Below are 72,089 nucleotides of genomic sequence, written 5' to 3'. Positions count from 1 at the left end.
ACATCTATTCCCAAGTGGCCATTTGCACCTGCAGCTCACCAACCTTGTTGACCACCCTTCATGCGTTTACACACATGCACTGCAAACCAATCATGGACTTTGTTGCACTCTCTCTTAGTCTGATCCCACCAAATACTGCACTATTTCTTGCTCTAGTGCTATCTTTCTCTCTTGATCCTTTGTGCCCCTTGTTTCTCCTCTCCAATGCTACATCCTGGTGCCCATCCCCCTGCCAAATTAGTTTTAAACACCCCCCACAGCACTAGTGAACCTCCCCATGAGGACATTGGTCCCAGCTCCGTTGAGATGCAATCCGTCCGGCCTGTACAGGTCCCACCTTCCTCAGAACTGGTCCCAATGCCCCAGGAATCTAAAGCCCTCCCCCCTACACCATCTGTCCAGCCACTCATTCATCTGTTCTAGCCTGCTATTTCTATACTTACTAGTGCGTGGCACCGGGAGTAATCCAGAGATTACTACCTTTGAGGTCCTGCTTCTTAATCTCTTTGCAGGACCTCATCCCTCTTTCTACCTACGTCGCTCGTACCGATATGAACCACAAACTCTGGCTGTTCACCCTCCCCACCCAGAATGTTCTGCAGCCGCTCAGTGACATCCTTGACCCTGGCACCAGGCAGGCAACGTACCGTCTTGGAATCACGCCTATCTGCTCCCCTAACTATAGAACCCCCTATCACTGTTGCTCTCCTGACCTTTCTCCCCCCCCGCCCGGTACAGCTGAGCCAACCATGGTGCTGTGGACTTGGCTCTGGCTGCACTCCGCAGAGGAATCCTCTCCCTCACCAGCTTTCAGAACTGAATACTGGTTAGAGAGCGAGGTGCACTCAGGGGACTCCTGCATTACCCATCTAGGCCTCCTTGTCTGTCTGGCGGTCAACCAGTCCCTCTCTGCCTGCACTCTCTTAAGCTGTGGGGTGGCTGCCTCCAGAGACATGCTATCCATGTAGCTCTCAGTCTCACGGATACACTGCAGTGACGTCAGCTGCTGCTCAAGCTCCGAAATCCCGAGCTCGAGCTCCTCCAGCTGACGACACTTCCTGCACTTGTGGTTGTCCAGGACATGGGAAACATCCTGAAGTTCCCAAATGGCACAGGCCATACATCCGATGGGTGTGAGCTCCCCTGCCATGCCTCTAGTTATTAGTTTGTTTACTAAACTTAACAAAAATAAATTAAGCCTTAAACAATATATTCCATATACTGTTTGATTAATACAAAAAGGTGATCATATAAAAACAGTAAAAGTTACATAACAAAAATACATGTGGACTCATAGATGGTTCCCTTATCAGTACTAGGGGCCCACCTATCGTTCTTCCTTGATTCTGGAATGTGGTTGCCTAGCGACATAATCGGACATACAGACCCATTTCACTGTTTTTGCCTCAGATAGCATGGTTGTGTGTTTTTAACCACTATTACTGAATTTGTGTGGAAACTATATTCCTTTACACCTTTGTGTGAAGAAGTGCTTCCTGACTTCACCCCTGAATGGCCTAGCTCTAATATGAAGGTTATGCCCCCTTGATCTAGACTCCCCCACCAGAGGAAATTGTTTCTCTCTATCTACCCTATCAAATCCTTTAAGGTCAGCCTACATCCCTCCTTGCTTGAGTCCGTTACAGAGCAGCATTTATGTAGTCGCTGGTTACACACTTGCTATTACTATGCAACCTACACTGTATGCCCTGCAGCTTTATTGCCATGAAAGCATATATGGAAAAGGTGAAAAGCTGCCTCCCTGATGGTGCACCATGTTACAAGTTCTGTTTGTGCCATGCATTCTGTACACTAGTAATAATAGTGTGACCAAATCTGGTATACTTTTCTTAGAAATCCTCCTGATACTTGAAAATTTCCAACTACTTTGCTCCCACGTGCCACAAACCTGGGAGTATGCTTTAACACTCTCTCAGGCAGCTTGCACCCCAGCATTAATAGACAATATGCCTTTCTGTTCCAAAGATGGGCATCTTCCTTTGCTGTTCCACCTGCAGCAGGGTCTCCATGACATCATCAAGAGGGGAAGTTCTCCCCACATCTCTTCTAGACATTCCTTGAGGTTGCTGGCGCACTTGTCGTGACTCTATTAAAATTAGTAGGATAATCGAGTGGGACCAGGTCCCTGCTTTCATTGCCAGAGCCCACCAAAGGTAGTAGTGGACCCACCACCAATTTTGTTGGGACTGCAAAATTGGGGCTCTTGTATTTTCAGTGCATTTTTTTTGCTTCCTATTTCAGACTTGATCTACATTAAAACTTGTAAATGATATATCAGGACAATATCATCCTCTAAAATATGACCATTTTAAAGAAAATTAGTTGAATGTTTATTTGCCTTTTATACAACTACCCATATTTACTTCACTTTACAAATGCAGAGTATTTTGCTGCAAGTTACATCATTACAGCAAACCAATAGTTGGTAAATACATTATAGGATGCTACAGCTGCATTAATACAACCATTATACTGTGTTTAAAATGTGTGCAAAATTGACTTTTAAAAATAGCACAGGCAAGAGTATTTTGCACAAGATAAATCATGGAAAAGCTTTGAGATGACAAAAGTGTGTGGAAAATTGGGCTCTATGCAAATGTGTTTAATACTGATTTAAAGAGGGATTGGTGTTTTCAGGAGCAAAAGAGCTGGTAACTGCTCAACATCGTGTTCATCATTATGTTCATCATCATGAAAACACTCACAAGTGACGCTGATGGTGTTTTCCAACTTTGTTTACCAAACTGAAATACAATGATTTCACATTCATTGTGAAGACATCATTTGCATTGCAAATAGGTTATAACATTGTCAAAGTCATTAATTTCAAACAGTGGCTCTCCTGCTATCCTTCCAGGGCCACCACTCTAACGCTAGTAAGGCTGACCAGACTGCAGCTGTGTATACCTGGCCACTCTGCAGCTGGCTTACCTCCCAGGTCGCACTTGAGACGGTGACGGACGTATGGAGTTTTCTACTTCACTGATGCGGAGAGGCAGAACCAACTGCACTGGAACTTTCGATTGGACCTCCAATCAGGTGGCAACACAACAAATGCCATCTACTTTTGTTGTAGGGTAGAGCCATTCAGTTAAGCAATTAATCTTGATTTAATCTATACTCAGAAGACGCCCAGACCTGAACTATTTTGCATGAGGTAAGATGAAGAAGTAAGTATTTCATTAGATCTGTAGTAACGAGATGGGCCTATTACAGAACTGTAGGATCAAGTAAACAACTTTTTTGGAGTGCGGTTAGGCCTCTTCACCAGTAGATCACAAGCTCCATCCACTTATTAGAAACAGATGAATTATAACCACGGTGTTGCAGCTTCTTTTTGATGATATCCCATTCTGTGCAACTGCTGATGTTAGCTTCATTTTTATGACCACTGACTGTGGGGTTCCACCCTGCTATGTGTGGCTGAGTGATGCTGCTGCTGCTTTGTTGCACAGGTTGTGGTAATTTGCGCAGTATGTGGATAGCATAGCTTCTCAGACAGGAAGGTGGCTAGCTTGTTGTCGTCTGAATTTGGATCGTAAGACCATTGCACACCTTTTGCTTTCCCACTGAGGAGATTATCAGGATCAATGCCATTCAAATGTGGGCTTCATTTGCGATATGTCGTTTAGAAAGAACCGAGTGAACCAGGATGTGGTGAGCACAATGTTCTAGCCTAGAGTTAGTAATTATCTGCAACATCTGCTCCAGAATTTTTTTAAGTGTCCCTCCACAAACAATGCACTAGCAGGAAATTTAGGTTAGGTGGGTGGGACCACATTGCTCTCAGAACAGTTCCAAAATGGTGGGCTTAACAATTAGAGGCTGTGTTCCTTTTTTAATTGATGTTTTTGAAAAGTATGCCTCGTTTATTTCAAAAAAATTTCATTCTGATTTTTGCTAACCGTGAAATTACTGAAATTAGCATTAGAGCACTGCCTTCACTGTGCAGGATTGCTCCTTTCACTTCTTATACTAATTACAGGTTTCTTACTGAGCTTTCCTTATTGTCAGAGCCTGGTTTAAATCAGATTTTTTTTTATATTGAGATTTCAGGTCTGCTGATAAGAGGACTGCACTCAGATGGATGTTAGGAATAAGGAGTGGGAGCAGCTTCTTAACAGGAGGTGGCAAATCATGTAATTTAATATCTGAACTCTAGGATTCTGAGTCAGATGTGTGTCAGCCTTGGTAGGGTCTTCTCCCCGCACCCCCACCCCCCAGCCCCCCTTAGCTCAGTTTCTGTCTGCATGGTACTTAAACGAGGGTACCTTTTGTAGTAATACTATTTTTTGTCCAATTAAATTTTTTTCTTCCTTAACAGGGAGAGGGGTCTTAAGTGTCAGAACCGTTGCCTATCCAAAAAGAGCAAACAGATGACTTGTTCCCAGGCCCCTGCCAGTACATTTCCTGAATCGGTCACAAGCAGGTACACGAGTGTCCGAGGACAGGGATGCCCAAACTTTGGGGCTGGGGGCCAGATGCATATGGCAAAACCAGTGAGTGGGCTGCAGATGACTGCACAATAATATGAGCTCTTCATTCTCAAAGTCCAAGACTTCCATACACACAAAGAAGCAAGACCCTCAAAAGTGAGACTACAAATACACGAAAAGCGAGGCAACAAAAAGTGAGACTTCCATGTACACAAAGCAAAATCCCCCACATAATCAAAAAGAAAAAGCGTCCCCATCCCCACCCCTCATTCTGACCCTCCTACGAAGCTTGAAAACTAAGAAGCTTCAACTCTTTAAAGTTCCCAGACCTGGAGGATTGGAAAAGGCTTCTCCCTGATTAATGGATTTTGAGCAATCGGTCCTCCATGCCCAGGAATTTTAAACAGTAGTCCAAAACTGCTGAAATGGGGTGGTGCATAAGCTCCAATAAGACCAGGACTGCCAGGAGCTTCACGGGTCAAATCAAAAGAGCTGACAACCTGCATTTGGCTTGTGGGACCAGTTCTTGAATGTTCGTTTTCTAGTGAAGCATCGAGGTTTTGTTCCACCCTCATTTAAATTTTTATCCTAAATCTGAAAAACTTTAGTTCCTCATGTTTATTTGTGGTTTTGTTAATGTTTAATTACCTTTTTTAGTTTTTTTTCTAAAGATTGAACAGATCTTGAAAAGGACACCTTTATTTTCTCTATAATGTCATGTCATGACCCAACTCAGCTATTATGTCTACCTAATGATATTACTGAGGCCAGAAAATAATTACAAAGGCTAGCTCACTGCCTCTTTGCCTATGTTGAAATTGTCTGCAATTCCATTATAGAAAATATCTGTACATTAAGCTCAAGGTTGAGTGTGTTTGTAAGAATAAAAGATGAATATACACCAGGGTGTGTGTATGTGGGTGTGGCTGTGTATGTGTGTGGATGTGGCTGTGTATGTGTGTGGGTGTGGCTGTGTGGGTGTGTGTGGCTGTAGGTGTGGCTGTATGTATGTGTGGGTATGGCTGTATGTATGTGTGGGTGTGTGTGGGTATGTATGTGTGGGTATGTATGTGTGGGTGTGTGTGGGTATGTATGTGTGGGTGTGTGTGGGTATGTATGTGTGTGTGTGTGGGTATGTGTGTGTGTGGGTATGTGTGTGTGTGGGTATGTGTGTGTGTGTGGGTATGTGTGTGTGGGTATGTGTGTGTGGGTATGTGTGTGTGTGTGGGTATGTGTGTGTGGGTATGTGTGTGTGGGTATGTGTGTGTGTGTGGGTATGTGTGTGTGTGTGGGTATGTGTGTGTGTGTGGGTATGTGTGCGTGGGTATGTGTGTGCGTGGGTATGTATGTGTGTGTGGGTATGTATGTGTGTGTGTGGGTATGTGTGTGTGTGGGTGGGCGTGCGTGGGTGGGTGGGCGCGGGTGGGTGGGCGTGTGTGGGTATGTATGTGTGTGTGGGTATGTATGTGTGTGTGGGTATGTATGTATGTGTGGGTGGGCGTGTGTGGGTGGGCGTGTGTGGGTATGTGTGTGTGTGTGGGTATGTATGTGTGTGTGGGTATGTATGTGTGTGTGGGTATGTATGTATGTGTGGGTGGGCGTGTGTGGGTGGGCGTGTGTGGGTATGTGTGTGTGTGTGTGGGTATGTATGTGTGGGTGGGTATGTATGTATGTGTGGGTGTGTGTGGGTATGTATGTGTGGGTGGGTGTGTGTGGGTATGTATGTGTGGGTGGGTGTGTGTGGGTATGTATGTGTGGGTGTAGGTGGGTATGTATGTGTGGGTGGGTATGTATGTGTGGGTGGGTGTGTGTGGGTATGTATGTGTGGGTGGGTGTGTGTGGGTATGTATGTGTGGGTGTAGGTGGGTATGTATGTGTGGGTGGGTATGTATGTGTGGGTGGGTGTGTGTGGGTATGTATGGGTGGGTGTGTGTGGGTATGTATGGGTGGGTGTGTGTGGGTATGTATGGGTGGGTGTAGGTGGGTATGTATGGGTGGGTGTAGGTGGGTATGTATGTGTGGGTGGGTATGTATGGGTGGGTGTAGGTGGGTATGTATGTGTGGGTGGGTATGTATGTGTGGGTGGGTGTGTGTGGGTATGTATGTGTGGGTGTGTGTGTGTGTGTATGTATGTGTGGGTGTGTGTGTGGGTATGTATGTGTGGGTGGGTGTGTGTGTGTATGTATGTGTGGGTGGGTGTGTGGGTATGTATGTGTGGGTGGGTGTGTGTGGGTATGTGTGGGTGGGTGTGTGTGTATATGAATAGGCTAACTCGTGAGACTTTATTACAAAAATAACCTATACCTCTGATGTTTGCCCAACAGTAAGGTTGTATTCTACTATATGTAATACAAATGGTTTCAGTTTGGTAGGATTCTACTGCCTGGTGTTTTTGTTCTGCTCCAAATGCAGCAGTACCATAGATAGTGTAGGAACAGTGCCCCATAAAATTGCCCGAATGGTTGCATTCGAGACTCGTAAGGGAAATATCTTGTAAATTGCCTGAGGATGGCCATACAATATAGAGTTCAGCTGGTGAACTGAGTGTGGGGAAGTAAAATACTTAATACAGGCTTTTAAGCAATTCAATCGTAAAGACATTATCCCTGGTTCAGGTCGAGGGAAGAAGCATTTAGTGAGTCGTAAACAGGTCACGGCCTCTCATATTTGTGTGGGTCCCTTTGTTAACAGTAAGGCTGTAAGGTGCAGGGGGGCATTGTAAAATTGGAGCCAACCTGTCTGGAGATCAATGCTTCAGTACTGACTTGTTCAGAATGATGGACACAAAAAGGGGCGAGCCCTTCTGACACATGGATCACTCAGAAACTAAGTATTTCTTTGTCTTTGGTATAAGTAGCAATCTATCTTAGTCTCTCTGTTAATTAGAAGAGGACTTTCATTTCCTCTAAGAACTTTTACCCAGCAGTTGTAAGCGGTATCCTTACCCGCACAAATTTCCTTCAAGGACAGAGATCAAGAAAGGTGAGATATCGTCACTTGTGTAAGGTGGGTTCAGCCGGAACTGAAGATCCAAGTAAAACAGATAACCCGCTGTGAAGGGGTTCATCGACTGAACGCTCCAGAAATGTATGACTTGTGGTCTGGCTTCTGCCTCAATGATGTGGCAAGGAAGAGTGAGTTCACTCACTCAGCAGCTTGTGGGTAACCTAATCGATCTGAGCTGGTTAGTGTAAGAAGGTTTGGCGAGCTGAGACAGGCACCATTTGTCCCTAGACTTGTGCTGGGAGGTAAAACCCCAGACGGTTCTTAAGTAATGAGCTAAAGGAAGGAATTAAGGATCCATCTGGTTCCTTGGCATATATTTGTCAGGATACTGAGACCCAGCTTTTTTACAACAGCACTCTGGTGTTGTATGTGTGAGCAATTACTTGAATGATTATGATTCATAACCCTCACCACTGCCAACCTCTGTTGTAAGGTAGACCCAGTCAATATATTCACTCAGCATTGATTATCAGACTTGTGGCCATGGAAACCACAGAAGCTTCCTAAACTGCAACCCCCCCCCCCCCCCCCACTTTCTATGAATATGTAGAGAGCAGCTATAAAGTCCATTAAGCCACATTTTAGTTACTTTATATTTTGTGCAATATGTCTGATTGAAATGATGCTGTGTGTCATCAGTAATAAATGAATGGATCTTGTGTGGAATTGATCACAGTTAGTCTGGGGTCTGGAGCTGCTCACCTAGCCTGTCTCTTTAAGGCCACTGCTCAGGTATTTCCTATGGGAACCAGGTAATTGTAGGTGCTTGTAAATTCCAAAGGTGGGTTAGAGGTCAGTAAATTAATTTAAGTAGCCTGGCTTTCTTCCTAACTTTTTAGCACTGCTTTGCATCTGCAACAAAGTATGACAGCTGGAGTGTGAGGAATTCTGCAAGATTGTACTAATGGACCTCTCGTGGTGTTGCTCAAGGTGAGTTGGATGATATGCTGTTTTTTAATAGGGGTGCTGTGCACCATGTATTATCGGGGTCATTGAATTATAATGACTGAATAATTTAAGTTCTGTTTATATTACATGGTATTGTTTTAGGGAACAAATATGTCCCTTTTCCTGTAAAACCTAAATCGATGGCCTTAATTTTGTGTGTGTGTGTGTGTGTGTTTTTGTGTGTGTATAATATGTGTATATATCTTTCAACTTTTTAAAAGCGATACACAGGAAGGTAGTATACAGCACGTACTAAGTTGGAGGTAGATACTTGTGGGGATAAATTTCCGCAGAGGATTTCCTGTTTGTCCGCCTCAACTTCAGCAGAAGAGCCATGGAAATCCCAGATAAATGGTGTTTGTGCCATTTTTCCGGGATTTCACGGCTCTTCTGCCGGTTACCGTGGGCGAGCAGCAGAACCCTCTTGGAAATTGATCCCACTGGGGTATAGCAACACTTGGGAGGGAGGGGAGAGTCTTGGGATTTGGCAGTACTGGGCGGGTCCTGGGATTTAGCAGCAATGTGGATGTGTCCCTGAAAACTGGGAGCACCTGGGGTGCCCTGAAATTTGGTACCAGTGGAGAAGGAGTCCTGGGATTTGGCAGCCTGGAGCGGTGGGGGGGATGTAGGATTTAGCACCACTGTGTGGATATAATCTGGGTTTTGGCAGAATTGGCGATGGAATGTTGGGTATGACTCACTGAGTGAATCTTGGAGTCTGGCAGTGCTGGGATGGTCCCCTGTCTGGCAGCACTGGAGTGAGGATCCTGGATCCTGGAGTCTGGCAGTGCTGAGGAGGAAGTGGGCTGAGAATCACTACCTTGATGCATTCCTGGCTTGTTTAAGCCTGCCCCAGTCCAATCTTGGGCAGTCAGGCCTGCCCTTGGCCTAATGCCAAATTTCTGCATTAGGCGGTAGTTAAAGTTACAGCCAGTAAATGTAGTATAAACCAAACATGAAGTAGAAAACTAGCTTCAGGCCAGAGTGCGCTTGGTGGGCTGGGATGGATCAAACAGGACAGGGCCAGGAACAAGTCAACTTGTGATATACCTACGGGTTGTATATTAAAAGTCTTGAATATAGCATGCATTTCCTGTAAGTTTAACATTTATTTTCAGTCATGCTTTTTCCATCACGTTTTTGTAATATATTGATTGCCAGCTCAAATTAAAATAACAGCAAATCAGAACTGAAGAGGTAGAGAATGTAAAGGGCATTTTTCCTTCAGCTTCTTCTCGAACTTGGTCTCAAGGAAAGTGGCTAGAAAGGTACCAATAAGAAACTACTAAGGACTACAAAATATGTGAAAACATTTTTTTAAAATAAAGTTTCACATGAAAGCTATTATCAACTTTTTTTAACTTCAGAAAGAGAGCCTAGCTGAGAAAGAAAGACACATTTTGATAAGAGTATCTGTTTTCCGATTTGTTTTGGAATTCTCAAAAAATAGCTTTAACTGTTAAATAAAGATTGTTTATTTTGAATACAGCTACAGTTGCTAAGGGAAGCACTAATTCATTATTTTCCAAATTCTTTGGAGGTGTATACATCCACATGGAAACAACGTAAAATATGAGGGGTAAAATACTGCGGATGCTGGAAATCTGAAATAAAAACAGAAAATGCTGTAAACACTCAGCAAGTCAGGCAGCATCTCTGGAGAGAGAAACAGAGTTAACGTTTCAGGTTGAAGGTCTGATGAAAGGTCTTTGACCTGAAACGTTAACTCTGTTTCTCTCTCCATAGATGCTGCCTGACTTGCTGAGTGTCCACAGCATTTTCTGTTTTTATTTCAGATTTCCAGCATCTGCAGTATTTTGTTCTTGATTTAGTGTTTAATTCACGGCAACTTCTCCTCCGGGAATGCCCCACCTTGAAGTTCTGCTCTTCTCTCCGACAGGATTTCAGTTTGTCTCTTTTACCTTGTTCACCTTCATTGCTTTCTGTTCCCCTGCTCGTGTTTGATCAGATTTCTACTAAAACTTGCTTTCACAGCCACATCTCTTTCCTCAGCAATTTTCTCCAGCTCTGACTTATTCCACGTGGTTTCCAATTTAAGTTCCACCCTTCATGTTTCAGATCCACCTGTGATTACAGATATCATCACCATGATATCCAGCGTTCCTCGAGCCACTGCTCTCGCCGCTTCCTGAGATTCACACTCAACGCCATGCGCCGCCACATGCATGCTCTCGACCTCTCTCTTCAGCAGCGCCGACTCACTCTATTTCAGAAGTTCCATTTCATCCTTCGCCTCATCCGATGCTTTAACAAACAACATTTTTTCTTTCATTCAGATGTCAGGAATGGAAGCTTCAACATCCCTTAGATACCAACACCCCTCCCGATCCTTCTTCCCCATCCCTTTCCTCTGACCCCATCCCTCCCTCCCTCCAATCTCACCCTTTGTCATGTTTTCACTATCCCCTCTAACCATCTCCTCCCTAACCCCAAATGATCAGTCCTCAGCAAAGGCCTCAGCTTCATTCCCTTACGCCCCCACCTCAATGAATTTCGAGCTCGACAGGATGCTGAGCTCTTCTTCCGTTGCCTTCGCCTCCTTGCCCACTTCTTTGGCCAGGAGTCTTCCCTTCGCACAGCGGACCCTTTCTCCCATCTTCAGAATTCTGGTTCAACCTGGACCACTCCCTCTGGCCTCTTACCTCTTATCCTCTCTTGCTGTTTTCATTGCGAACTGCTGGCGGGACATCGGCCGTCTCAATTTCTCTTCTCCCCTCACCTCACTCTAACCTACCCCGAGCAGGACCGGGACCAATGTTCTCGCGGGGGTGTTTGCTAGTGCTGTTGGGAAAGGTTTAAACTAGAGTGGCAGGGGGATGGGAACCTGAGCGGGGAGTCAGAAGGGAATAAAATTGAGAGCAGCAAGAGAGGGGAAGACCCAGGGGAAATCTACAATACAAATAGTACAAACATTTGTTCAAGAACAAGTGAGAGGGAAAAGCGTAGAGCAGCGGAAAGAAAGTGTACTTTAGGCACGACAGATAAAATAAAAACTAGAAAGCGTAAGGCGATTAACCCAGCATCAAAGCTGTGGCAGGGGGTTGGGAACCTGAGCAGGGAGACAGAGGAAAGCGTGTCAGGAAGGGACAGAAGGTATGGAGTAAAAGGTAAAGTGTTAAAAAAGGAAAAAGCAGGAACTAAGTGTCACAAAACATATTTGAAAGTTCTTTATCTGAATGCACGTAGCATTCGTAACAAAATGGACGAGTTAACGGCACAAATAACTACGTATGGGTATGATCTTGTGGCCATTACAGAAACATGGCTGCAGGGTGACAACGACTGGGAATTAAATATGCCAGGGTATTTAACAATCAGGAAGGACAGGCAGGAAGGAAGGGGAGGTGGGGTGGCTATGTTAATAAAGGAAGGAATCACTGTAATACAGAGAAATGATATTGGGACAAAGGATCAGGATAATGAAACAGTTTGGGTAGAGATAAGGAATAATAAGGGGAAAGAAACACTAGTGGGCGTGGTATATAGGCCTCCTAATAGTTGCAACTCTGTTGGAAGAAGTATTAATCAGGAAATAGTCGGGGCATGTAATAAGGGAACAGCTATAATTATGGGGGATTTTAACTATCATATTAACTGGACAAATCAAATTGGGCAGTGCAGCCTTGAGGGAGAGTTTATTGAGTGTATTAGGGATGGATTTCTTGAGCAGTATGTAACTGATCCTACAAGGGGGCAAGCAACCTTGGACCTGGTCCTGTGTAATGAGCCAGGATTAATTAATAATGTCCTAGTTAAGGATCCCCTTGGAATGAGTGACCATAACATGGTTACATTCCATATCCAATTAGAGGGTGAAAAGGTTGGTCCTCAAACAAGTGTACTGAGCTTGAATCAAGGAGACTATGATGGTATGAGAGCGGAATTGATTAAAGTGAACTGGGAAAATAGATTAAAGGGTAAGGCGGTACATGAGCAGTGGTGTTCATTCAAGGAGTTATTTTACAACTTTCAAAAAAAATATACTGCACTGAGGAAAAAAGGGTGTAAAAGAAATGACAGCCATCCGTGGCTAAGTAAAGAAATTAAGGATAGTATCCGACTAAAAACAAGGACATATAAGGTAGCCAAACTTAGTGGGAGGACAGAAGATTGGGAAGTCTTCAAAAGACAGCAAAAAGTAACTAAAGGATTGATTAAGAAAGGGAAGATAGATTATGAAAATAAATTAGCAAAAAATATAAAAACAGATAGCAAGGGTTTCTATAGTTATATAAAAAGAAAAAGGGTGGCTAAGGCAAACGTAGGTCCCTTAGAGGATGAGACCGGGAAATTAATGGTGGGAAACACGGAGATGGCAAAAATTCTGAACAAATATTTTGTTTCAATCTTTACGGTAGAGGACACTAAGAATATCCCAACACTGGACAAACAGGGGGCTCTAGGGGGGGAGGAGCTAAATACGATTAAAATCACTAAGGAATTGGTACTCAGTAAATTAATGGGACTCAAGGTGGATAAATCCCCTGGACCTGATGGCTTGCATCCGAGGGTCTTGAGGGAAGTGGCAGTAGGGATTGTGGATGCTTTGGTAATAATTTTCCAAAATTCTCTGGACTCGGCAAAGGTCCCGGCAGATTGGAAAATTGCTAATGTAACACCCTTATTTAAAAAGGGTAGTAGGCAGAAGGCTGGAAATTATAGACCAGTTAGCCTAGCATCTGTGGTGGGTAAAATTTTGGAGTCTATTATTAAGGAGACAGTAGCGGAACATTTGGATAAACATAATTTAATAGGACAAAGTCAGCATGGCTTTACGAAGGGGAAGTCATGTCTGACAAATTTGCTTGAGTTCTTTGAGGACATAACGTACAGGGTGGATAAAGGGGAACCAGTGGATGTAGTGTATTTAGACTTCCAGAAGGCATTCGACAAGGTGCCACATAAAAGATTATTGCTCAAGATAAAGAATCACTGGATTGGGGGTAATATTCTGGCATGGGTGGAGGATTGGTTATCTAACAGGAAGCAGAGAGTTGGGATAAATGGTTCATTCTCGGACTGGCAACCAGTAGCCAGTGGTGTTCTGCAGGGGTCGGTGCTGGGTCCCCAACTCTTTACAATCTATATTAACAATTTGGAGGAGGGGACCGAGTGTAACATATCAAAGTTTGCAGATGATACAAAGATGGGAGGGAAAGTGGAGAGTGAGGAGGACATAAAAAACCTACAGGGGGATATAGACAGGCTGGGTGAGTGGGCGGAGATTTGGCAGATGCAATACAATATTGGAAAATGTGAGGTTATGCACTTTGGCAGGAAAAATCAGAGAGCAAGTTATTATCTTAATGGCGAGAAACTGGAAAGTACTGCAGTACAAAGGGATCTGGGGGTCCTAGTGCAAGAAAATCAAAAAGTTAGTATGCAGGTGCAGCAGGTGATCAAGAAGGCCAACGGAATGTTGGCGTTTATTGCTCGGGGGATAGAATATGAAAACAGGGAGGTATTGCTGCAGTTATATAAGGTATTGGTGAGACCGCACCTGGAATACTGCATACAGTTTTGGTGTCCATGCTTAAGAAAAGACATGCTTGCTCTCGAGGCAGTACAAAGAAGGTTCACTCGGTTAATCCCGGGGATGAGGGGGCGGACATATGAGGAGAGGTTGAGTAGATTGGGACTCTACTCATTGGAGTTCAGAAGAACGAGAGCCGATCTTATTGAAACATATAAGATTGTGAAGGGGCTTGATCGGGTGGATGCGGTAAGGATGTTCCCAAGGATGGGTGAAACTAGAACTAGGGGGCATAATCTTAGAATAAGGGGCTGCTCTTTCAAAACTGAGATGAGGAGAAACTTCTTCACTCAGAGAGTGGTGGGTCTGTGGAATTTGCTGCCCCAGGAAGCTGTGGAAGCTCCATCATTAAATAAATTTAAAACAGAAATAGACAGTTTCCTAGAAGTAAAGGGAATTAGGGGTTACGGGGAGCGGGCAGGAAATTGGACATGAATTTAGATTTGAGGTTAGGATCAGATCAGCCATGATCTTATTGAATGGCGGAGCAGGCTTGAGGGGCTGATTGGCCTACTCCTGCTCCTACGTTCTTATGTTCTCATCTCTCCCCTCACCTCACCTCACTCTAACCTACCTCATCTCTCTCCTCACATCACTCTAATCTACATCACTCTAACCTACCTCCCTCTGAACTTGCAGCATTCCATTCTCAGTTCCAACATTAACATAGTCATTAAACATGCTGACAACGGCGGCGCTGTTGTTGTGTGGTGAACAGACCTCTACCTTGCGGAGGCTGAACGCCAACTCTCCGACACCTCCTCCTGCCTCCCCCTGACTATGACTCCACCACTGAAACTCAAGCCATAGTTTCCCAGACCGTCGCTGGCCTCATCTCTGGAGATCTTCCCCCTACGACCTCCAACCTCATTGTCCCACAACCCTGCACAGCCCGTTTCTACCTCCTTCCCAATATCCACAAACAGGACTGCCCTGAGAGACACATCGTTTCAACCTGTTCTTGTCCCACGGAACTTATTTCCTCCTATCTCGACTTTTTTTCTTCTCTTGTCCAGGGTCTTCCAACCTACATCCCCGACTCTGCTGACGCCCTCCGCCACTTTAACAGTTTCCAGTTCTCCTTTTCACCATGGACGTCCAGTCTCTACACCTCTATCCCCCACCAGGACAGCCTGCGGACCCTCCGCTTCTTCCTTGAACGGAGGCCCAACCAGTCCCCATCCACCGCCACCCTCCTCCGCCTGGCTGAACTTGTTCTTACATTGAAGAACTTCTCCTTTGACTCCACTCACTTCTTCCAAAGAAAAGGTGTCGTTATGGGAACCCATATGGGTCCCAGCTATGTCTGCCTTTTTGTGGGATACGTGGAACATTCCATGTTCCAGTCCTACTCAGGTCCCCTGCCTCACCTCTTTTTCCGGTACATTGATGACTGAATTATTGCCATTTCCTGCTCTCCCCCTGAACTGGAAAATTTAATCAACTTTGCTTCTAATTTCCACCCTTCCCTCACGTTCACGTGGTCCATCTCTGACTCTTCCCTTCCCTTCATCGACTTCTCTATCTCCATTTCTGGGGATAGGCTGTCAACCAATATCTATTATAAGCCCACCGACTCCAACGGCTACCTTGATTACACTTCCTCCCACCCCGCTTTCTGTAAGGCCTCTAATCCTTCTCCCAGTCTCTCCATCTCCGTCGCATCTGTTCTGATGATGCCACCTTCCACACCAGTGCTTCCCACATATCTTCCTTTTTCCTCAACCGAGGATTCCCCTCCATTGTAATTGACAGGGCCCTTGACAGTGTCTGTCCTATTTCCTGCACTTCTGCCCTCACCCCTTCCCTCCCAGAACCATGATAGGGTCCCCCTTCCATCCCACAAGCCTCCACATTCAATGTATCATCCTCCGCCATTTACACCTTCCGGCGTGATTCCACCACCAAACACATCTTCCCCTCTCCTCCACTTGGTGAGATTTTACTCTCAATTGCCGGTAATTGACTTGACTCCAATTTGGTAAAATGGTGCTTTATTGAAATTCACAATAGGACCATCACACGCAATGTTGGGGCAGTGGTTTACAACACAGAGCAAGAGATCATATCACCCGTTCCGCACTGGGTAGAGTCGTGTCTCTCCAGGAGTCTTGAAGAAAACGCGCTTTCCACCCCACCCGGGGTATCTTCGTAGATTCACATGTCTTCTGTCCCTCCTCGGGTGACCTCTTGGACTCCTCGTCCTCAGTCGTGCTCTGCCTAGAGCCACTTCTATTGATCCAGACCGTTCGTCAAAGTTATGTTACTCCTGCTCAGTCTCTACAACCTGATATCAGTGCAGGGTGCTCTTTTTATGCCCCTTTTGGGGGTGGACCCAGGGTTAGGTATTGACATGGGCCTTTGTCCTTTTGGGGTCTCCCAAAAAGGTGAGGTGTCCAATAGTGCCTCAAATTCTTTGTTTCTTTAAGGAAAAAGGGTCAGCCTTCCCCACTATTTTCCACCTATCAGAGGCCTGCAAAAACAACTTGTGTCCCACCTCTGGCTTCAACCAATCATCACCTTACACAGTGGCTTAAGACTGTTTTGCCTTATCTTATCTGGGCCTGCCTTTGCGTCAAGGCTGGGAATCCATGGTCCCCCCAGGCTTTCTTTGACTCCTCCAAATTCCAGGCCAGCTGTCATGGACCAGCCTACAAGGCTCCATTGTTTTACGACTACCCAGCATCTGATAAGAGTCCCAGCCCTATCTAGGTCAAGAATGTTTGTTTGTTTCATCTTTTAGCTTGTATATGTAAACCGGCCAGAAGGCGGAATGCTAAGGCTGCCTTTCCTGTAAGTTAATAGCTTTAAGAGCTTCCTACCCTGATATCAATCCTGTACCATCCAGCACCAAAATATTTAACTACACAAAATCATATGTGTTTGTGTGTGTGTGTGTGTGTGTGTGTGTGTGTATATGTATGTATATATGTGTATGTGTATTTTTAAAAAGAAAAGCTATACATACAGACACCATTATAGCTATTTCACTTGCCCACTGTACTAATGAGCATCCGTACAATCTTACAATCCCTGCCTTGAGAGGGAGGAGTCCTCTCCGACCCCTCACTTTAGTTCCCTCAGAAACTGCGGTGACTCTAGGTGTTCAGTACACGTCTTAATTTGGCAATTATACGTTTAACAATGCGAGTAACATACATTAATTAAATGCTCAACAGCAGCTGCAATACTACAAGGAGGTGAAGGCAATATGCACCCATGGGTGAGTTGATATATGAAGAGCTGTATCCCACAATGGGAGTGGTCTCCTATGCTTTCAATTTCATGATCTAGCCTCGAGTTTTCTTGTTCAAGCAAGTAAAAGTGTTTCATGGAGGGTTTTCAAGCGTGACACTAACTCGCTGAAGTCCTCAGACACTGGGGGATGTCGTACCCAAAATGGGCCACATAGTTATGCAATTCAGCCTTAAGGATGTCATTTATAATGTTTATTTGTGTGTGGTCCTTAATATTGAGCAGGACATGCTGACCAATAGTGGTAGGTAGGTATGTGCAAGCAAGGAACTGGACAGGAGCCTGTATAGTTCCCTTCACTTACCCCATCTCCCTCCTCCCTTGATTTACAGTCCTGTTGTCTTAATTTCCCCCGGTTCCCTAGTGTAGATGATGGTCCTCACGTTCTAAACAGGAGGCGCCATCATAACTACCTCATGGTGGGTTCGTATTAGCTCCTTTTCACATCATTTCACCAACAAAACGGAAATGTAGTATTATGGTTACATATTGTGATTACATTTTGTGATCATACATACATTGAGTACAGTATAAACAAAATTAACATAAGTACTATATGGCTGTTGGGGCATCATATATCTCTCTGGTCTTATCTTCTAGTCATAAACTATCCCACCTCCTGTGCTGACTCGGTGTCAAACAACTCTAGATGGCCTTTACCTTGGCTGTGCGTTTACATACCCAGAGGCAGCTGTTTTTCCTCAGAGACAGGACCTCGTCACCACTCAGTACCGCCCTCTTGCTAAATACCTAGACGCCAAGCAAGTTGGGATAATTGATGAGGTTTAGATTTAAACCATATTATTACATCTCCGACCTTTTGAACCTGAATTAAACCACTCTGGGTCAATTTTCACCTTACCCCGTATCCACCTACTTGGTCTTGTCTAATCATATATATCATTTGGTTAATACAGAAACCTACAGTATATCATAATACCAAAAAAATCATGCACTTAAAAGATTCTCCGGTTCTCCTTTTATTAATATTCATTGTGTGGATATTTTCTAAGTATTATTTTTCCCAATTTCATTGTTAACTGAGAGGAGCCTAATCCTGAATTTTGGCAATCCAAATTACTATGTCCTGCATTAATTTCAATCCTGACTGTTTCATTAATTAGTCGGTTTCTCACTCTCCTGAGCCACATTAACCATTCCATGTCGTGCAGTTGTCAAGTAACTTAGTATATCTGAGACCCGTTCTTCAGTGCATCTTTATCACGTATTTCTGCATATTAGTTGCCTCACATGCAACAGATCACATTTGCACACACAACAGTATCCCAAAATCATGCCAAACAAGACATCAAATCTCCATACTTAAGAAAAGACATACTTGCTCTCGAGGCAGTACAAAGAAGGTTCACTCGGTTAATCCCGGGGATGAGGGGGCGGACATATGAGGAGAGGTTGAGTAGATTGGGGTTCATTGGAGTTCAGAAGAATGAGAGGCAATCTTATTGAAACATATAAGATTGTGAAGGGGCTTGATCGGGTGGATGCGGTAAGGATGTTCCCAAGGATGGGTGAAACTAGAACTAGGGGGTATAATCTTAGAATAAGGGACTGCTCTTTCAAAACTGAGATGAGGAGAAACTTCTTCACTCAGAGGGTAGTTGGTCTCTGGAATTTGCTGCCCCAGGAAGCTGTGGAAGCTACATCATTAAATAAATTTAAAACAGAAATAGACAGTTTCCTAGAAGTAAAGGGAATTAGGGGTTACGGGGAGCGGGCAGGAAATTGGACATGAATTTAGATTTGAGGTTAGGATCAGATCAGCCATGATCTTATTGGATGGCGGAGCAGGCTCGAGGGGCCGATTGGCCTACTCCTGCTTCTATTTCTTATGTTCTTATGTTCTTAAATACAAATCATTCCTGCGCTTTCAGGTTATCTTATCAACAGATTGGGGTGTCTGGAGGTCTTTGCTTACCACCCCATGCATGGTCCCAATATCTCAGGTGGTGGCCAGGCTATCAAATGTAGTTTTCTCATTGTTCAGCATAGGCAAAGACACAAACATCTCCAACAGAAAGCTATCAATGAACTATTCTCAAATACACTTTCCTGACTTTCATTAGATTGTACATTTATACCAGATTGATATCTTCAGTAAATCATGCCTAGGTCAATGATTTTAGAGAAATTCCCATTTGGTGGTGTAATTTCTGTTTCTATACTTTAATTTTCAATCATTTCCTCTCATCCAATTTTACCCATCCCATTATATTACCATTCATGAGCCCTGGAGTAACTTTACTGTCCAATACAATATTTACAGTTGAGTAAATATCCCAAGACATTTTATTTTTTTGTTTATTTTACTTAAATTCTTCTTGAACAGCTTTTCAATTCCCCAATTACATTGTGCCTGTGTCCCAGCCATCATTTCACAATTATCCTAATTCCAGAGAGCAGTATTGTTGGACTGACAGGACTTGTCAATGTACAATTTTATTCCCCCCCCCCGAAAAAATTCTTCCTTGATGCACAGCATTGCATAGGAACCATTTAGACTGAACTTCTTTTATTTTTAATATAATTTGATTATCCCCTTAAACTACAGGTAAATTTTCCCACTTCGAATGCTTGAATAGCAACTCATATAAATTTTTCTTATCAATTCCAATTTCAGAAACAAATTATGTCCAGGCTTTGTGGTTTTATAGTAGAGACAGAAGTGCTTGTAATTACTTTTGGATGTAACTCCCATATCTCCCCACCTCGAGCACTCTGTCTCGGAAGAAAATAAATGGGTTAAAACAAAACAAATCAAAACGTTTTCAAAAGAAGGAAAGCAAAATGGATCAAAACTGATGATTGCTTTTCCTTTTCTAGGTAATTTTGAATTATCGAAATAACATCACCACGCTGTAACATTTGATATCTGCTGATGTCTGCAGATAAGGTCTTAAAAATTTAACACCACTGGATCGTTTCCTGCCCCAAATTTCTACAGCAGAGGTTGCACCGTAACTTTGTAAAGCTGTTTTATGTCAAAGAACTACTCTTGGTAATCCTGCACCATCAACACTCGTGTGTTCCCGAAAACCATGGTCACCTGTTTTAAAAGAAACACAGAAAATCCATTGTGGCTCTTCTTGAGAGCCCAAAGGGTTAATTTATCAAATCATTTTTTTTGTCCAAAGGAATAATCCTTTTACCTGAAACAAATCCAGAAAACAAAACAGGAGAGAGGCTGCCTAGCCCCTCTCTCTGGAGCTCGCAGCCTGTCTGAAATAAACCCTGTCTTTCCCACACACATCACTGCTGACTTTGGAATTTCCAACTCAAAGTCCTTCTCTTTGTATTTTCAAGATGTAACCACGTTAAGAAAAATGTTGTGTTTTTGATCTTTTCTTTTACAATTAAATCTCATTTTGTCAATTATTTTAAGGTTGTTGCATGGTGAATTGAAAACAGATGTTGGTGTCCTTGCAGAAACAAAACAACGAAGCCAGATATCAGACGCAAGCAGTGTTCTCAGTGAACGTCAATGTAGTTCTCATGCAAATTCTTTTAAAAAACAACTGTGTCAGGAGATAGTATTTCCTCTTGTTCATTTAGTTTTTAGTTAGTCCAGTATTTCCAGATTGTTGTGATCAACTTTTTGTTGAGGTCTCCTTCAATTTCTCATTGTTTCTTAAATTTTATAATTTGCTGTCTTTGCCATAACACAACTAGCTTTCCAATTCATTTTTCTCCACATTCTTTTTGTGAGTATGATCTTAACCAACTCTCCTAGCTGTTCCCACTTTTCCTATCATGGAGATAAGAGATATTCTTTTTTATCTGTTCCATTTTTTGGTCAATTTTTTTTCCTGACCATAGCCAGTTACAAGATAAAAGGGGGTGTGCTGTCAGAGCTAACAGCTATCACGTTTTTGTACAACCAAGATTTATCCCAAAATTATCAAAATTGATGCCCTGTACTAGATAACAAGATATTGTTCTTCAATTTACAGTTACACACAACATTAACTCTTTACACATCAATTCACACCCACCAATACTCAACACAACTTAAACTCCAAATCGCTCGACATTTACTTCAAATCATTAAGCATTTCAGAAATTCAAAATGCCAATTTTTATGTGATGATCTCATGTCCGAAATTTGACACACTCACATTTTATAAGAACCAGAATTCAATAGGTCAGTTAACCTCAATAACTCCAATTTTAATTCAGCAATATCAGAATTAAACACAAGACAAAACAGATATATTACACAAGAGGAAAACACATAACAAGCAGTAAGAAGGGGACGTAGCCCACAACATGAACAGAAAGCACTCACAATGAGGACAGGCTTTTTAAAGAGCCGGTACACTGAAAACAAAAGAACACATTCTGTAGCTTATTATCTCTCCCTTTTTAAATCATTTATCCTTCATCCCTGCACTCCACTTTCAATCTCCAATTTTTCCTACTTAATTCTAAACTGATTTAAAATCTTATGTGGGAAAGCCCTTTTACCAGGCTTGTTTTTACTCCCATGTTTAAAAGCTTTCTCCTTCTCCTCCATTGCTGGAAGGAAGGGGTTTAGTAACATAATACCAAGTGCGCAGTCTCTGGCCAGGGAAATTTCTGGCCGTATCGCCTGTGATTCTACTACGGTGGGCCCCTGCCCTCGGCTGCCATTGTCGTTCTGGTTATCACATCTAGGGGCATCATCTCTCTTCCCTTAAACCCCTGATCGGCGTTGGGGTAGGGATAAGGGGCTGTTGGTCTCTCCCAAGCAAGAGCACCTCCTGTCATCCCCTGTCTGCTGGTTATGGCTGAAACAACGACGTCCCAGTCTGCCCTCCAGCTCAGCTATCCTGAGGAGACATGGAGTGGAATGGTCGGCCTCTCTTCCTGGCTTAGCTATTTCTTCACTCAAAGCCCCTCGTGCATCTTCTAATTCCTGGGTCAAAACCCCAATTACTCCCTCCATCTACCGGATCCTCTCTCATGTCCTGTGACCTGACTGCTAGCACACCCCTGGCTCTGCTGTTGTTGTAGCATGCTTGTTAGGTCATGTGTCCTATTTTGTTGCCACTCCAGATCTCGTTTTATCTGAACATTTTCCTTTCCTAGCTCGAGGGCTTGTGTTTTGACCTGGTTCTTTTCTTTTTCCAGATCAGATTTTAACTGCTCGCTCCACTTTGCACAGAAGAGGGCAGCATGGTTTAGTAGGTGACAGCCTCTTTTAAGCTTGATGGTACCCTCATCCACTTGTTTCTGGATGAAAGCCATCACGGCAGGAAGGCAGATCCCACTATCATAGAGTCATAGAGTCATAGAGTTATACAGCACGGATAGAGGCCCTTCGGCCCATCGTGTCCGCGCCGGCCATCAGCCCTGTCTACTCTAATCCCATATTCCAGCATTTGGTCCGTAGCCTTGTATGCTATGGCATTTCAAGTGCTCATCCAAATGCTTCTTGAATGTTGTGAGGGTTCCTGCCTCCACAACCCTTTCAGACAGTGAGTTCCAGACTCCAACCACCCTCTGGGTGAAAAAGTTCTTTCTCAAATCCCCTCTAAACCTCCCGCCTTTTACCTTGAATCTATGTCCCCTTGTTATAGAACCCTCAACGAAGGGAAAAAGCTCCTTAGTATCCATCCTATCTGTGCCCCTCATAATTTTGTATCACTCATAACTTCATTTTAAATTCGCATAACTCACAATTGAAAAGCTTCCATGATTGTATGTTCTTAAACGTGCTGTGCCTAATGCGTATGACTGATGGTTAGATGGCTTGAAACTTTAATTTTCATACTTTCTTACTTGTCCAGGTCGTGCTCGCATGCAGCAAGACCTGGACAACATCCAGGCTTGGGCTGATAAGTGGCAAGTAACATTTGTGCCAGACAAGTGCCAGGTAATGACCATTTCCAACAAGAGAGAGTTTAACCACCTCCCCATGACATTCAACAGCATTACCATCACCAAATCCCCCACCATCAACATCCTGGGGGTCACCATTGACCAGAAACTTAACTGGACCAGCCACATAAATACAGTGGCTACAAGAGCAGGTCAGAGGCTGGGTATTCTGCGGCGAGTGACTCACCTCCTGACTCCCCAAAGGCTTTCCACCATCTACAAGGCACAAGTCAGGAGTGTGATGGAATACTCTCCACTTGCCTGGATGAGTGCAGCTCCAACAACACTCAAGAAGCTCGACATCATCCAGGACAAAGCAGCCCACTTGATTGGCACCCCACCCACCACCCTAAACATTCACTCCCTTCACCACCGGCGCATTGTGGCTGCAGTGTGTACCATCCACAGGATGCACTGCAGCAACTTGCCACTTCAATAGCACCTCCCAAACCTCTACCACCTAAAAGGATAAGGGCAGCAGGCACATGGGAACAACACCACCTGCACATTCCCCTCCAAGTCACACACCATCCCGACTTGGAAATATATCACTGTTCCTTCATCGTTGCTGGTTCAAAATCCTGGAACTCCCTTCCTAACAGCATTGTGGAAGAACCTTCACCACACGGACTGCAGCGGTTCAAGAAGGCGGCTCACCACCACCTTCTCAAGGGCAATTAGGGACGGGCAATAAATGCTGGCCTCGCCAGCGACACCCACATCCCATGAATGAATAATAAAAAAAAATTGTGTGAGATCTGCATTTTCCTTGAGCCCCGATTGTTTATGCTGATTTCGGTTTGTTCACACCGACTTTCCTTGCTAATGAGATTGACAGGAAATTTAAGAGTAAATTGATATCAGCAAAATGGGCACACGAATGGGCGTAATTTTGGGTGTAACCTCCCAATTACGACCCCACGGGAAATTCCACCCCAAGCTTTTGACTACTTATGAGGTGATTTTTTTCCCCCCCCAATAAAACCAGTGGATATACTTGAAGTTTTGTGCTTGAGTCTGTGCATATCTCCCCCACGCTCTCTCAATCCACATAGGTTAACATTTCATGCAGTCTGTTTTTGAGGACTGACGATAAATTCAAGCCACAATCGATGGAAATTGATAGAGGGATAAAATTAAACAGGAGAGTAAATTAGCAAAAAATATAAAAACAGATTATAAGAACTTCTACAAATATGTAAAAAGGAAGAGATTAGCAAAAGTAAATGTGGGTTCCTTAGAGGCTGAGACAAGAGAAATTATAATGGGGCGTAAGGAAATGGCAGAGACGTTAAACAAATATTTTATATCTGTCTTCACGGTAGAAGACACAAAGAACATATCGGAAATAGTGGGGAACCAAAGGCCTAATGAGAGTGAGGAACTTAAAGTAATTACGATTAGTAAAGAAAAAGTACTGGAGAATTAATGGAACTAAAAGCCAACAAATCCCATGGACCTGTGGCCTACATCCTAGGGTTTTAAAAGAGGTGGTTGCAGAGATAATGGATGGATTGGTTTTGATCTTCCAGAATTCCCTAGATTCTAAAACAGTCCCCGTGGATTGGAAGGTAGCAAATGTAACAAGAAAGGAGGGAGAGAGAGAACAGGGAAGTATAGGCCAGTTAGCCTGATATCAGTAGTAGGGAAAATGCAAGAATCCTGGACCTCTCTGAGCAGCAGTGCACACGGAGGCTCAGAGTCACTTGACGGAGTCATGGACATCTGCAGCCTCCTTCATGCCGAGCTGCTCCCGGTTGACCCGAGCACCATCTTCTTACCTGTCGCTGTCAAAGTCACCACAGCCCTCAACAACTTCTCCTCCGCATCCTTCCAGAGTGCCAACGGGGACATCGCCGACGTCTCTCAGTCGTCTGCACAAAAGAGCACTGCAAATACACCTACACCCACTCTGCAATGACATAATGGGTGGCATCAGTTGTGGGTCTTCATAGTGATCCTCAGGAAAGGGCATTATTGCACAAACCAGACAAGATTTGCAAAGATGTGGCAGTAGTGGTGACAATATAATATGTAATGTGAGTTGATCAGAAATCAAATATAAGTAAAAACCATGACAAACCCTCAAACACCCTTGTGCATCCCCTTCATGCTCACGACACGTTTGCCTTACACTTCCTACTGCACATATGTGATGCATGCCCTGTGGCTGCAGCACAGGTGGTGGCAGGTTGGGTGAGGCTGACCGTGAAAGAGATGCATGAGAGGGTGAGTATGAGATAGAGCCATGAGATTGTATGAGGATTGGGTTGAGTGGTAGTGGTGGGATGAGTGCTGGCGAGGTGAGTAAGTGCAGGTAAGATGAGGATGAGGTTTGAGTGGGTGTGAGGGGTGATGTGACAGAGTAGTGTTGGCAGCGCAGAAGGAGATGTGGGGTGGGGGCGGTGATGTGGCAGACGGAGTGTAGGGGAATGAGTAAGTGTACTCACTTCAGCTGACCTACTTAGGTCATTGAAGCGCCTCCTGCACTGTATGCAGGTGCGCGATATGTTGGTAGTGCTGGTGACCTCCTCTGCCACCTCGAGCCAGGCCTCCTTGGTGGCAGAGGCAGGCCACTTCCTCCCGTCTGCTGGGGAGAAGATCTCTGTCCTCCCCCTCCTCCTCATCCCATCCAGTAGGACCTGGAGTGAGGCATCATTAAATCTAGAAGCAGCCTTTCCCCTGGTCTGCTGCATGCTGTCATTTTGCCTATTTTCTGCAGCATCAGTCAGTGGAGGACTGCCCCTTTAAATAGGGCTCCTCCAGCTGACAGCCTATGATGCGGTTGCGCAGTCCGCCCGCTGCGCAGTTTTCCAGCGCGAAACCCGGAAGCCAAGGTAAGTACCTTCAATTAGGCTGCAATCGCGTGTGGAGCACCCCGAATTCACTGGGTGCGTTACCCATGCACCCAGTGGACCCCCCCCCACTGCTGCCAACCCGCCTCCCTCCTAATAGCGAGGCCATCATTTCTTATATGAGAACATCAGCTATGAAAACATGTAGTCCCTGAAATTCCGTAATCAGCTGCTTCCTGGTGTAAGTGCTGGGATACGCCCTCCCACCGACATTGACCCCAGAAAGTTTGTGTTAGCTGCCCCCGCCACCTCCAGAAACAAACATAGCATGCCAGTCCCTTTGTAACTGGCTCTTTTCAAATATGAAGAAAAATTGGGTTCTCTTCTTCAGGGGTCCAAACCCAGACACCCAAGTGGGTCCCATTTTCACCAGAGATTAGGGAGGTCCACCTGATAAGAGCAGGCTACCTCTGCTAGTGCTATGCCAGGTTCTGGATGAGGGCTAGCATGCGATAACTGTAGCTTTGCAGAGTCCCCATCCTCAGATATGTTCTCCTCCCCCCACCACCCCAACATTGATGGCCTTGTAGGAACAAGCTGAGGCCATCTTGGAAACCCCGACTGAAGGTTGGGCCCCAGCATATCCCGGTTCCAGCCGAGTTTCCCATTCCAGTGGACTCTCAGTGAACTTGGGGCCGGAGTCCACCGGAACGGCCTTGGATTTTCAGGGCCAAAGGCTTCCTTATTAATTAGAAAGGTGACTGAAACTCCCAGTCCATCACATACCTGCTTGACCCAAAGATCAGCCACTGGTGAGCCAAGATTTCAAGAAGAACCAACACCATGGTCACTGAAGAATACATCCCTGCTCAGGAGAACTGCCGTAATATCTCCAATTATTTGCTCCATGCAACAGTTACAACAGTATAATTCAAACAGCCGTGCAGAGCAAATAACCAATCAATTGTCAAGTTGTTAAGGCATGTAATGCGCCAAACTCCCTGTGTGCAAATAGATTTCTTTTTCTTTTTTGCCACTAATGTCAACCGTATTGGAAATTATAGCCCAGCATAAGGTATAGCCTACATCATGCTACCAGCTGTGAATTATTGTCTCATCAAAGAAAGAACTTACATTTATAACGTTCCTTTCATATTCTCAAAATGTCTCAAAGCACTTCACAGCCAAGAGTTGCTTTTAGAATATAGTCACTATTATTTTGTCGGCAAATGTGGCAGGCAATTTACAGACAGCAATGAGATGAATGACCAGTTAATCTGTTTTAGTGATGTTGGTTGAGGGTTGAATGTTGGTCAGGACACCGGGAGAACTTTCTGCTCTTCAAACTTGCCATGGGGTCTTTTACGTCCACCTGAATAGGTGGACACGGCTTCAGATTAACTTCTCATCTAAAAGTCAGCACCCCCAATAATTTGGCACTCCCTCAGTACTGCATTTCAGTGCCAGTCTAGATTAGTGCTTCAATCCATAGTGGGACTTGACCCACAACTTACTTACAAGCAAAAGTGTTACTGATCAAGCCAAGCTGACACATTAGCAATCGTGCTACCAAATACTCCAAAAATGGAAAATTTACCCCATCAATCTATATGGCCTCTCTGAATGAGTGCTAATCACTGCCAGTTTTGTGCTGTAAGCCTGTTTGCACCAGAAGCTACTGATATTCAATTTACATAGAACCCTAATAGCAAGCAAACAGCAAACTTTTGTTGCATCAGTCTGGACTTCATTCAAAGCCAGAGCCCAGAATTTCTAACTCGCTGCACCGTCCATTCTTGCTGTGATTTTAACTCTGGGAAGGAGCCAGGTAGGCTGGAAACTGTCCTGACCTTGCAGCATGAGGCCTGGGAGATTTTAACTCCTGGGTCTCATCTGCATAACTTCAGTCAGATTCCCGCCCGAAACCAGCAGGAGCAGCAGCTGGCTGGCGGGTAGGAGCTCAATGATGGGTAGCAGAAGGCCACTACTGGGGACCGAAGGGACAGTCCCTGCCACTCAGTTAAGTTGTGTGGAGAGGGTTTCTGGAGGGCCTTGTGATCGGGGCAAGGAAAGCCCAGGACGAGGGAGGCCTAAGCTTTTCTTGAGTGATCTGGAGGAGCATTCCTGCTCCTCTTGGCCCCACAAGAAAAGTCAAAAATATAAAAAGACTTATAATAAAAACAGAATTTGCTGGAGAAGCTCAGCATTTGTGGAGAAAGAAACAGAGTTAACATTTCAGGTTGAAGACCTTTCGTCAGAATTGGAAGATGTTAAAGTTTTTAAGCAAGTGCAGAGCCAGGGAGAGAAGGAAAGAACGAAAGGGAAGGTCTGTGATTGGGTGGTGGAGGGCAAGAGTGATTAAATGACAAAAGGGATGATGGTGCAAGGCAAGGAGGATAGTAATGGGACAGGTTAAGAAACAAAAGGTTGGTCAGGAGTAGCTGTGAATGGCAACAGCAGAACCATTACCAGCACTGGCTGACCGAAAAAATGGGAGCAGTGGTTATGATCTGAAGTTATTGAAATCAATGTTGAGTCCAGAAGGTTGTAAAGTGCCTAAACGAAAGATGAGGTGCTGTTCCTCGAGCTTACATTGAGCTTCATTGGAACAGTGTAAGAGGCCGAGGAAAGAGAGGTCAGAATGGGAGTGGGGCAGGGAATTAAAATGCCACGCAACTGGCAGGTCAGGTTCACGCTTGCAGACTGAGCGGAGGTGTTCAGCAAAGCAATCACCCAATCCGCGTTTGGTGTCCCCAGTGTAGAGGAGACTGCATCGTGAGCAGCGGATACAGTATACTAAATTGAAAGAAGTCCAAGTAAATCGCTGTTTCACCTGGAAGGAGTGTTTGGGGCCCTGGACGGCGGGAAGGGAGGAGGTGAAAGGGCAGGTGTTGCATCTCCTGCGCTCGCACAGTGGGGTGTTGTTGGGAGGAGAGCGGGTGATGGGAAGAGTGGACCAGGGTGTCGTGGAGGGAGCGATCCCTTCGGAATGCTGAAAGAGGAGGGGAGGGGAGGGGAAGATGTGTTTGGTGCTGGGATCACGCTGGATGTGGCAGAAATGGCGGAGGATGATACATTGAATATGGAGGCTGGTGGGTTGGAAGGTGAGGACAAGGGGGACCCTATCATGGTTCTGGGAGGGAGGGGAAGGGGTGAGGGCAAAAGTGCAGGAAATAAGATGGACACAGTCGAGGGCCCTGTCAGCTACAGTGGAGGGGAATCCTCGGTTGAGGAAAAAGGAAGACATATCGGAAGCACTGGTGAGGAAGGTGGCATCGTCAGAACAGATGCCACAGAGACGGAGAAACTGGGAGAAGGGAATGGAGTCCTTACAGGAAGCAGGGTGGGAAGAAGTGTAATCAAGGTACCTGTGGGAGTCGGTGGGCTTGTAATAGATATTGGTTGACAGCCTATCCTCAGAAATGGAGATAGAGAAGTCAAGGAAGGGAAGGGAAGTGTCGAAGATGGAGCACGTGAAGGTGAGGGAAGGGTGGAAGTTGGAAGCAAAGTTGATGAAATTTTCCAGTTCGGGGCGAGAGCAGGAAACAGCACCGATACAGTCATCAATGTACTGGAAAAAGAGGTGAGGGAGGGGACCTGAGTAAGACTGGAACAAGGAATGTTCCACGTATCCCACAAAAAGGCCGGCATAGCTGGGACCCATACAGGTTCCCATAGCGACACCTTTTATTTGGAGGAAGTGAATGGAGTCAAAGGAGAAGTTGTTCAATGTAAGAACAAGTTCAGCCAGGCGGAGGAGGGTGGTGGTGGATGGGGATTGGCTGGGCCTCCATTCAAGGAAGAAGCGGAGGGTCCGCAGGCCGTCCTGGTGGGGGATAGAGGTGTAGAGGGACTGGACGTCCATGGTGAAAAGGAGATGGTTAGGGCCGGGGAACTGGAAACTGTTAAAATGGCGGAGGGTGTCAGAAGTGTCAGATATAGGTCAGAGGACACTGGACAAGGGGAGAAAAAAGAGTCGAGATAGGAAGAAATAAATTCTGTGAGGAAAGAACAGGCTGAATCGATGGGTCTACCGGGACAATCCTGTTTGTGGATCTTGGGAAGGAGGTAGAGGCGGGCGGTGTGGGCTTGGGGGCCTATGAGGTTGGAGGCCGTGGAGGGAAGATCTCCAGAGGAGATGAGGCCAGTGACGATTTGGAAAACTATGGCTTGATGTTCAGCGTTGGGTTCGTGGGGAAGTAGGAGGAGGTGTCGGAGAGTTGCCATTCAGCCTCTGCAAGGTAGAGGTCTGTTCGCCACACAACAACAGCGCTGCTCTTGTCAGCAGGTTTACTTTACCTTGTTAGGCCTCTTCTGACTCTGACTCCTTTTCCTGTTCGGTTGCTTGGTGGGAAAGCCACAACAGCTTCCTGTGCATGTCTCTGGTTAAAATAGCAGTTGGGCCCCGATGATGTCATACATCTCTCCTGATCTGCATATTTAAAGATTCTTGGCAGGAATCCTTCTCGCTTGCTCAGTTGCCTGCAGGATCGGTGGGGGCGTCAGTGGGTCAGTCCTACGGGCGATTTTAACTGCCCACCCGCCTGGTTCCCACCATGCTTGTTAAATTTTGTGTTGGTAAATGTAAGATACATCTTCACTATTATGTTTCCTATGCTATGAATTTATGGGAGTTGGTTCACACAATCTAGTGAATGAATCTGATCCCACCACTGTAGAACATTATGAAATAAACACTGAAGGGAAAAATATTCAAAATATAGAAAATGTAAGAACATTCCGTTTACTGTGGTCTCTTTGACCCAGTTTCGCTTTTGCCACTATAAACAGATACTGAGACATCATTCTTCGAGTGCGTGCGTGAACTTGGCTACTAAGATGAAGATTTATGGGTTTTAAAGTCACAATATGATTTGTAATGGGTTTTGAATTATAGTTTTTGCTGTGAATATTGCACTGTATTGGAGAGTGGAAAGTGCTGTAGAGCTGCTTTTGAATTTGCTGATCAGATCAGATGACCTGACACATCTCTAAGAAACTGCAGAGTGCTTCATGCTCCAAAGACTACATTCATATGTCTAAAACTAGACACTGAAGTCTGTACTTCAGTTCCTGCTGTACAGACAGTATAGTCCACTCACTACATTGAGCACAGTGCTTTCTTCTCTATGCACACTTACTGGGGTAATTTTGACTTTGTGCAATAGTGTAAAACGGACGATACTGGATCAGTCGTCTGTTATAATGACTTCAACGGAAATGAAAATCGGGAGAGATGTACAATGGGTGGCTGATCCGATATCAGCCATTTTACACCATCGGCCAAGGTCAAAATTTCCCCCACTGAGTCTAAAAATATTAGGTGTAAGTCCATTATGATTACCTTATCTAAAGATACAACTAATGGATCTTGTATGCTTTACTCATAGTTAATTGGAGAATATGCGGTCTTATCATGAGGCTTTGCTAAAGGACCTTCTCTCTTGCCCCCAGTAAGGACAGATCCTCTCCCTTCCTGCAAAAGTCTGTCTCCCATTTGCTCTCTGTTCAACAGGGGTGTGTGTGTGTCTCTCTCTGTGTCTCGCTGCCTCAAGAAGGTCTCTCTACCTGCCCCCAGAAATTCTTTTTCATCGTTTCACACCTCCAGAGTATCTATTGGTCTGATATCCCCTCCACCCCTCCCCTGTTCAACAGCGTCTATCCTCTCCCTCTTCACACTGTTTCTCTCCTTCCTCTCTCCTTTTTCTACCTCTCTCTCTCTCTCTCTCTCTTTCCTTCCCCTCTGCCCTCTCCCTCTCTCCTCTCTCTGCCGCACTAAAAGAACCTCCAAGAGAGTCTATATCCCTTCAGCATTCCACCATAAGTTCCAATCTCTGTGAATGCATTTGCAACTTAGCTCAAGTCTGATGGTGAGCTGCTGAACTTGGTTGAGCTGCTGGGTGCAATACCAATAGATGGGATCACCAGCTTCTGGTGGTTGAACCAGGAATATGGCTGATAGTATTCCAAAATCCAGGCTAGGCTAATCAGTCCAATCCTTCTGGTTGACTCAAGTGATGGGAAGTAAAATATCAAATAATCCCCAGAAGAAGAAAAAGCAATATCATACAAGACAAGAGTACTTTTTTAACATTTTACTTGAGTATTGCAAATGAGTAATATTGCAGGCATATTCCTGATTTTTCTTTACAGAATTCAACACTGGAAATGTTAACAATTTATTTTTGTAGATAACATAAGGAAGAAAAGAACAAAAATTATTATTCATCTCCACCAAGCACATACTTTCAATGAAGTGTGTGTAATGTACTCTATCATGGATTCTACCAAATCTATTTAACCCGCAGAAGAAAGGTTCTAAAAACTTTCTCCATGTCTTCCAAAAGTAAATATCAAAATATCTATTAAATGATCCTCGACCTTTTTAGACATAGCCCTTCCATTGTCCAAGCAACTCAAAACCCATCAGGTTTCTGGTCAATGGTGACCCCCAGGATGTTGATGGTGGGGGATTTGGCGATGGTAATGCCATTGAATGTCAAGGGGAGGTGGTTAGATTCTCTCTTGTTGGAGATGGTCATTTGTCTGGCGCGAATGTTACTTGCCACTTATCAGCCCAAGCCTGAATGTTGTCCAGGTCTTGCTGCATGCAGGCTCGGACTGCTTCATTATTTGAGGGTTGCAAATGGAACTGAACACTGTGCAATCATCAGCGAACTTCCCCATTTCTGACCTTATGATGGAGGGAAGGTCATTGATGAAGCAGCTGAAGATGGTTGGGCCTAGGACACTGCCCTGAGGAACTCCTGCAGCAATGCCCTGGGGCTGAGATGATTGGCCTCCAACAACCACTACTATCTTTCTTTGTGCTAGGTATGACTCCAGCAAATAGAGAGTTTTCCCCCTGATTCCCATTGACTTCAATTTTACTTGGGCTCCTTGGTGCCACACTCGGTCAAATGCTGCCTTGATGTCAAGGGCAGTCACTCTCACCTCACCTCCTGGAACTCAGCTCTTTTGTCCATGTTTGGACGAAGGCTGTAATGAGGTCTGGAGCCGAGTGGTCCTGGCGGAACCCAAACTGAGCATCGGTGAGCTGGTTATTGGTGAGTAAGTGTCGCTTGATAGCACTGTCGACGACACCTTCCATCACTTTGCTGATGATTGAGAGTATACTGATGGGGCGGTAATTGGCCGGATTGGATTTGTCCTGCTTTTTGTGGACAGGACATACCTGGGCAATTTTCCACATTGTCGGGTGGATGCCAGTGTTGTAGCTGTACTGGAACAGTTTGGCTAGAGGCGCAGCTAGTTCTGGAGCACAAGTCTTCAGCACTACAGCCGGGATGTTGTCGGGGCCCATAGCCTTTGCTGTATCCAGTGCACTCAGCCGTTTCTTGATATCACGTGGAGTGAATCGAATTGGCTGAAGATTTATGCTGTGGCAAGGTACTGCAAGGAGTTTCCAAGAACCCACCTGAGGTGGGCATTCCAGCTACACCACAAATGGCACATATATGCAAATACCACAACCCTGGAAAGTGGGATGGGGTTAGAGATGCAACTAGTTGTTGGATAGCAGTTTTGCCTAGCCCCACCATTCTTACGCCGGAGGAGTGGGACCAGAAGAAATTCGGGGTCAACTTCATTGGAGACAAACATTAAATAAATATACCTGTAAATGCAACTCTCAGAAACCATCAGCTCATCTTAAAGTTTTACTGCCTCAAGTTCAAGTGCAACTAAGTGGGAAAAAGTAACTTCCGTCCCATCCTGCAGCTGATCTCATTGGTTCTGACAGGCTTCAGTCTTGCCCTCTTATTGATATGAATGATACATATTGACAACCTCCAATTCCAGTGGAAAAAACTGGTTTTTCTTGTGAAACACTGACAAGGTGACTTGGGTTGAAATGTTGACTGTCAGCCATATACACTGCAGTAATATTGGGTAGTTCCAATACAACTCCTAGTGGGCAAGGTCCCACAGAACAATATTGCACCAAATGCAACACTAATTGGGACTAAATTATCAATGTCACAAAGAAGCCACAGAATGTCTGATGTAGGAAATAGAAAATTATTTCACTGGTGCAGCCTCCTCTGAGATTTAGAGTAAGTCATATTGTGGCAGAATAAAGGGGGCTTTAGACTTCATCAAGTCATGTCATACCTCGGAGGTGTCCAGCCTTTTGCAGCAGGGTGCTTGATCCATGCGCCAGAACTACTGAATGATGAAATTGCCTTTGGAGCAGTCAGAACACATCCACTAACTTGTCTACAACAGAATATTGCTACATTTATTGCAGAATAATTTCTCGCTCTGTCAAATGTTTCTCTTTTTTTTCACAATGATACTTCGTGCAACTGATAACATGACTCTGCAATCAACAGTTAGGTCAAAAATACTTGATCCACAACACCATCTACTTCAGAATGCTAAATGACTGTATGGAACCATTCTTATCTCAGCTTTTCCAACACGATTCACTGGAGAGGGCCATGATTTTCATTGTTTAATCCTTACAATTTATGAGAAATATAAACATGTAGAAAGCTACATCTTTAAATTTCCAATGTGACTTTCAAGCATTTACATTTTTAAAAATCCAAAATTGCAGGATTCGCAAATGAATTGCAAGTTTGGGCAACACCATCTGCATTGTTCCTCATTTACTATCTGTTTATGTTTCAACAATGAGCACACTACCTCATTCTCTTTCACTGACACTCATGCATTTAAATACAACTCAAATTAAAAGCTAAATACAAGTTAAAAATTAAACTTTGAGTTACCCCTTGTTATATTTTTGGGTATTCTCTAACTTTTATACCCTGGAGTATTTCGGCTCTCAGATCATTCCTACGGGTGAGTCCCAAATCCCCATACCTTCAGGAGTGTTTATTATCACCTTGAGGTGTAGGCACACTTTGGTAATGTGCCTGGGAAACAAACAGCTTGCGATTAGTTACTGGATTTATCCCTCCGTAAGACCTCACTATGGTCTTCAAAAACAGGAGCGCATCAGATCTTGTTCTAAGTGTAAAATATCAAGCAGTTTTCCAATAGATGAACAACCATATAATAGTGATGTATTTACAGTAGATATCCTTCCATCTAATTCCTCGAGTGGATAAAATAATAAAGATTTTGGGGCAGAATTTTTGAGGGGGTTCTCCCATTCCACGGCTGTAATTTCACAGAAGAACGCCTGAAACCCTGCAGATACTCAGTGGTAGCACTCTCACCTCTGAGTCAGAAGGTTGTGGGTTCAAGTTCCACTCCAGGGACTTGAGCACAAAATCTAGGCTGATGCTTCAGTGGAATACTGAAGGAGAGCTGCACTGCTGGAGGTGCCATCTTTCAGATGAGATGTTAAACTGAGGCCCCGTCTGTCCTCTCAGATGGACGTAAAAGCTCCCATGGCACTATTTCGAAGAGCTGGGGAGTTCTTCCCAGTGTCGTTGCCAATATTATCCCTCAACCAATAACTAAAGACAGATTATCTGGTGATTATCGCATTGCTGTTTACGGGATCTTGCTGTGCACAAATAGGCTGTAAAGCGCTTTGGGACAGCCTGAGGTCATAAAAGGTGCTATTTAAATGTAAACCTTTTTTTTCTAAGAACTGCATAATTCTTTGCAAACAATTGTTCCTTGAACTCCTTGCTACTGTGGGAGCCTAATTAAATCTGCACTGTTACTTGGTAATTCAAACTGATTTTGCTCTCTTTCAAGAGTTTCAAATCGATCAGTTCTTTTCAAACTGATCTTCTGATTCAAACAGAATTGGTCTGTTTAATATCCTGGACAGGAGTTACTGGGACTTGCTGGATTATCTGACCAGTCAAATTTAAAAAGTAACATCCAACCATAGATAAACTGAACAAATCATGCAGCATTGTTTAAATTTGAATGATTCCTCTCTCCAGCCTATAACTAATGAAATTTACAACATTGTATCAAAATCACCTTGGTACAAGAATCTGAACTGCAAATGTTTTTCTTGAAAATTCTTTATATTCTGTGACTAAATTTAAAGGAACAGTTTTTTGTCATACCTCTTTTGTAGAATATCCTCCCCTTTTACTTGCAGAAGAGCAGCGTCTCAGCAATCCCTCAGATAATCTCCCATGATTTGGCATCCAGAGGAAGGTGTGATGTGGACACTGGGTGCCTGGATTGGAAAGTATTCCATTGCCCAGTATTAACTTCCTTCATCTTAATGAGCAAAAAATTAACACAAAAATAATTGCCTGGACACATCTATGATGTAACAAAGTCAATCTTAAGATAACTGGGCCTTGACTAAGAACATAAGAACATAAGAAATAGGAGCAGGAGTAGGCTACACAGCCCCTCGAGCCTGCTCCTCCATTCAATAAGATCACGGCTGATCTTCGACCTCAAACTCCATTTTTCCACCCGACCCCCATATCCCTTGATTCCCTTAGAATCCAAAAATCTATTGGTCTCAGTATTGAATAAACTCAAAGACTGGGCATCCTCAGCCCTCTGGGGTAGAGAATTCCAAAGATTCACAACCCTCTGAGTGAAGAAATTTCTCCTCATCTCCATCCTAAATGTTTAACCCCTTATCCTGAGACTATGTCCCCTAGTTCTAGACTCTACAGCCAGGGGAAACATCCTCTCAGTTAAGCCCTCTTACAATTATGAAATCATAGAAAATAGAAGCAAGAGTAGGCCATTCGGCCCTTCGGGCCTGCTCCGCCATTCAAATGATCATGGCTGATCGTCTAACTCAGTACCCTGTTCCCGCTTTTCCCCCATATCCCTTGATCCCTTTAGCATTAAGAAATATATCTATCTCCTTCTTGAATATATTTAATGACTTGGCCTCCGCTGCCTTCTGTGGTAGAGAATTCCACAGGTGCACCACCCTCTGAGTGAAGAAATTTCTCCTCATCTCAGTTCTAAATGGCATACCCCATATCCTGAGATTGTGACCCCTGATTCCCCATCCATCGGGAACATCCTCCCTGAATCTAGTCTGTCTAGTCCTGTTAGAATTTTATATGTTTCGATGAGATCACCTCTCATTCTTCTAAACTCTAGTGAATATAAGCCTAGTCGACCCAATCTCTCCTCATATGTCAGTCCTGCCATCCCAGAATTAGTCTGGTAAACCTTTGTTGCACTCTCTCCATGGCAAGGACATCCTTCCTCAGATAAGGAGACCAAAACTGCACACAATACTCCAGATATGGTCTCACCAAGGCCCTGTACAACTGCAGTAAGACATCCCTGCTCCTGTACTCAAATCCTCTTGCAATGAATGCCAACATACCATTCACCTTCCTAACTGCTTGCTGCACCTGAATGCTCGCTTTCAGCGACTGGTGTACAAGGACACCCAGGTCTCGTTTCCCCTCCCCTTTTCCCAATCTACCACCATTCAGATAATAATCTGTCTTTCTGTTTTTACACCCAAAGTGGATAACCTCACATTTATCCACGTTATATTGCATCTGCCATGTTCTTGCCCACTCACCCAACTTGTCTAACTCACATTGGAGCCTTTTGCATCCTCCTCAAAACTCACATTCCACCCCAGCTTTGTGTCGTCTGCAAACTTGGAAATGTTACATTCAGTTCCCTCATCCAAATCATTGATATATATTGTGAATAGCTGGGGCCCAAGCCCTGATCCCTGCGGTACCCCACTAGTCACTGCCTGCCACCCGGAAAAAGACCCGTTTATTCCAACTCTCTGTTTCCTGTCTGTCAACCAATTCTCAATCCATGCCAGTATATTCCCCCCAATCCCATGTGCTTTAATTTTGCACACTAACCTCTTGTGTGGGACCTTATCAAAAGCCTTCTGAAAATCCAAGTTCACCACATCCATTGGTTCTCCCCTATCTATTCTACCAGTTACATCCTCAAAAAACTCCAGTAGATTTGTTAAGCATGATTTCCCTTTCATAAACCCATGCTGATTTTGTCCAATCCCATTAATGCCTTCCAAGTGTTCTGTTATCACATCCTTTAAATAGACTCTAGCATTTTCCCCACTACTGATGTTAGGCTAACTGGTCTGTAATTCCCTGTTCTTTCTCTCCCTCCTTTTTTAAATAGTGGGGTTACATTTGCCACCCTCCAATCTGTAGGAACTGTTCCAGAGTCTATAGAATTTTGGAAGATGACCACCAATGCATCCATTATTTCCAGGGCCACTTCCTTTAGTACTCTGGGAAGTAGATTATCAGGCCCTGGGGATTGGTCAGCCTTTAGCCCCATTAATTTCCCTAGCACTTTTTTTTTACTAATACTGATTTCCTTCAGTTCCTCCCTCTCACTAGACCCTTGGTTCCCTAACATTTCTGGGAGCTTATTTGTGTCCTCCTTTGTGAAGACAGAACCAAAGTATGTGTTTAATTGTTCTGCCATTTCTTTGTTCCCCATTATAATTTCTTCCATTTCTGACTGTAAGGGACCTACATTTGTTTTCACTGATCTTTTTCTCTTGACATATTTATAGAAGCTTTTACAGTCAGTTTTTATGTTCCCTGTTAGTTCACTCTCATACACTATTTTTCCCCTCTTAATCAATCTCTTTGTTCTCCTTTGCTGAATTCTAAACTGCTCCCAATCCTCAGGCTTGCAGCTTTTTCTGGCAATTTTATATGTCTCCTCTTTGGATCTAATACTATCCCTAATTTCTTTTGTAAGCCACGGTTGAGCCACCTTTCCTGTTTTATTTTTGTACCAGACAGGAATGAATAATTGTTGTAATTCCTGCACATGTTCTTTAAATATTAGCCATTGCCTATCCACCATCATCCCTTTTAGTAAAGTTCCCCAACTATCATAGCCAACTCATACCTCATACTTTCGTAATTTCCTTTATTTAGATTCAGGACCCTAGTTTCGGATTCAACTACTTCACTCTCCTTCTTAATGAGGAATTCTATCATGTTGTGGTCGCTGTTCTCTAAGGGACCCCGCATAACAAGATTATTAATTAATCCTTTCTATTGTTAATTAATCTTGTATGTTTCAATGAGATCACCTCTCATTCTTCTAAACTCCAGACAGTATAGGCCCATTCTACTCAATCTTTCCTCATAGGTCAACCCTCTCATCCCAAGAATCAATCTAGTGAACGTTAGTTGCACCGCCTCTAAGGCAAGTATATCCTTCCTTCGGTAAGGAGACCAAAACTGCACTCTGCAGTCTGGGTGTGGTCTCACCAAAGCCCTGTATAATTGCAGCAAGACTTCCTTACTCTTGTACTCCAACCTCTTTGCAATAATGGCCAACATACCATTTGCCTTCCTAATTACTTATTGTGCCTGCATGTTAACTTTGTGTTTCATGTACAAGGACACCCAAAAGCCTCTGATCACCAACATTTAATAGTTTCTCACCATTTAAAAAATATTCCGTTTTTCTAATTTTCCTTCCTCACATTTCCCCACGTTATACTCCATCTGTCGCCTTCTTGCCCACTCACTTAACCTGTCTATATCCCTTTGCAGACTCTTTATGTCTTCCTCACAGCTTACTTTCCCTCCTAGCTTTGTACACTCGGTCCCCTCATCTAAGCCATTAATATAGATTGTAAATAACAGGCCCAAGTCGATCCCTGGGCCCCCCCCACCGGTTACAGCCTGAAAACTCGAAAATGACCCATTTATTCCTACTCGCTGTTTTCTGTCCGTTAACTAATCCTCAATCCATGCTGATAATTACCCACAATCCCATGAGCAGTAATCTTGTGTGACAATCTCTTATGTGGCACCTTATTGAATGCCTTTTGAAAATCCAAATATGCCACATCTATTGGTTCCTCCTTATCTACTTGCTAGTTACACCCTCAAAAAACTCTAATAGATTCGTCAAACACGATTTCCCTTTCATAAAACTGTGTTGACTCTGCCTAATCGTGTTATGATTTTCTAAGTGCCCTGTTACTACATCCTTAATAATAGATTCCAGCATTTTCCCTGTTACTGATGGCAGGCTAATTGACCTATAGTTCCCTGTTTTCTCTCTCCCTTCTTTTCTGAATAGCCTGTAAAGCTAGCCTTTGGTCCAGTTGGCAATGAATCAAGACCTAAATGTTGTGCCACAGAAATGAACAGGAGGAAAATATGGACATGTACATTGCCTTTAATGTGTAGATTTGATGTTTTATATTATATAGACTATAGATACTATTTCTTTAAGGAGGCTGTCTAAACAGAGAATTCAAAGAAATAGCAAAGACTGGATATTTAATTCTTTGTCTTCTCTTCGGTGCCTGGCAGCACATGAAGCAACCAATTTCTTCCACTGCTTTACATCCAGCAGATCGTGTTGGATCCGTAACAAAATCCCTTTTTCGATGTGGACAGGTTGTCGGCCTGACTCTCAACTCCCTACCAGGAGAACTGGCTAGATGTGATGGGAGGATTGTCATTCCACTCCCATCGAATGCGCGTACCCTGTTGGATGTCAACCTGGTATTCAGAGGCCGGAGTTCTGGTCTCCTGCTCGCCGGGGCACTTACTAATTTACTTGTGGAAAATGGCTTTGTTCAACCAGCTACAAATCTAAATTGCTGGGCTTATCTGTTTTATGCACGAAGAAAAGACTACAATACATTTTCAGTAACACTGAAAATGGCGTTGCGAGAAAACGGAACTTTCCATGCATGGGATACAATTCATCAGCTGTATTCCTCCAGGGGTTAAAGATCAATGCAGGATTTCATAGAAAAACTTTACATATTTGGCCAAATGTCAATGTTGGATCTTCCAAACCCCCAACTTATATGCAGTTCAGTATAAATATTTATATTTAAACTGAGTGCAGCTCAATGCCACCTAATCCTGTTGTAACCATGTCATTTTACAGGTAATGGTGAAAGGAGGATTAGCCTTGTAAGTGATAAAAGGAGATGTAGACTTGTCTTTCTGAAATTTTTTTTGCAGCGTTGTCTTCAACTGTTTTTTAAAAACGGTATTCATAATCTCGATCTCTGGTTTATGCTGAGTTAGTTGGTCTCAGATGCAATGGCAGTACAATTTAGCCTCAACATCCTTTGACTGAGGAGAGGATAAAACAGCCAAATCTCCTGTTCTTGATCCTGAAACACTGCTGGAAAAGTGCCAAATATGAACATTGCGTGAGGGGAGGATTGGGCTCACCCGCCATGGGCAAATAGCTTGCTATTTGTGTTCAAAACGTGAACATCATGAAGGGCCACTGGAGTGAGTACTGGAGGGCAGACAGTGCCTCCGGAACCATACACCAATATCAGTTAATTTGTTCCAAAGAGAGGAGAAAATTGAAAAAAATAAACTTGTCTATACCATATTTGGTTATCAAAATCTCTTGTGTAGAATAGTTTGAAAAATCACATTTCAGGTATTTTAAATAATGTGTAGCCCGTAAGTGTTATTGCTGGCAGTAATTGGGAGCATTGTTACTTCCAGCACCTTTGCGAATTAGAGCCAAATGGAAACTATAAACCACTGCCAGGTTTCAGATAATCCCTCCTTCAATGACAGTAGAAGGGAACAGGCATCAAGGGTTGGGAAAGAGAGCTGGCCAGTCTGGGGAAAGGTTCCGGCTCAGCAGAAATACATCCCTGACACCATATTTCCTGCTCTTGTGATAGTAGTACCAGTAACTGGGATAAAAGGAAATACAGGCTGGTCTCTCTACCACAGTGTCTGCAACTTTTTTCAACAGCAACTTGCATTTATATAGCCCCGTTAATGTAGTAAAACATCCCAAGGCGCTTCAGAGGAGCATTTTCGGGCAAAATTTAACACCGAGCCACATAAGGAGATATTAGGACAGGTAACCAAAAGCTGGGTCAAAGAGATAGGTTTTAAAGAGCGCCTTAAAGGAGGAAAGAGTGGTGGAGAGATTTAGGGAGGGAATTCTAGAGCTTAGGGCCTAAACAGCTGAAGACACGGCTGCCAAAGGAGGGGCGAAGGAAATTGGGGATGCACAAGAGGCCAGAATTCAAGGAACGCTCAGTTCTCGGAGGGTTGTAGGGCTGAAGCAGGTTAGAGATGGGGAGGGGCAAGGCCATTGAGGGATTTGAACAAAAGGATGAGAATTTTAAATTTGAGGCATTGCTGAACTGGGAGCCAATGTAGGTAAGTGAGCACAGGGGTGATTGGTGAACAGGACTTGGTGTTTTGAATGAGCTGAAATTTACAGAGGATGGAAGATGGGAGGCCGGCCAGGAGAACATTGGAATAGTCGAGTCTGGAGGTAACAAAAGCATTCAGGAGACCTTTCCCATCTAATCGTGTCTAAGGAACAGCGCCCCAGATGTATGTACAGACAGCCATTGGTAGATTCGGTAAAGTTTGATTTTAAATTATAAAAATTGACCTACATTTACTGCTCAGATAGATGTTCTGCCTTGGCCACTACAATAGCAATAATTTAGGTATGGTAATTTGGTGATTACCATCAGAGGAGGAAAACTACATAATCAAATAGGAGTCTGCTGATACAACCTGCAGATCCCCAGTATTACCTAGGAAGGAAAATCCAACTTACTGTTCCGCAAGTAGTTTAGTCGCAGTTTGCAGCTCCAATGTGCTATGTCATATTAAATGCAACATTGCACATTGTACTTTCTGATACTAAACCCTGAATTAGAATGTCATATTCCTTCAGCATGAGCCCAGCAGTTCATTGCTCAACTCTACTTCCATATTACTTAAACAAAAATGATTAATGTATTCATTACCAAATATCATATAAAGAATAAAAAGTATGTAGGAGCATGTGTTAATCTTTCGACTGCCGAGATCTAGGACATAAAATCATTGGAGTTTTACAGCACAGAAGACATTTGGCCCATCACATCTGTGGCCAGCTTTCTGCAAGAACTATCTACTTCATCCCCTGTCCCCACCCTTTCCCCATAAACTTTTACATTTTTCATTTTCAAATATTGTTCCATTTCACTTTGAAAGGCTGTTATGGAATCTGTTTCCACCTTTGTTTCTGGCAGGGCATTCCATGTCTTTTTTATTCGTTCATGGGATGAGGGCGTCGCTGGCAAGGCCAGCATTTATTGCCCATCCCTAATTGCCCTTGAGAAGGTGGTGTTGAGCCGCCACCTTGAACCGCTGCAGTCCGTGTGGTGAAGGTTCTCCCACAGTGCTGTTAGGTAGGGAGTTCCAGGATTTTGACCCAGCGACGATGAAGGAACAGCGATATATTTCCAAGTCGGGATGGTGTGTGACTTGGAGGGGAACGTGCAGGTGGTGTTGTTCCCATGCGCCTGCTGTCCTTGTCCTTCCAGGTGGTAGAGGTCACGGGTTTGGGAGGTGCTGTCGAAGAAGACTTGCGAGTTGCTGCGGCTCATCCTGTGGATGGTGCACACTGCAGCCACAGTGCGCCAGTGGTTAAGGGAGTGAATGTTTAGGGTGGTGGATGGGGTGCCAATCAAGCGGGCCTCTTTGTCCTGAATGGTGTCGAGCTTCTTGAGTGTTGTTGGAGCTGCACTCATCCAGGCAAGTGGAGAGTATTCCATCACACTCCTAACTTGTGCCTTGTAGATGGTGGAAAGGCTTTGGGGAGTCAGGAGGTGAGTCACTCGCCGCAGAATACCCAGCCTCTGACCTGCTCTTGTAGCCACAGTATTTATGTGGCTGGTCCAGTTAAGTTTCTGGTCAATGGTGACCCCCAGGATGTTGATGGTGGGGTATTAGGCGATGGTAGTACCGTTGAATGTCAAGGGGAAGTGGTTAGACTCTCTCTTGTTGGAGATGGTCATTGCCTGGCACTTGTCTGGAGCGAATGTTACTTGCCACTTATCAGCCCAAGCCTGGATGTTGTCCAGGTCTTGCTGCTTGCGGGCACGGACTGCTTCATTATCTGAGGGGTTGCGAATGGAACTGAACACTGTGCAATCATCAGCGAACATCCCCATTTCTGACCTTATGATGGAGGGAAGATCATTGATGAAGCAGCTGAAGATTGTTGGGCCTAGGACACTGCCCTGAGGAACTCCTGCAGCAATTTCCTGGAGCTGAGATGATTGGCCTCCAACAACCACTCCCATCTTCTTTTGTGCTAGGTATGACTCCAGCCACTGGAGAGATTTCCCCCTGATTCCCATTGACTTCAATTTTACTCGGGATCCTTGGTGCCACACTCGGTCAAATGCTGCCTTGATGTCAAGGGCAGTCACTCTCACCTCACCTCTGGGTGATAATAACCCTTTGCATAAAAAAAAGTCTCTTACTCTCTACCTTCATTCTTTTCATAGAAATTTACGGCACAGAAGGAGGCCATTCAGCCCATCATGTCTGAGCCGGCCGAAAGGAGCCATCCAGCCTAATCCCACTTTCCAGCTTTTGGTCCATAGTCTTGAGCGCACTTCAGGTGCATATCTAAGTATTTCTTAAATGCGATGAATGTTTCTGACCCCCACCACCTTCTGGGTGAAAAAAATTCTCCTCAACTCCCCTCTAATCCTTCTACAAATTACTTTAAATCTACGCCCTCTGGTTATTGACCTCTCTGCTAAGGGAAATAGGTCCTTCGTATCCACTCTGTCTAGGCCCCTCATAATTTTATACACCTCAATTAAATCTACCCTCAGCCTCCTTTGTTCCAAAGAAAACAATCCCAGCCTATCTAATCTTTCCTCATGGCTAAAATTCTCCAGTCCTAGCAATTTTCTCGTAAATCTCCTCCGTACCCTCTCTAGTGCAATCACAACTTCCTGTAATGCGGTGACCAGAACTACGCAGTAGTCTAGTTGTGGCCTCATTAGTGTTTTATACAGTTCTAACATAATCCCCATGCTCGTATATTCTATTACTCGGCTAATAAAGGAAAGTATCCCATATGCCTTCTTAACCACCTTATCTACCTATCCTACTACCTTCAGGGATCTGTGGACATGCACTCCAAGGTCCCTCTGTTCCTCTACACTTCTCAGTATCCTACTTATTTATTGTGTATTCCCTTGGCCTTGTTTGCTCTCCCCAAATGCGTTACCTCACACTTGCCTGGATTAATATTCATTTGCCATTTTCTGCCCACCTGACCACTGATATCCATTGATATCTTCTTCACTATCAACCACATGGTCAACTTTTGTATCATCTGCAAACTTCTTAATCACGCCTCCTACGTTTAAGTCTAAATCATTGATATATACCACAAAAAGCAATAGACCTAGTACTGAGCCCTGCGGAACCCCACTGGAAACAGCCTTCCAGTCACAAAAACACCTATCTACCATTACCCTTTGCTTCCTGCCACTGAGACAATTCTTAATCCAATTTGCCACTTTCCCTTGGATCCCATGGGCTTTTACTTTTCTAACCAGTCTGCCATGTGTGACCTTGTCAAACTTGCTAAAATCCATGTAGACTACATCAAATACGCTACCCTCATCGACCCTCCTTGTTGTTACCTCCTCAAAAAATTCAATCAAGTTAGTCAGACTCGACCTCCCCTTGACAAATCCATGCTGACTGTCCTTGATTAACCTGTGCCTTTCTAAATAACAATTAATACTGTCCCTCAGAATTTTTTCCAATAATTTGCTCACCGCCAAGGTTAAGCTGACCGGCCTGTAATTACTTGGTTTATCCCTTTCTCCCTTTTCAAACGACGGTACAATGTTAGCAGTCCTCCGGCACCAGACCTGTAGCCAGAAAGGATCGGAAAATGATGGTCACAGTTTTAATGGCGTTCATCCTAGGTGTGCCCCTTGTGATGCAGATACCCACTATTCCCAGGCAAATCAGGGTGCCTGCCCCTGACCCTGTGAACTTTGGCAGGGTCGCAGGCAGATGCATCTTGGCACATAATATTGAGATGTGCCCCTTGTGGATTTTCAGGCCCTATAAAGAACAATAATTCCAACATTGATCCCTAAAAGACACCACTATTTACATATCTCTAGCTTGAAAGACACCTATTAATCAATACTCTCTGTTTTCTGTCCTTTAACCAACATCCCACCCATGCTGCCAAACTGCCTAATTTTATCAACAAGCCTCCTATGTAGCACCATATCAAATGTCCTTTGAGAATCCATATATGAAACATCCATTATATTTCCTTTATCAATACACTGTTACTTCCTCAAATTTCCTTTAATTTGTCAGACACGACTTGCCTTTTACAAATCTATGCTGTTCCTAATGTACCTATGTCTTTCTAAATGAGCATTCATTTTATCCTGCATTATGGCCGCTAAAAGTTTACCTCTGTTAGGCTGACTGATCTATAATTACCTACATTATCCCTTTCTCCTTTTTTGAACAGAGGTGTAACATTGGCAACCCTTCTATCTGCCATATCCAAGGACATTTGAATGATTGTGGTCAGAGTCTCTGTTATTTCCTTTCTGATCTGCCTCAGCATTCCAGAATACAGTGCTTTCTCCACTTCGATATCCATCAATTTTTAACAGTATTATTTCCATATAATTTATCCTCTCTGAGTGTTCCACCTCCTCCTGTTGTAATTTTTTATTCCTAATGTCACACAATTCTGTGAAAACTGAGCTAAAAGCTTATGTAGTACTTCTGCCATTCCTGCATCTTCTGTAAAAAGATTTCCTTTTTCAGCTCTAATCAACCTGATCCTTTAGTTATAAAATTCTTTACTATTTCTCTTTTATATTACCTGTCTGTCTTTCTTCACACTGTGCCTTTCTATTTTGTCTTTTTACTTCCCTTTTACATTTTCTATATGCAACTTTTTTTTTGCCCTAGATTTTTCACATGGCTTTTTAAGTCTCATCCCAGGAACTCTAGCTTTTGTTATAGCCATTTTACTTCCTGTGAGAATATGTCAAATTTAAAGCCAAACATTTCTTGTTTGCACATTTTCCATTGTTTGTCCACTCTCTTACATGCCATTTTTTCTTTCCAATTTATCTGGGTTTTTGTCTCATTGAAATAAGCTTTTTCCCAGTCAAGTACCTTTATCTTTGCCTGTTACCTCTGCTTTTCAATGTTTATATTGAATCGAATTACATTATGATTGCTGTTCCCTAGATGTCCCCCTTTCCTTACATTTCCTAAGTGCTCCACTGCATTCTCTAGATCCAGCTCTTCATTCTTCTGTGTTAGACCAAAGAGAGACTGATATAGAAAGCAGTCTGGGACATAATGGTGAAACCTTTCCCCTACTTTGCCACTTATATTACTTTTACCCCAGCCTATCTTTAGATAATTAAAGCCACCCATTATTAAGGCGCTGTTCGTCCTGCAATTTTCTCTAATATGTACTCAACCAGGCGTACTAGTCCTCGACCAGGTGTAAGTAGGATGTATCTGGGACTCCAGGCCTGCGTCCTGGCCAGGACCGCCACTAAAAATACCAGACTTTCTGCTATGATCTGTTCCCTTATAAAGGGGGCCGATGAGACTACCCAAAAAGCTGAAGAATTAGCAGCTGCCCAGTGCTGCATTACCCTCTCCTCCCTTCTGGTGGGTGCCCAAGATGCACCCAAAGTGGTTTGGGTGCCCTCTAGCTGTATACAAAATAATTGTGTTCCCCTGACCCAAAATACATCAGAGTCAGAAATACTTAAGCTGGTGGAACATTCCTTTGAATTTTCAGGGCCAATTTGTTCACCCAACTTTGTTTGAAGTTCACTCAAGTTTGATGGTCGGGCATGACCACTAATTACATATGGAATAATAGAGCTTTCATAACTCAATTAAATCCTTTCATTGCTATTCAATGTAGTAATTGATCAATTACAATGGATGAATAATTATATTTGATCCAACATTGTATTTATAGCAGACCCTCCCAGGCATAACAGAGTCCAAATTTTAAATTGTTTTTCAATAAGGGGTTCTGTGTGAAATGTGTTTGGACAGTCTGTGGTAGATTTTCTTCTTTGCCGCCTGGGCATTAAGCACCATTTGGGCGGAGCGCAGAGAGGAAAAATTTGCGGCAGGACCGCATAGCGATAACAGAACCCGCCTGATTTACCTTGCTTTGAAATTAATGGGAAAAAATCTGTTAGGTTCTGTGCGGGATGTGCAATCCTACCTGCCAGGGTTTGCTTTCTGTGCTTCTGCCAGTGATGATTAATACCCAGGCAGTAAAGACGAAAATCTACCCTTCACAGTTCAGTTCTAAGTGGGCATAGGCCTACAGCACATAACTATCCTTAATTCGGCACCGTTTGGCAACTCACTCAGAGATTATGGGAAATGGAAAACTGTCACACTGTGCAGCAGGAGGCTTGTGCAGTTGTGTATAGGAGCTTGCATTTCTGTACAATCATGTACAACACACTCTCTGGTTATGACACATGCAGTGTATTAGTCTTTAAATGAGTGAACTGAACATGGTGACACCATCCTTGATTATAATATATTCAAGATAATTAAATAATGTTCATTATAACTGACAACTGTATAACACAGTACCAACTGTGTGGTTCTGTAAGCATGCAGTTATATTCCAAAGACTTTAAGCATATACTCTTTTATATTCTCAGGTACTGCGGCACAAGGATCTGAGGGAACACTAACTATTGGTAAGTGAGCACAAGTTAAACTTTTTTTTATAGACACAGATGCTATTTTTTAATATATTGTATATTATTAGGAAGGAGTTCAGGACTTTGAATTCAGATGACTTGTACGTGCCATGTGAGGTTCACTTTTGGGGTTAATGATATCATTGAAACTCCTATCACATTTTATAATAATAGTAGCTGCCTAATGGATATCTGGGAGAGAGTACAGGGCAGTAGTCACACTCGGAGATTTAAATTCTGTAATAAATGACGAGTGAAGCCTGAGCAGTTTATCACTCAAGATTACATTAGTGTTTAACTCAATCCATGGCACCTCTTCATTTTATCGTATGTAGACCATCACTGTACATAGGGGGAATCTGTGAGGGTTTTGCTTTTGTTTTTTTTGTGTTGAGCAGCTGTCTGTATTGATGAAGACTCTCAGCATATTCTGTGTCTGTAAGCCATGATAGCATTCATATAAGAGAATGTGAGATCATGATTGAAAAATAACCAGCCATTGACTCAGTTCTATATTTAGAATGCTCCATACTGTATAACTATAGACTCTCCCTGTAATAGTGCCTTTGGAACATTAGTGTGTGTCATACCAAAAATCGCATTATAGTGAATGTATCTTATATAGTTATTCTATTGCAACAGAAACTTACATTTATAAAATGGTATGGTGTCCTTAGTAAATAAACATCTTACAGCACTTTGCAAGGGAAAAAGTGGAATTTGGGAGCACAGATGGAGGAAGATTTTAAGTGGCTTTGAAGGCAGAGAGGGAAGTAGAAAATCAAAGTAGTTTTGGAAGAGAGTTCCAGAGGGCAGGGAGCTAGTCCCTGAATGATCATGCTCTGATGGTAGAGCAGAAGGGGAGAAGAACAAGCAGTAATCCAGAGTCAGAGGAATGGAGTGCGTGGACAGCAATCTATGACTTCAGGAGAGTAGGGTGCAGCGAAGGCATGGAGATACTTGAAAATGAAAAGGTGGATCTGAAGCACAAGGAGCCACTGGAGCTGGGTGAAGATGGGGATGGTAGGTTTGGGGGATTATGTGCAGCAATGAACTGGATTAGCTGAAGTTCATTAAAGATAGAGATATGGAGGCTAGTAAGGAGAGCACTTGAGAAATTAAACCTTGAGGTGGTGAAACCATGGATGAGACTTTCCGCAGCAGCAGCAGCAGAGGGGAGAAAGCTAGGGCAATAAGTAGGCAATATTCCAGAGGTGAAAGAGGATGGTCTTGATGATGGAACAGATATGGGATTGAAAGCTCAGTTCATGGTTGAACAAAATAGCAAAGTTGGCCATCGCCAAGTTTAGGCTGAGCCAGCAGCCAGAGAGGCTGAAAGAGTTACAGCCAGAGGCACATGGACACTATTGAGCCAAACAAGATGGCTTCAGTTTGTCAAAGTTTACTGCAGCAAGTTTTGGCTTGTCCAGGATTTTATATCAGACTGACAGCACCCAGCAGCATTACAATCAAAGGTGATAGTGGAGAGGTTGATTTGGGTGCCATAAGCATACACATAGAAGCTGACCCCATGTTTGCAGATGATGTCACTGAGGGGTAGCATGTAGATGATAAATAGAAGGGGATTAAGGGTGGAGCCCTGGGCACATTGGAGGCCAGGGGAAATTTTTCAAGGAGATGATATAACTGTTTTGGGACAGATGAGAATGGAACCATGAGAAAGCAGCACTACATCAATGGGCCATGGAGAGGAAGTAGTGGAGGAGAATGGAATGTCAACAGTGTTGCAGGTGGCAGAGAAGTTGAAGAAGAGAGTGACCCATTATCACAATCACCTGAGATGTCATTGGGTGGTCTTAGTGACATAGACTAATTGGAAACTAAATTGGTGGGAACTGAGCAGGGAGTAATGAGACGGAAGCACATGTAGTTCAGTAGTAACAATGCAATCGAAGGGCCTGTAGAGAAAGGGCAGGTTACAGATAGGGCAATAGTTTGCAAAGATTGAGGCATTCTAACTTATAATGTGTGAATGTCACTGGAATGTATTAACAAGCCCCATTGACATAAGTTGTTGTAATATGCAGAAAAGCATCTTTCTGTCAGACACTTCATCTGGTTGTGACTGTTATCCCCAACCTGTGTCTTGTGTGGATTTAACGCCTTATGTGCTGAATTTAACTTAATGGCAACATCTTAATATAAATTTACCCCAAAATTCTCATTGACCAAATGATCAAAATTCCCAAAACATGAAAATGTGTGTGTGTGCTTGTGAGTTTTTTTCTCTTTGTAAACACATGTGTGTGTGCTAATGTGAGTTTCTGTGCGTGAAAGTGTCTGTGAGTGTGAATTTGTGTATGTATGTTAGTGTGAGTTTGTGAATGATCTACCCCTGCTCCCTCTTGGCCCATGTCCCTGACCTTAACCCCCACCCCTTCCTTCCTTATACCAGGTAAAGACCAGAATAACTTCTGCAGCCATTACAGAGTTGGAGCTCTGACAGTTGCCACGACTGTCCATGGGAGGTGAGAAGAAAATGAGAAAGGAAGGAGAGACAGGCTGTGTGGGAAGCATATGGAGATTGGGAGAAACAGAGAGGAAGGAAAGACTTACAGAAGCAAAGAGAGAGAGAAACACAGTCACCGATAGACAGATACAGAGACAACAGTGACAGAAAATGTGGGTGCGGGAGAGAAGACCAGCAGAATAGGGTTGCCAACTCTGATTTGACATATTCCTGGAGATTTGATCACATGGCATTTGATCACATGACAATGTGCATGATGTTTGAGCACGTGAGATTTGCCCACTGTTTGCAAATTTATTTTAGGTGAGTGTCTCCACCATCACCAAGCCCCGAATAAAATATTTAACTTTTTGTTTAGTAGTAGATGAATAACATAATTTATAAATCAAAGAAAGAACAAAAGAGAATATAAAGATTTAAGGATAAGTGATGTTTAAAAAAAACTACTTCTGTGATGTTTCTAAAGTATTGATCGCAATGAGAAATCCCAAGTAAATTCCACTGATTCAATAAAAACATCATCGATATAAGTAACTTCTCAAGTTTTCATACAATTTTATGACTTTTTACGATACACAGCAAGTTATAAAAATAACAAATAAAACCAAAACCAAATCATTCAATTCACTGACTCCCACACCCCACTGCTGAAGTCCAGCTTCAGGGAGGTGAGGCTCAGTCCTCGGGGAGAAGCACCAAAGCTGCCTGATTACCGTAATAAAACACATTAAACAACAGCGCACATCGCAGGCCAACATGAACTCTTCCTCCCTCCAGTTTGTGCTTCTCTTTCCCTCCCTCCAGTTTTTGTTTCTCTCTCTCTATCTCTTCCTCCCTCCAGTTTAAGTTTTTCTCTCCTTCCCTCCCCCCACTCCAGTTTGGGTTAATACCACCCATCCCCCCCCCCAGATTGTGTTTCTCCCCTCTCCCCCCCAGACTGTGTTTCTGCCCCTCCCCCCCAGATTGTGTTTCTCCCCTCTCCCCCCCCAGATTGTGTTTCTCCCCTCTCCCCCCCAGATTATGTTTCTGCCCCTCCCCCCCAGATTGTGTTTCTCCCCTCTCCCCCCCAGATTGTGTTTCTGCCCCTCCCCCCCAGGTTGTGTTTCTCCGCCCTCCCCCCCAGTTTGTGTTTCTCTTCCCCCCCCAGTTTGTGTTTCTCTCCCCCCCCCACCCAGATTGTGTTTCTCCTCCCCAGCCCCCCCCCAGATTGTGTTTCTCTCTCCCCCCCAGATTGTGTTTCTCTCCCCCAGATTGTGTTTCTCTCCCCCAGATTGTGTTTCTCTCCCCCAGATTGTGTTTCTCTCCCCCAGATTGTGTTTCTCTCCCCCCCAGATTGTGTTTCTCCCCTCTCCCCCCCAGATTGTGTTTCTGCCCCTCCCCCCAGATTGTGTTTCTCCCCCCTCCCCCCCAGTTTGTGTTTCTCTTCCCCTGCCCCCCCCTAGTTTGTGTTTCTCTTCCCCCCCCCAGATTGTGTTTCTCCTCCCCAGGCACCCCAGATTGTGTTTCTCCTCCCCAGCCCCCCCCCGCCCCCAGATTGTGTTTCTCTCTCCCCCCCAGATTGTGTTTCTCTCTCCCCCCCAGATTGTGCTTCTCTCTCCCCCCCAGATTGTGTTTCTCTCTCCCCCCCAGATTGTGTTTCTCTCTCCCCCCCCCAGATTGTGTTTCTCTCTCCCCCCCCAGATTGTGTTTCTCTCCCCCAGATTGTGTTTCTCTCCCCCAGATTGAGTTTCTCTCCCCCAGATTGTGTTTCTCTCTCCCCTCCGATTGTGTTTCTCTTCCCCCCCCCCAGATTGTGTTTCTCCCCCCCAGCCCCCCAGATTGTGTTTCTCTCCCCCCCATTGTGTTTCTCTCCTCCCCCAGATTGTGTTTCTCTCTCCCCCCCAATTGTGTTTCTCTTCCCCCCCCCCCGAGATTGTGTTTCTCTCTCTCCCCACCCAGATTGTGTTTCTCTCACTCCCCCCCACAGATTGTGTTTCTCTCTCTTGCCCACCCCCCCAGATTGTGTTTCTCTCTCCCCCCAGATTGTGTTTCTTCCCCCTCAGTTTGTGTTTCTCACCCCCCCAGATTGTGTTTCTCTTCCCCCCCCAGTTTGTGTTTCTCTTCCCCCCCCCGATTGTGCTTCTCTTCCCCAGGCACCCCAGATTGTGTTTCTCCTCCCCAGCCCCCCCCCCCCAGATTGTGTTTCTCTCTCCCCCCCAGATTGTGTTTCTCTCTCCCCCCCAGATTGTGTTTCCCTCTCCCCCCCAGATTGTGTTTCTCCCCTCTCCCCCCCCAGATTGTGTTTCTGCCTCTCCCCCCAGATTGTGTTTCTCTTCCCCCGCCCCCCCCTAGTTTGTGTTTCTCTTCCCCCCCCCCCAGATTGTGTTTCTCTTCCCCCGCCCCCCCAGTTTGTGTTCCTCTTCCCCCCCCAGATTGTGTTTCTCCTCCCCAGGCACCCCAGATTGTGTTTCTCCTCCCCAGCCCCCCCCCCCCCGCCCTCAGATTGTGTTTCTCTCTCCCCCCCAGATTATGCTTCTCTCTCCCCCCCAGATTATGCTTCTCTCTCCCCCCCAGATTATGCTTCTCTCTCCCCCCCAGATTGCGTTTCTCTCTCCCCCCAGATTGCGTTTCTCTCTCCCCCCAGATTGCACTTCTCTCTCCCCCCCCCAGATTGCGCTTCTCTCTCCCCCCCAGATTGTGTTTCTCTCCCCCAGATTGTGTTTCTCTCCCCCAGATTGTGTTTCTCTCCCCCAGATTGTGTTTCTCTCTCCCCCCGATTGTGTTTCTCTTCCCCCCCCCAAGATTGCGCTTCTCCCCTCCAGCCCCCCAGATTGCGTTTCTCTCCCCCCCATTGTGTTTCTCTCCCCCCCCAGATTGTGTTTCTCTCTTCCCCACAATTGTGTTTCTCTCCCCCCCCAGATTGTGTTTCTCTCTCTTCCCCACCCCCCAGATTGTGTTTCTCTCTCTTCCCCACCCCCCAGATTGTGGTTCTCTCTCCCCCTCCCCAGATTGTGTTTCTCTCTCCCCCCGCCCCAGATTGTGTTTCTCTCCCCCAGATTGTGTTTCTCTCTCCCCCCCGATTGTGTTTCTCTCTCCCCCCCGATTGTGTTTCTCTTCCCCCCCAGATTGTGTTTCTCCCCCCAGAATGTGTGTCTTTACCCCCCCAGATTGTGTTTCTTCCCCCTCAGTTTGTGTTTCTCTCCCCCCCAGTTTGTGTTTCTCTTCCCCCCCCCCAGTTTGTGTTTCTCTTCCCCCCCCCGATTTTGTTTCTCTTCCCCAGGCACCCAAGATTGTGTTTCTCCTCCCCAGCCCCCCCCAGATTGTGTTTCTCCCCTCTCCCCCCCAGATTGTGTTTCTGCCCCTCCCCCCCAGATTGTGTTTCTCCACCCTCCCCCCCAGTTTGTGTTTCTCTTCCCCCCCCCCCAGTTTGTGTTTCTCTTCCCCCCCCCCCCAGTTTGTGTTTCTCCTCCCCAGGCACCCCAGATTGTGTTTCTCCTCCCCAGCAGCCCCGCCCCCAGATTGTGTTTCTCTCTCCCCCCCCAGATTGTGTTTCTCTCTCCCCCCCCAGATTGTGTTTCTCTCTCCCCCCCAGATTATGCTTCTCTCTCCCCCCCAGATTGCGCTTCTCTCTCCCCACCAGATTATGTTTCTCTCTCCCCCCCAGATTATGCTTCTCTCTCCCCCCCAGATTATGCTTCTCTCTCCCCCACAGATTGCGCTTCTCTCTCCCCCACAGATTGCGCTTCTCTTTTTCCCCCCCAGATTGCGTTTCTCTCTCCCCCCCCCCAGATTGCGCTTCTCTCTCCCCCCCCAGATTGCGCTTCTCTCTCCCCCCCCAGATTGCGCTTCTCTCTCCCCCCCCAGATTGCGCTTCTCTCTCCCCCCCCAGATTGTGTTTCTCTCCCCCAGATTGTGTTTCTCTCCCCCAGATTGTGTTTCTCTCTCCCCCCGATTGTGTTTCTCTTCCCCCCCCAAGATTGCGCTTCTCCCCCCCAGCCCCCCAGATTGCGTTTCTCTCCCCCCCCATTGTGTTTCTCTCCCCCCCCAGATTGTGTTTCTCTCTCCCCCACAATTATGTTTCTCTCCCCCCCCCAGATTGTGTTTCTCTCTCTTCCCCACCCCCCAGATTGTGTTTCTCTTTCTTCCCCACCCCCCAGATTGTGGTTCTCACTCCCCCTCCCCAGATTGTGTTTCTCACTCCCCCCGCCCCAGATTGTGTTTCTCTCTCTTCCCCCCCCCCAGCTTGTGTTTCTCTTCCCCCCCCAGTTTGTGTTTCTCTACCCCCCCCCCACCCAGATTGTGTTTCTCCTCCCCAGGCACCCCAGATTGTTTTTCTCTCTCCCCCCCCAGATTGTGTTTCTCTCCCCCAGATTGTGTTTCTCTCCCCCAGATTGTGTTTCTCTCTCCCCCGATTGTGTTTCTCTCTCCCCCCCCGATTGTGTTTCTCTTCCCCCCCAGATTGTGTTTCTCCCCCCAGAATGTGTGTCTTTACCCCCCCAGATTGTGTTTCTTCCCCCTCAGTTTGTGTTTCTCTCCCCCCCAGTTTGTGTTTCTCTTCCGCACCCCCCCAGTTTGTGTTTCTCTTCCCCTCCCCCCCCCGATTGTGTTTCTCTTCCCCAGGCACCCCAGATTGTGTTTCTCCTCCCCAGCCCCCCCCAGGTTGTGTTTCTCTCTCCCCCCCAGATTGTGTTTCTCTCCCCCCCCCCCAGATTGTGTTTCTCCCCTCTCCCCCCCAGATTGTGTTTCTGCCCCTCCCCCCCAGATTGTGTTTCTCCACCCTCCCCCCCAGTTTGTGTTTCTCTTCCCCCGCCCCCCCAGTTTGTGTTTCTCTTCCCCCCCCCCCAGATTGTGTTTCTCTCTCCCCCCCCCCAGATTGTGTTTCTCCCCTCTCCCCCCCAGATTGTGTTTCTGCCCCTTCCCCCCAGATTGTGTTTCTCCACCCTCCCCCCCAGATTGCGTTTCTCTCCCCCCCCCAGATTGCGCTTCTCTCTCCCCCCCCCCAGATTGCGCTTCTCTCTCCCCCCCCAGATTGTGTTTCTCTCTCCCCCCCAGATTGCGCTTCTCTCTCCCCCCCAGATTATGCTTCTCTCTCCCCCCCAGATTGCGCTTCTCTCTCCCCCCCCAGATTGCGCTTCTCTCTCCCCCACAGATTGTGTTTCTCTCCCCCAGATTGTGTTTCTCTCCCCCAGATTGTGTTTCTCTCCCCCAGATTGTGTTTCTCTCTCCCCCCGATTGTGTTTCTCTTCCCCCCCACCAAGATTGCGCTTCTCCCCCCCAGCCCCCCAGATTGCGTTTCTCTCCCCCCCATTGTGTTTCTCTCCCCCCCCCAGATTGTGTTTCTCTCTCCCCCACAATTGTGTTTCTCTCCCCCCCCAGATTGTGTTTCTCTCTCTTCCCCACCCCCCAGATTGTGGTTCTCACTCCCCCTCCCCAGATTGTGTTTCTCTCTCCCCCCGCCCCAGATTGTGTTTCTCTATCTTCCCCCCCCCCAGATTGTGTTCCTCTCCCCCCCCAGATTGTGTTTCTCTCCCCCCCCAGATTGTGTTTCTCTCCCCCCCCCAGATTGTGTTTCTCTCCCCCCCCAGATTGTGTTTCTCTCCCCCCCCCAGGTTGTGTTTCTCTCCCCCCCCAGATTGTGTTTCTCTCCCCCCCCAGATTGTGTTTCTCTCCCCCCCCAGATTGTGTTTCTCTCCCCCCCCCAGATTGTGTTTCTCTCCCCCCCCGTTTGTGTTTCTCCTCCCCCAGATTGTGTTTCTCCCCCCCAGATTGTGTTTCTCCCCCCCAGATTGTGTTTCTCCCCCCAGAATGTGTTTCTTTACCCCCCCAGATTGTGTTTCTTCCCCCTCAGTTTGTGTTTCTCTCCCCCCCCCAGTTTGTGTTTCTCTTCCCCCCCCAGTTTGTGTTTCTCTTCCCCCCCAGTTTGTGTTTCTCTTCCACTCCCCCCGAGTTTGTGTTTCTCTTCCCCCCCCAGTTTGTGTTTCTCTTCCCCCCCAGATTGTGTTTCTCTCCCCCCCCAGATTGTGTTTCTCTCCCCCCCCGTTTGTGTTTCTCCTCCCCCAGATTGTGTTTCTCCCCCCCAGATTGTGTTTCTCCCCCCCAGATTGTGTTTCTCCCCCCAGAATGTGTTTCTTTACCCCCCCAGATTGTGTTTCTTCCCCCTCAGTTTGTGTTTCTCTCCCCCCCCCAGTTTGTGTTTCTCTTCCCCCCCCAGTTTGTGTTTCTCTTCCCCCCCAGTTTGTGTTTCTCTTCCACTCCCCCGAGTTTGTGTTTCTCTTCCCCCCCCAGTTTGTGTTTCCCTTCCCCCCCGAGTTTGTGTTTCTCTTCCCCCCCAGTTTGTGTTTCTCTCCCCCCCCAGTTTGTGTTTCTGTCCCCCCCCCAGTTTGTGTTTCTCTCCCCCCACCCCAGTTTGTGTTTCTCTTCCCCCCCCAGTTTGTGTTTCTCTCCCCCCCCAGTTTGTGTTTCTCTCCCCCCCCCTCAGTTTGTGTTTCTCTTCCCCCCACAGTTTGTGTTTCTCTTCTCCCCCCCCCCCAGTTTGTGTTTCTCTTCCCTCCCCCCAGTTTGTGTTTCTCTTCCCCCCCCCCCTCCCCCGAGTTTGTGTTTCTCTCTCTAATCATGACTCACGGACTTTCCAGATGACTTCCGTTGGCCCTGAAGCTGCCATCCTCCTAACCGGTAATGAAGCGATGCGTTCCGATTAGCGGAGTGACCAGCATTGCCCACGACTGCCAGGGTACTGCAAAATAGTGAACCGTGCAAACAAGGACCATTTCTCCCGGGTCACCAGCAGCAGCGCCCGGGAAACCAATTGCCCATTTCGGAGACTTCCGCCAAAAGCGGGGAGGTTGGCAACTCTGCAGCAGAAAGAGAAAGGAAGACTTAGAGAGCAGGAACCAAGGAGAGACATAATTAAAGGAAGACACCATTTTTTTGTCCTTGAGCAATGTTGGAGAGATGAGCCAGCGTACTATATAAAAAATACAGTTTGGAAAAGTAGTGTGTGGTTGTCCCCAGTGCTTTCATTGAGCACTGTATTCAAAATAACTAATCCCAAAACTACCTTTATCAAATCCTTTGAGATTTTTGTGACTTGTGTAAAATATTTCAAATAAACAAATGAAAAGCCTAATAAATGATAACTTGAACTAGCAGTATTTATATCCAGAACGTGCTGGTTTTGCAGTTTTTTTTATTAACAGTTTCACTGGGAAACATACACCTTTACAGCTAAAAGCATTTGTGTTCAACACATTATCATTCAACAACATCCCACTCATTTAAAAACCTTTCAGAAAGCCTTGAGGTCCAGATGAAAAATATAAACTACACACTCACACTATTTGCCAAAAACAGCAAATACTGGAGATACACAATAGATCAATCAGCATCTGAGTGGGAAAGAAAAGTTAACATTTTGGGTGTAACTGATCAGTTCTGATAAAATGTCCCACTCAAAATATTAGCCTATTTTCTCTTTCAGGTACCAATCAAACAGCAGTGCCTTTCCAACATTTTCTGGTTTTATTTCAAACTTCCAATATTTGATGTTTTTCTTTTTCTTTCTATATTCTAGCCTTAATTTTCTGAGTCTGCGCCAGTGGCAAGATATCAGAAATTCACGGGCGTGATGCTCACAATTTTCCAATGCAACGTGTGAGCTACCTCCTCACCAGCGCAGACTCAGAAAATGTACCTCTATTCACCTACACAGTTGCCTTAATTTTGTCAGGAAACAGTTTTACTTGTCTTCCATTCATCATCCCAAGGAAATCTGAGAGAGGAAAAGTTGGGAGTTTTGGGCTTTCTCTTTGGTGTTTCATTCTAACTACTGTGTAATTTATAAACAGCCATGCAGATGTGCCCACTGACCTGTGCATACAACAGTTCACTGACAAAGGACAGTGTATGTTTAAAGAGCTTAATTTAGAATTTTACCTCCCACGCAATGTGATAAGGATCATTACCAAAGCTAAAAGCACGAGGAAAATAAAAAGTGAGGACTAATATTCCCACATCTGTTTACATCTCTTGTAAACAGAACATTTAAACCAAATCCAAATATGAGACCAAAAAATCGAAAAATATAACTTATTTTTCTGAACATTTGGCATCGCCTTAGTTAAGAATTTTAAGAAATATGTTCTATTTTTAAGACATTCAATTTTATTGAACACTTTTGCCAGATGAAAAAAGTTGATTATATGTTTTTTTTTAATCTCCATAGCTTTGCACATGGTAAGTCAGAGAATATGGTCACTCTCTTACCAGTCTTTGATGTCTTCATTTGCTGTTTCTTTGTGTCTCTTCTGCTTCTCTCTCCTTAACTCTCTTTGCTTCTCTTTATGTCCTTTTCTACTTTAGTATCTGCCTTTTTCTATCTTTTCTTTTGCGTGGGAAGTGGTGGGTATTATGGTGGGGAAATGAGCCACCATTGTCTGCATGCTGCATTTGGAGTGAGGTTGTCCTCGCCCCTAGAACCCCCTCCCTTACTCCCATTGCATCCCCTACCCCTTCAACTTCCCACTATTTCCTCCCGTTCTTTCTATTCACTCAACCTCTGTATCTTCCCATTCCCCTTGCATCACTGTCACTTACTTCACCCTTAACCCTCCATCCAATCCCACTTGTTGCCCTTAAGCGCAGAAGCCCATCTATCTGTTTGTCTGTCTTTCTCATATATGTCGCGCTCTCTTTCTCTTTCTCTCTCTCTCTTTCTCTGACTCTCTTTCTCTCTCTTTCCCTCTCTAGCTCTTTCCTTCTCTCTATCTTTCTCCTTTTCTCTTTCTCTTTCTCTCTTTTCCTCTCTCCTTTTTTTCTCTCTCTCTATTCCTCTCTCTCTCCATTACTCTCTTTCTTTCTCTTTCCCTCTCTTTGTCTCTTTCTCACTTTCTTTCTCATTCTCTTTATCTTTCTTTCACACTCTTTCTCACTCTCTTCTCTCTCTTCTCTCTCTCTCTCTCCCGCTTTCTCAGTCTCTCTTTCTATTTCCCTGTCTTTCTCTCGATTTCGCTCTCTTTCTAGGAACATAGGACGATAGGAACAGGAATAGGCCATATAGCCCCTCAAGCCTGTTCTGCCATTCAATGAGATAGATCATGGCTGATCTCTGACCTAACTCCATATACCCGCCATAGCCCTTTATCCCTTAATACCTTTGGTTAACAAAAATCTATCAATCTCAGATTTAAAATTAACAATTGAGCTGGCATCAACTGCCATTTGCTGAAGAGAGTTCCAAACTTCTACCACCCTTTGTGTGTAGAAGTGTTTCCTAACTTCACTCCTGAAAGACCTGGCTCTAATTTTTAGATTATGTCCCCTAGTCCGAGACTCCCCAACCAGCGGAAATAGTTTCTCCCTATCTACCCTATCAGTTCCCCTTAATATCTTGAAAACTTTGATCAAATCAACCCTTAATCTTCTAAGTTCCAGGGAATACAACCCTAGTTTGTGTACTCTCTTCTCATAATTTAACCCTTGGAGTCCAGGTATCATTCTAGTAAATCCACGCTGCACCCCCTCCAAGGCCAATATGTCCTTCCTAATGTGCGGTGCTCAAAACTGAACACAATATTCAAGGTGTGATCTAACCAGGGCTTTGAACAGTTCTCTCTTTCTTTCTCTCGCTTTGTCTCTCTTTCTCTCGTTTTCCCTCTCTCGCTTCCTCTTTCTTTCTCAATCTTTTTCTCTCTATCTCTATCTGTCTCTCTTTCTCTTATTCTCTATCTCACTTTCTCAGTCTCTCTCACTCTTTCCATCTCTTTCTCTGTCTTTCTCTCTCTCCCTCTACCTTTCGCTCTCTTTCTCTCTCTTTCCCTTTCCCTCTCGCTTTCTCTTGCTCTTTCTCTCCCTCTTTGACTCTCCTTCTCTCTCTTTCACTTTCTCTCTCTCATTTCTCTCTCTCTTTTCATCTCAGTCTCTTGCTCTCTCGCTCTTTCTCTTTTTCACTCTCTTTCAGACTCCCTCTTTCTCTCTCCCTCTCTTTCTCTCTCTCTTTCTAATTCTTTCCCTCTCTTATTCTTTCCCTCTTTTTTGACCTCACTTTCTCTGTCTCTCTCTTTCACTCCCTCTCTCTCTCTTTCCCTCCATCTCTTTTTCTCTCCATCTCTTTCTCTTTGTATCCCTCTCACTCTCTCTATCCCTCTTTCATTCTTTCCCTCTCTTTCTCACTGTTTTTCTCTTCCCCTTTCTCTCTCTCCATCTCCCTATCCCTTTCTCTCTCTCTTTCACTCCCTAGCGCTCTCGCACTTTGAGCTCTCGCTCTCTCTCTCTTTCTCTCTCTCTCTCTTTCCCTCTTTCATTCTTTCCCACTCATTCTCTCTTTTTCTCATTCTCTTTCACTCCCTCTCTCTCCTTCTCTTTCTCTTTGTATCTCTCTCGCTCCCTCTCTTTCCCTCTCTCTATCTTTCTCTGTCTATCCCTCTTCCATTATTTCTCTCTCTCTCTTCTCACTCTCTTTCTCTCCCTTTCTTTCTTTCACTCCCTAGCTCTCTCTCGCTTTGCTCTCTTTCTCTCTCTCTTTCTTTCTCACTCTTTCATTCTTTCCCACTCATTCTCACTCTCTTTCTTACTCTCTCACAGTCTCTCTTTCTCCTTCTCTCTTTCTTTCTTCCACTCTTTCACTCCCTGTCTCTCTCTTCCTTTTTCTCTTTATCTTTCTCTCTCTCTTTTTCATTCTTTCCCACTCTTTCTCTTTCTCTGACTTTCTCTTTCCCTCTCCTTCATTCTTTCCCACTCTTTCATTCTTTCCCTCTTTTTCTCTCTTTCTCACTCTCTCTTACTCTGACTCTTATTCTCTCTTCCCCTTTCTCTCTCTCCATCTCCCTATCCCTTTCTCTCTCTCTTTCACTCCCTAGCACTCTCACACTTCGCGCGCTCTCTCTCTTTCTCTCTTTCCCTCTTTCATTCTTTCCCACTCATTCTCTCTTTTTCTCATTCTCTTTCACTCCCTCTCTCTTTCACTCTCTCTATCTCCTTCTCTTTCTCTTTGTATCCCTCTCTTTTCCACTCTCTATCTTTCTCTGTCTATCCCTCTTTCATTATTTCTCTCTCTTTCTTCTCACTCTCTTTCTCTCCCTTTCTTTCTTTCACCCCCTAGCTCTCTCTCGCTTCGCTCTCTTTCTCTCTCTCTTTCTTTCTCACTGTTTCATTCTTTCCCACTCATTCTCACTCTTTCTTACTCTCTCTCAAATTCTCTCTTTCTCCCTCTCTCTCTTTCTCTCTCTTTCTTCCACTCTTTCACTCCCTGTCTCTCTCTTGCTTTTTCTCTTTATCTTTCTCTCTCTCTCTCTTCCTCTCTTTCTCTTTCTTTCCCTCCCTTTCATTCTTTCCCACTCTTTCTCTTTCTCTCGCTTTCTCTTTCCCTCTCCTTCATTCTTTCCCACTCTTTCATTCTTTCCCTCTTTTTCTCTCTTTCTCACTCTCTCTTACTCTGACTCTTATTCTTTCTTACCCTTTCGCGCTCTCTTTCTCTCTTTCACTCTCTCAGTCTTCCTGTCTCTTTCTCTATCCCTCTCTTTCATTCTTTCCATCTCTTTCTCTCTCTCTCATTTTCTCTCTTTCCCTTTCATTCTTCCCCCTCTCCCTCTTTCTCACTTCCTCTCTCGCTTTCCCTCTCTGTCTTTCTCTCTATATTCCTCTTCCATTCTTTCTCTCCCTTTCTCTCTCTTCTCGCTCTCTCTTTCTCTCCCTTTCTTTCTCTTTCACTCCCTAGCTCTCTCTCGCTTTGCTCTCTTTCTCTTTCTCTTTCTTTCTCACTCTCTTTCTCTTTCATTCTTTCCCACTCATCTCTCTCTCTTTCTCTCTCTCTCTCTCTTTCTCTCTTTCATTCTCCCGCTCTTTCACTCCCTATCTTTCTCTTGCTTTTCCTCTTTATCTTTCTCTCTTTCTCTCTCTCTTTTTCTCTCTTTGTTTCTCTCTCCCTCTTTCTTTTCTCCCTCTTTCTTTCCCTTTCTCTCGCTCGCTCCTTCTCGCTCTCTTTTCTCTCACTTTCTTTCATTCTCTCCCTCTCTGTCTCTATCTCTCGCGTTCTCTCTCTCTTTCCCACTTTCATTCTTTCCCTCTCTTTCTCACTCTTTCTGCCTCTCACTCTCTCTCTCTCTTTTTCACTATCTCTCTCCTTCAGTCTCCCTTTCTCTCCTTTTTCTCTCGCTCCCTTTCTCCCTTTCTTTCTCTTTCCTCCCTCTCTTTCCCTTTCCTCCCTCTCTTTCCCTTTCTCTCACTCTCTTTCTCTTGCCCAATTTCTCTCTCTCTTTCCTTCTTTCAGTCTCTTTCATTCTTTCCCTCTTTCTCGCTCTCTCTTTCTCGCTCTCTTTTTCTCTTTCACTTTGTCTTCCTCTCTTTTTCCCTCTTTCTTTCTCTTTTGCACTCTCTCACTTTCTGTCTCTCGTTCTCTCTCTTTTTCACTATCTCTCTCTTTCAGTCTTTTCTCTCTCTCTGACTCTTTCTCTCCTTTTTCTCTCTTGCTCTCTATTTCCCTATCCCGCTTTCTCTTTCTCTCTCTGGCTCTCTCTTTCTCTTTCAGTCCCTATCTCTCTCTCTCTCTCTCTCTCTCTCACTCTCATTCACTCTCTCTCTTTCTCTCTTTCTTTCACTCTCTTTCTCACTGTCTCTCTGTCTCTCTCTCTTTCCCTCTTTCATTCTTTCCCTCTCTTTTTCTCTCACTCTCTATCTCCCTATCTCTTTTTCTCTCTCTCCCTATCTCTCTTTCTCTCTCTCTCCCTATCTCTCTTTCCCTTTCTCTCTTTCTTTCCCTTTCTCTCGCTCTCTCTTTCTCTTGCTCAATTTCTCTCTCTCTTTCGCTCTTTCTCTTTCACTCTCTTTCATTCTTTCCCTCTTTCTCACTCTCTTATTCTCTCTCTTTCTCTTTTTCACTTTTTCAGTCTTCCTCTCTCTTTCCTTCTCTTTCACTCTCTCTGTCTCTCAGTCTTTCCTTTTCACTAGCTGTCTCTTTCAGTCTCCCTGTTTTTCTCTCTCTCTCTCTCTGACGCTTTCTCTCCTTTTTCTCTCTCTTTCCATCTTTCCTTCTTTCCCACTTTCTTTCTGACTCTCTATTTCTCTCTTTCAGTCTCCCTCTCTTTTCTCTCACTCTCCTTTTCTCTCACTCACTCACTCTCTCTATCTCCCATCTCTTTATCTCTTTCCCTCTCCTTTTTTCCACTCTCTCTCTTTCTCCCTCTCTTTCTCTCGCTCTCTTTCTCTTGCTCTCTCTTGTTCAATTTTTCTCTCTCTTTCGCTCTTTCATTCTTTCCCTCATTCTCATTCTCTCCCTTGCTGTCTTTTTCACTTTCAGTCTTCCTCTCCCTTTCTCTTTCCCTCTCTTTCATTCTTTCACTTTCGCTCTCTCTCACTCTCTCTGTCTATCTCTCGCTCTCACTTCTTCACTATCTCTCTCTTTCAGTTTTTTCTCTCTCTCTCTCTGAATCTTTCCTTTTCTCTCCCTCTCTCTCTCCCTCTCCCTAGCCCGCTTTCTCTTTCTCTCTCTCTCTCACTCCCTAACTCTCTCTCTCTCTTTTGCTCTCTCTCTTTATCTTTTTTTCCCTCTCTCTTTCTCTCTGTCTGTCTCTCTTTCTCATGCTCTCTTTCTCTCGTGCTCTCTCTCTTTCCCTCTTTTCTTCTTTCCCTCTCTTTCTCACTTTCTCTGTCTCTTGCTCTCTCTTTCTCTTTCACTATCTCTCTCTTTCAGTCTCCCTCTCTTTCTCTTTCTCTTGCTTTGTATCTCGTTATCTCTTTTTCTCTTTCCCACCCTTTCTTTCTTTCCCTTTTTCTCTTTCTCTCGCTCTTTCTCTTTCACTTTCATTTTTTCCTTCTTTCTTATTCTTTCTCAATCTCTCTCTCATTCTCTTTTTCACTCTGTCTTCCTCTCTTTCCCTCTCATTCTTTCCCTCTTTTTCGCTTTCTCACTCTCTTCTCTGTCTCTCGCTCTCTTTTTTCACTATCTCTCTCTTTTTCAGTCTCCCTCTTTTTCTCTCTCTTTCTCTGACTCTTTCCCTCCATTTTCTCTCTCGCGTTCTCTCTTTTGCTCTTTCTCTTTCTGTCTCTCTGTCTCGCTCTCTTTCCCTTTCATTCTCTCCCACTCTCCCTTTCTCTCTCTCTCTCATTCTTACACTCCCTCTCTCTGCTGCTCTTTCACTCTTTCTCTCTCTTTCTCACTTTCTCTTCCTCTCTTTCATTCTTTCCCATTCTTTCTCTTTCTCACTCTCTCTCGTTCTCTCTCTCTCCCCTTTTCTCTCGTTCTATCTCTTTTTCTTTCTCGCTCTTTCTCTTGCTCTTTCTCTCACTTTCTCTTTCTCTCCCTCTTTCTTTCCCTCTCTCGCTCTCTTTCAGTCTTCCTCTCTTTCCCCCTCTTTCTCTCTCTCTCACGCTCCCTTTTTCACTATCTCTCTCTTTCAGTATCCCTCTTTTTCTCTCTCTTTCCCTCTCTGACTCTTTCCCTCCTTTTTCTTTCTTGCACTTTCTCTCTCTTTCTCTCTCTCTCACTCCCTATCTCTCTCTTTCACGCGTTCTCTTTCACTCTCCCTTTCTGTCTCTCTCACTCTCTTTCCCTCTTTCATTCTTTCCCACTCTTTCTCTCTCTCACTTTCTCTCTTTCTCCCATTCTCTCTTTCTCCCATTCTCTTTCTTTCTCTCTCACTCTTTCACTCCCTCTCTCTTGCTCTTTCTCTTTTCTCACTTTCTCTCTTCTCACTTTCTCTCCCTCTCTGTCTCTCTCACTTTCTTTCTTTCTGTTTCATTCTTTACTACTCTCTCACTCTCTTTCACTCTCTCTCATTCTCTCTTTCTCTCTCTCTTTCTTTCTCTTTCTCGCTCCTTCTCTTGCTTTCTCTCACTTTCTTTTCCCTCTCTGTCTTTCTCTCGCTCTCACTCTTTCTCTTTTTCTCTCTCTCTTTCATTCCGTATCTCTCTCTCATTCTCTCTCTCTTACCCTCTCGCTCTCTTTCAGTCTTCCTCTCTCTCTTTCTCTCTCCCCCCCCATTCATTCTTTCTCTCCCTTTCTTTCGCGCTCTCTCACTCTCTGTGACTCACTCTCTTTTTCACTATATCTCTCTCAGTCTCCCTCTTTCTCTTTCTGACTCTTTCCCATTTCTCTCTTGCGCTCTCTCTCTCTCCCCCTTTCTCTCTCTCTCTGTCTTCCTATCCTGCTTTCTCTCTTTCACTCCCATCTCTCTTTATCTCTCGCCCTATTTCTCTCGCTCTCTCTCCCTCTTTCTCTTTCATTTTTCCCACTCTCTCTCTCTCCCTCTCTTTCTCCCTTTGTCTCTTTCTCTCTCATTCCCTTTTTCTTGCTCTTTCTCTTTCTCCCTCTCTCTCACTCTTTCTTTCTCTCTTTTTGTCTCTTTCATTCTTTCCCACTCTCTCTCTTACTCTCTCATTCTCTCTCTCTCCCCTTTTCTCTTCTCTCTCTTGCTCTTTCTCTTGCTTTCTTTCTCTCACTCTCTCACTCTTTCCCTCTCTCTTTGTCTTTCTCTCTTGCTCTTTCTCTTTCTCTCTCTCTTTCACTCCCTCTCTCTCTCTCTCATTCTCTCTCTCTCTCACTCCCTATCTCCTTCTCTCATTCTCTTTCTCTCTCCCTCTCTTTCATTCTTTCCCACTCTTTTTCTTTCTCTCTTTTTTTCTCTTACTCCCCTTCAACTTAATGCACTTTCTGAAGTAGTTTTTCATTTGTGTTCTATAAAAAAGAAAAACAGGGGGAGAAAGGAGTCCATGACTGTTTTTGGGTGCCAAACTCATGTGGCGCCCCCAGCCTGCGTCCGCACTTGTGGGAAGGGTTAAGCTCCAAAATTGGTCCCCGTGCCCAATTAACATTGAATAAGCGGGCTGCCAGCACTACATGCGCTGTTCATTGTTGGCACGCCTGATGGGAAGCCTGACTATCACGTGTCCCTGATACTATTTAAATGCAGCCTACTCATTTTAAAAGGGAGGAGCCCTTTGATTGCCTCACACTGTAATCTGCCATGGAGACTTCAGAGATGCCAGTAACAGTGGCTTTGAGGGCCCCCAGATTCTCCAATGCTGCAGCTGGTGCGATTGGTCACCCTCGCTCTTCCCCATCTTCCTCATTATCTTCAGGCTCCTGCAGTTCTTCCACCCTAGGTGGTTCCAAGGGTTGGCTCTTTTGGAAGACAAAGTTATAGAGAATGCAGCAGATGATTATGGATTTGGAGACTCGATTCAGGACGTACTGCAGAACTCCTCTCAAACAGTCCAGGCAGCAGAACCTCTGCTTCAAAAGTCCGACGGTCTGTTCGATCAGAGCTCTGGTGGAGGCATGGCTTTGATTATAGTGCTCTTCAAGCTCTGTTCTCTGGTTCCTGACAGGAGTCATGAGCCACGTACTCAGGGGACTATCCAAGCAGCTAGCCTGACACCCCATAGTCTTGGCTGAATAGAAGGGGTATTGAGGATTGACGCAGGATGAAGACGTCATGTCTACTACAACAAAAACTTACATCTATATAGCACCTTTAACGTAGTAAAGTATCCCAAGGTGCTTCACAGGAGTGATCATCAAACATAATTTGACACCAAGCCACATAGGAGATATGAGGACAGGTGACCAAAAGCTTGGTCAAAGAGGTAGGTTTTAAGGAGAGTCTTAAAGGAGGAGAGAGAGGTAGAGAGGTTTAGGAAGGGAATTCCAGAGCTTAGGGCCTAGTCAGCTAATCAGGGATGCGCAAGAGGCCAGAATTGGAGGAGTGCAGAGATTGTAGGGCTTGAGGAGGTTACAGAGTTAGGGAGGGGCGAGGCATGGAGGGGTTTGAAAACAAAGATGAGAATTTTAATATCGAAGCATTGGCAGACTAGGAGCCAATGTAGGTCAGCGATCATAGCTGATGGGTAAATGGCACTTGCCAGGAAACCAGGCACAGACTTCCATGATGTGCTCCCTGTCATCATCCACCACCTGCACATTGAGGGAGTGGAATCCTTTCCTGTACACATACATGCCTGGATCTTGATGAGCACGCATGTAGGTGCAATTATTCTTTGCACTCTTGGGGATGCCTGCAATCCTTGTGAAGGCACTAGCTCGTTCGTCCTGCCTCGCCTGCTCCATGGGAAAAGAGATGAAGTCGTTCCTCCTGGAGCACAGAGCTTCAGTGACATCACTGATGACAAATCAGGCACTGGCACCAACAAATTTCAGAAATGGGTTTAAATCATTATAATATTTGAACTAGTTCTATGCTGAATTTAGGCAGGTCCCCCCGGACAACCAAGGGGCAACCACACCAAAATGGTGACCGATGCACTTCCGATGTATTTCAGTCACACATGATCACCAACAGAATTTGGTACTACTTGGACCTGTTCCACGCCTGAAAAACAGGTGAAACGAGATCCAATTTTGCCCCACAATGTCTTGATTCCTTTGGAGGAGGCTACCATGGGGATCCTTGCAAATAAGAGCATGGTTGAAGTAGGAGAAGGTGTCATCTCCCCCACGCTTAGGATTAGTACTATGCTGCTCTTATATCTTGGCCCCTTTCACACGCACTGCCACAGAGATATATATGTAACCACACAAACATCACATACAATATTGCAAGGAAAACTCTGATTCAATGCAGCTGCATTCTAATGTTTATTCCTTTTCTGTCATTTGTAATCCTGTTAGAGGAGCTGCCAGCATTAACAGTGGCCTAAAAAATAGACAGCATTTATTTTTCCTCTGATCAATATTTGCAAGCATCAGCACAGCTGCAGCCATGCTGGAGGATACAGTTAGTGAGTCTCAGTGCACAGGTAAGGAGGAGCAGGAACCTTCTGGTCACCAATGGCCCTCTGTACTTTCTCAAATTGGGCAGCCTTGATGGGCTGAGTAGGAAAGGAGATAAAAGTGCTGGCGATGCTGACCAATGCCTCAGTCACCTATTTGATGTATCTGTGGTCAACACACTAGCTGATACAGCAGTGGTAACCTGGCAGAGGCAGAAATGTGGGTGATGGTGATTTTGTCTGCTACCAGCAGTGCTTTGCCTATGTTGCAGGTGTCCTTGCAGCAGATGACAAACTACTGGCCCTCTGCTGATCCACAGTCACTAGCAGGTAGGTGTGCCAGGGCCTACAGTTGCAACTCGTGTGGCTCAGGTGGTTAGTGATCTTTCTGGCGTGCCTTCTTTCATCCTGTTCTATTTCAGCCATGAAATAATATGTTTGAGGTGCAATCAAATCAGCTCCTATCATTAACTTTCCTTTTACTATTTGTTGCCCCTGGACTATGCAGCTTTTACCCAAATGCCTTGTGTCTCTGTGAGCTCCTGTGAAAGTTGGTATTGGAAGAGTTCCTTTTCATGTGCCCTCTTTTTTTAATCTCTTCCTGTTCTATTGAAGTCCTGTAAATAATTCACTAACCGTTTGCTTTATGAGGACTTAGTGGGCAATAATGGTTATTGTTTTAGGCACATTGGAAAAAAAATTACTGTAACAGGTAACCAAAAATTGACCTCCAAAAAGTACATAATAAAAATGTCATAAATATTGAATAATTTGTAATGAAAACAATGCATCACTGAAAACATTGTAAAGCTCTGAATCCTGTTCCCCGTTAAAAGCTCTGTTGCACATACAGTTTTTCTTGTGCCCAATCACCTGGTGTTTTGTAGGCACAAAAGCCAGGAAATTGTGCCAGGTATTAATTTAAATATTTTTTCCATGCATTCTGAAGCTTTAATGAGACTACGGTATGAAAGGGTACATGGATGGAAAACTGTGCGGAATGCATGCCCAAATTCCTGATGTGCGTTTCTGGCACACAAAGCTCTGTGCCAGGAGCACTGAAGACAAAGATTTCACCTGAAATGTGCACTTGCTCTTCAGCACGCAAAAGGCGGTCGGTTGGAAAATCATATGCTGAACGATTAAGTGCAAAGCGAGCTGAAGTCCTGCCCATCCAATTTTTTCAATTCCCCTTTGTCTGCTGCACCTGCGCAATTGGCACAACTGAGCAGAGAATTGACCACAGTGTCAACTCAATTTCAAACAGGCACAAGTCCACGACTCAAAACCGACAATAAGTTGGCACTAGATTGTCAATATCGCTTCGCAAGGCCACAAGGATAGTGGGTGGCATGCAGTGAAATAGCAAAATCCTGATCCCTGTGGCGTTAAGCTGTCTGGATCTCTTCATGATACTCTTCATAATAATTAGCGATTATAGTATCAACTACCTATTGGTTTGAAATTATATTTTTATTGATCAAGACGAGACTTCAACAATATTGTGCAGCACAGGACAACATCCTCGGATTGTAAAATGAGTGTGTATGGCAGAAGCTAATGTCTTCTATAGCGAGGGATAACTCACACTCTAGGATATGTTGGAATAGCCAAGGACAACGACAGCACATTCCAGAATGAGAATTTGTTGCACGTGGCAATCCTTCCTGTCCCAGAATGAGTTTGTGCATCACAGAGCACTGTCCTCGCCATTCATTGGAGACTAAATTACAGCCTGAATTCAAGATGATGGTTCATGTTTGTTAGTAGAGTTTAATGGTCTCTATTTGTATCAGCAGCAATTATGATCATATTATAATTTACAGATTGATGAAAAGGCCAATTAAAGTTTACAAAGCTAAAGGGCAGCAAATGATATTGCTAAGCAACAGCATGCCTAACAAATAAGGACATGATGTATTTCTATAGCATTGCAGATTGCCAGGGTAATCTGTACAAATAACTGCAAATATCATTGTTACCTTGTACTGAAGACAACTTGGTCATCTTTCAACAATGTTTAATACCACATTGCAGAAGCAAACTTTTTAATGCAATTTGTAAATTCAGATGAAAACAAGCTAAATGCAGCAAATAGAGAACAGTGGGACAAAGTATTCTGATAACAACTTTAAGAAAAAAAACAAGACTTGAATTTATATAGCGTCTTTCATGATCTCAGGATGTCCCAAAGCACTGAACCCACAATCTTCTGACTCAGAGGTGAGAGTGCTACCACTGAGCCATGGCTGACACTTTTGAAAGCATTACTAATCTAGGAGCAATTTTTGTTTGTATCAAAGTCTAATTTTTAGAATATAATGAACAAAACTCAGATTGGCTTAATATCCCATTAGCCAGTAGACTCACCACTTCCTTCTCAGCCACATGTTCCCAGTCTGAGTTTGATTCTTGGGGCTGCCCATCACTTCAGTTCCACCAGCCTTAGTTATGGCGAGCTTTGTCCAATATTGGGTGGATGGATGTTGTGGGGTTTGAAACCTTGAAAGTAAATTGTGAAATTAACATCTTAGCATCTATGCAAAGAGATTGTTCTTTCGCTTCACTCTCTCATCTAAAAATGTCTGCTTACCTGAGGTGAATGATCACCCCGCCACAGAGGGTTCCAAATTTTCAATGTTTAAAAATGAAATACTTCAGATTACTTGGAGGATGTAGCACTGGATACCTTTTTGTGCCCTTTGACAACTCCAGACCTAACTGTGTATAACATCCCAAAATTTTAGGCAACAAACTGGGTGATAAACGAATGCCCTCTTCACATCACAGTCCTGCCACTAGCAGCAGGCCCCGTTTTAATGTCATTCTGTACGGCCGCAGAGTTACCACCGCAGGACATGGGTTTGCCAGCAGTGCCAGAGGTGCAGCACCAGTTGTGGCAAATGGAAACAGTTGTCGCAGGCTGCCACTTTTCTCTTTGCATGCAAGCTGAGTACAAACTAGCAGGCACATCAGACATTAATTGTTTTTAATGATATTTCAGATTAAAACATACAAAATATTGCAATGTCCAGGATTGGACCAATAAGTGGCAAGTAGCATTTGCGCCAGACAAGTGCCAGGCAATAGCCATCACCAACAAGAGACAGTCTAACCCCTCCCCTTGACATTCAACGGCATTACCATCGCTGAATCCCCCACCATCAACATCCTGGGGGTCACCATTGATCAATAACTCAATTGGACCAGCCACATAAATACCGTGGCTACAAGAGCAGGTCAGCGGCTAGGTATTCTGCGGTGAGTGACTCACCTCCTGACTCCCCAAAGCCTTTCCACCATCTACAAGACACAAGTCAGGAGTGTGATGGAATACTCTCCCCTAGTCTGGATGAATGCAGCTGCAACACTCAAGAAGCTCGACACCATCCAGGACAAATCAGTCCACTTGATTGGCAGTCCATCCACCACCCTAAACAACCATTCCCTCCACCACCGGCGCACCATGGCTGCAGTGTGTACCGTCTAGAGGATGCACTGCAGCAACTCGCCTAGGCTTCTCCAACAGCACCTC

This window comes from Heptranchias perlo, chromosome 8 (assembly GCF_035084215.1).
Source record: "Heptranchias perlo isolate sHepPer1 chromosome 8, sHepPer1.hap1, whole genome shotgun sequence".
Classification (NCBI taxonomy): domain Eukaryota; kingdom Metazoa; phylum Chordata; class Chondrichthyes; order Hexanchiformes; family Hexanchidae; genus Heptranchias; species Heptranchias perlo.
The sequence above is the reverse complement of the archived record's forward strand: the minus strand, read 5'-3'. Positions refer to the sequence as shown.